Source organism: Schistocerca cancellata, chromosome 1, assembly GCF_023864275.1.
Source record: "Schistocerca cancellata isolate TAMUIC-IGC-003103 chromosome 1, iqSchCanc2.1, whole genome shotgun sequence".
NCBI classification, from domain to species: Eukaryota; Metazoa; Arthropoda; class Insecta; order Orthoptera; family Acrididae; genus Schistocerca; species Schistocerca cancellata.
In genome coordinates, this window is record NC_064626.1 from 442798918 (window position 1) to 442871006 (window position 72089).

Below are 72089 nucleotides of genomic sequence, written 5' to 3' on the forward strand. Positions count from 1 at the left end.
GTCAAATAAGGCAGAAGGGATAGATAAAATTCCATCAGAATTTCTAAAATCATTGGAGGAAGTGGCAACAAAACGACTATTCACGTTGGTGTGTAAAATATATGACTCTAGCGACAGACTTTCGGGAAAAGCATCATCCACACAGTTGCGAAGACGGCAAGAGCTGACAAGAGCGAGAATTATCGCACAATTAGCTTCACAGCTCATGCATCCAAGTTACTTACAAGAATAATACACAGAAGAATGGAAAAGAAAATTGAGAATGCGCTGGATGACAATCAGTTTGACTTTAGGAAAAGTAAAAGCACGAGAGAGACAATTCTAAATTTGTGAGTTAATAATGGAATCAAGACTAAAGAAAAATCAAGACACGTTCATAGGTTTTGTCGACCTGGAAAAAGCATGCGACAATGTAAAATGGCGCAAGATGTTCGAAATTCTGAAAAAGTAGGGATTAGCTATAGGGAGAGACGGGTCATATACAATATGTACAACACCCAAGAAGGAATAATATGAGTGGAAGACTAAGAAGTACTGGTATTAAAAAGAGTGCAAGACAAGGATGTAGCCTTTCGCCCCTGTTCAATCTGTACATAGAGGAAGCAATGATGGAAATAAAAGAAAGGTTCAGGAGTGGAATTAAAATTCAAGATGAAAGGATATCAATGATACGATTCGATGATGACGTTGCTATCCTGAGTGACAGTGAAAAAGAATTGCATGATCTGATGAACGGAATGAACAGTCTAATGAGTACACAGTATAGACTGAGAGTAAATCGAAGACAGACGAAGGTAATGAGAAATACTAGAAATGAGAACAGCGAGAAAGTTAACATCCAGTCTATGAAGTTATATAATTCTGCTACCTAGGCAGTAAAATAAGCAAGGAGGACATTAAAAGCAGACTAGGTATGGTAATAAAGGCATTCCTGGCGAAGAGAAGTCTACTAATATCAAATATCGGCCTTAATTTGAGGAAGAAATTTCTGAGAATGTACATCTGGAGTACAGCATTGTGTGGTAGTGAAACATGGACTGTGGGAAAACCGGAACGGAAGAGAATCGAAGCATTTGAGATGTGGTGCTACAGACGAATGTTGAAAATTAGTGGACTGATAAGGTAAGGAATGAGAAGGTTCTACGCAGAATCGGAGTGGTCGCGCGGTTCCAGAGAGTAGCGCCTAGAACCGCTGGCCCACACTTTCCGATGTAAAGAACCTTAGTTTGAAGTTACGTTAGGATAAAATTTTTCCCGCTAAAGCAGACAAAAGTAACAGTCTCGTGCTGATTAGCGAAAGCGATTTCATTTCAAAGACTTAGCAATTTTTCACCAACAATGAAATCGTAGAAGTTAAAAAGAAGCCCCTTTTCGTATTTGACAATGACATTAAAACTGTGTGAATAGCTCTATCGTTGTTCTGGAGTCAAAATGGAGCAAAAAGCGCTTAATAATGATGAATCCGAAAATGCCTAAACTGCGTTCGCAGACTAAGCTGCATAAAGAACAGCTTCTTATTCGCCCTGTTGTCAGTGCATGCCAAAGTCGAAACTAATATGATAATAGCTTTTATCAGGCTAAGATAAAAGAACTTTTCACATTTCAGCAGGCATATAATATCAGAAACAGTTACCAAATGATTCAGTTACTGGAGAACTTTGAATTGTCACAAAATGCGGAATGAGTTTCGTTTGACATTAAGAACAACTATATAAACGAACATTTAGAAGGAGATTAGGAATTCTGTTGAAAAATTTCCTATCTTTAGGAAAGGTAGAATGCGCATATGCAATAGAACTTATGGAACTAACAAAACTGTCGTTCTCTTCTAATTATCTTACATTTAACCAAAAGCCATATTTTCAAAAAGATGGGCATGCAGTGGGGTCCAGTCTGCAGGTATCCTGTCTGGAATATTCGTAAATGATTTTGAGTACAATTTTTTCGAAACACATTAGGATTTTTGTAGTAAAATCTTTTGTACTGTAGATATGTCGATGAGATTTACTTATTTTCCAAATCAGTTATGATGAAATACAAGAACTATCACAGGTTCTCAATATTACACATGGAAAAATTCTTTTCACTACAGAATTCGAAACCCATGGCTCCCTTAGCTTCTTGGATTTGCCAATAACGAGAACGGTTATAAAATTAAATACTGACATCTTCCGTAGGCACACAGCTACAAACGTAATCATTTCGTCAGACACTTTCATTATTCCGTACATAAACGAGCCTACTTCACCTCAGTATTTTATCAGATTCCAAAACTTGTTTTAGACAGTGATACAGCCGATAGGGAAATGGACACAATAGTTCAAGTGGGAGTATCAAACAGCTTTACGGGAAAAGAAATTCGGAAATCAGGTACAAAAATATTTAAAAAAGAGAACAAGCAAGCTGTGGGACCTGCCAACTCGTCTCGAATGAGGTGCCTAAAGGATGCTGCGTTCTCCGAATGTTATACAACAGTTCAAGCAATTCACTAAAATAGTTTTTATCACAGTAAAGATGATAGACAATACTTAACACTGAATTTACAACGGGTCGCAAGCAATGGGCGACATGCAAACAAGTAATGTTCTTCGTAATAGACAATGTCCATGTAAGCAATTGATATGGATCACTAATAACTGCTACGTAGTGCCGCCAGCCTGTGTGGCCGAGCGGTTCTAGGCGCTACAGTCTGGAACCGCGCGACTGCTACGGTCGCAGGTTCGAATCCTGCCTCGGGCATGGATGTGTGTGATGTCCTTAGGTTAGTTAGATTTAAGTAGTTCTAAGTTCTAGGGGACTGAAGACTTTAGAAGTCGAGTCCCATAGTGCTCAGAGCCATCTGAACCATTTGAACTGTGCTGGTCTGCGAGTCCCGGTCTGGTACTGTCCTAATACTGTGCGGTCGAGCCTGGCACGAGCGGCACTTATATTCTCTTCGGCTAGAGAGCGCTCCTATCGTAGTGCGGTTCTTATCAGTGGGCTATTGCGTGACGTCTTCTCACAGCCTTCTTTGCTCTTGCGGTCTTCATCTTCGTGCTGTCGCTTGTCGTTGCGCCGCAACACGAAGAGCCAGCGTTAAAAACGCAGTCGCCCTTGTTTCTCATTCCTATGTTTTACGAAACAATTGCAGATGCTTTCAGAAAATCTAATATACAGGTAGGTTTCCGACTAAATAATACACTAAGACCAACTAAGCGTCACAACCTTGATGAGGATACAGACAAATATAGTAACACGGGTGTTTGTAAAATAAAGTGAGGGTCGTGTGATGGTTTTTATATTTGTCCGACGGGTAGAGAACGTAAGTCAAGGCAGAGATAGCACACATATACCAACAACAATAGCCCTAAGCATTTTGCATTCGAATTAAAAAGGTAGAACACTGGATATCCTTGGAGAAAATGAAATTCATCCTAATCGCCATTTAACGCCAGATTTAATGACTAGCGAACAGTTTACCAGGAGTAGGCAATGGTTCTTTAGCATTTTGATGAGCTGTTGCTGATGAAATAGAGGTTAAAAAACTGGCATTTTCATACATCTGTCCGTTAGTTTGTGGTCACCTGTACGCTCTATTGTTCACTGTGTGTTTTTAACCACATAACACATGTTTTAGTCTGATCTTTTACATAAATATGCTTAATGCAAAAGCATGTCACTTTAAAGTTGTCTCTGTTCTCATGGTGCCATTAATTCAAGTTAGCATTAACTCTTAAAAAAAAAAAAAAAAAAAAAAACCCTTACTGTTAACGAAAAATTGTACGAATTCTGTAATTCATAATATTAGTTTTATTTGTAATGCGTATCAGCTACGATGGCAGCGCCACAGCGTGTACGCCACCCAGCGCCAATTATACACGTAAAAAAAGCTTTGCATCACCTCGGTTCCGAAAGTTCCGGGACCTGTATAGAAAATTGGAATAGAGAACAACATCAACATCATTTCCGCCCTTTTTATTGCTCATGAAAATCACACATTCCAGGTTGTACCACCATAGAGCGAAATCTTCAGAGGTGGTGGTCCAGATTGACGTACACACCGGTACCTCTAACATCCAGTAGCACATCCTCTTAGATTGATGCATGCCTATATTGGTAGTGGCATACTATCCACAAGTTCATCACGGCATTGGTGGTGCAGATTGTCTCACTCCTCAATGGCGATTTGGCGTAGATCCCTCACAGTGGTGGTGGGTCACGTCCTCCATAACACAGTTCTTTTCAATCTATCCCAGGCATGTTCGATAGGGTTCATGCCTGGAGAACATGCTGGCCTCTCTAGTCGAGCGATGTCGTTGTTCTGAAGGAAGTCATTCACTAGATGTGTACGAAGGGGGCGCGAGTTGTCGTCAATGAAGAATGCCTCGCCAATGTGCTAGACAGCATATGGTTGTTCTATCGGTCGGAGGATGGCATTCACGTATTGTACAGCCGTTACAGCGCTTTCCAAGACCAACAGCGGCGTACATCGGCCCCACATAATGATGCCACCCCAAAACATCACGGGACGTCCACCTCCCTGCACTTCCTGGACATTGCGTCTAAAGAGTTCAGCCTGTCCGAGTTGCCTCCAAACACGTCTCCGATGGTTGTCTGCTTGAAGGCATATGCGACACTCATCGGTGAAGAGAACGGAATGCCAATCCTGAGCGGTCAATTCGGCATGTTGTTGGGCCCATCTGTAAGGCGCTGCATGGTGTCGTGGTCGCAAAGATGGGTCTCGTCATGGAAGTGAAGTTGCGCATCAAGCAGCGTATTGCGCTCAGTCGTAACACGATGTCCTATGGATGCACGAAAAGCATTATTCAACATGGTGATGTTGCTTTCAGCGTTCCTCCTAGCCATAATCCGTAGGTAGCGGTCATCCCCTGCAGAAGTAGCGCTTGGGCGGCTGCAGTGAGGCATGCTAGCGACAGTTCCTATTTCTTTGTAACTCCTCCATGTCCGAACAACATGGCTTCGGTTCATTCCGAGACGCCTGGACACTTCCCTTGTTGAGAGCCCTTCCTGGCACAAACTAACAATGCAGACGCGATCGAACCGCGGTATTGATCGTCTAGGCATAGTTGAACTACAGATAACGCGTGCCGAATACCTCCTTCCTGGTGGAATGACTGGAACTGATTGGTTGTCGGGCCCCCTCCTTCTAATAGGCGCTGCTCATGCATGGTTGTCTACATCTTTGCGTGGGTTTAGTGACATCTCTGAACAGTAAAAGGGACTGTGTCTGTGGTGCAGCACCCACAGTCAACGTCTATCTTCAGGAGTTCTAGGAACGGGATGATGCCAAACTTTTTTTGACTTGTGTAGTTACCTTAAACAGGAACGGCCGGGATCCACTCCAATCGGATGTTAGTAGCACACATCTTTCGGTGAAATCTTATTTTACTGTTAGGAATTGTAAAATGTTATTCGGTTTCGAAGTTACTTGACAACTTCGTCAGAGTCATATGGCCTGCCGCGGTGCTCTAGCGGTTCTAGGCGCGCAGTCCGGAACCGCGCGACTGCTACGGTCTCAGGTTCGAATCCTGCCTCGGGCATGGATGTGTGTGATGTCCTTAGGTTAGTTAGGTTTAAGTAGTTCTAAGTTCTAGGGGACTGATGACCACATATGATAAGTCCCATAGTGCTCAGAGCCATTTGAACCATTTGAAGAGTCATATGTTCACTTCGTATCAAAGGGTTTGGATTACGTCTTAAATGTCTTGTTACATGGTGGTTTGGTATAGGGTCTCCATTGACACACGTGCATATTTTTGCGAGATTGTAAAAATATATATTTGTCACCACATCGTCTGAAAATGGACAGAGCCCAAAACGCGTAATCAATTAAAAAAAGATCCATAAATATTCTATGACTATTATTTCGCTACCAACCCACCGCTTTAAAGCCATTTCTATTCATATGTACTCATGTACTGTATATATATTTAGTAAAATATGTGGCCTATACCCGTCCAAAGGTTTGTTAGAGTATCGTGTAAAAATCTGAAGAAAATCGGTCAAGAACGTTTGAGCTTTTTACTAAATACGTTTCGTCTGTGTGTACTATTCTTGTAACATATATATTAAAGATAAATGTAGCCTATGTCCATCCCAAATTATATGAGAGTATTATGAAGAATCTGAACTAAATAAGTCAAGAACTTTTCGAGAATTTTTATAACAAAATTACGTAAAAAATATACCGCTTACGTCTGTCCGAATTTTTATTAGAACATCGTGCCAACAAATCAGATAAATTGGTCAAGAGCTTTCTGAGATTCTTTGCTAATAACATTTCAGTAGTACATATCTGAATATATACCACACATATGTACAAAAAAGTATGTAGGGTATGTCTGTCCAAATGTTTATTGGAGTATAGTGTAAAAATAGAAAAAAGTCGGTCAAATTCGGCGCAATACTTGTGGGATGTTTACTAGTAGCGTTTCTCCTTTGTGTATTATGTCCTTTTTGTGTATCATATGAACTGAAAAAAGCCTACGTCTGACTGAACGTTTATTACAGTATTATGTGACAATTTGAAGTAATTTGGTCAAGAACGTTTTGAGCTTTTTCTAACAACGTTTCTTTTTTACGTATTTTTTTTTTTTTTTACTGCAAATAGCCACCTCAAGGCCACGTTTCAATCACAGTTCTTCGCCGGTCGCAGTGACCGAGCGGTTCTAGGCTCTACATTCTGGAACGGCGCGGCCGCTACGGACGCAGGTTCGAATCCTGCCTCGGGCATGGATGCGTGTGATGTCCTTAGGTTAGTTAGGCTTAAGTAGTTCTAAGTTCCAAGGGACTGATGACCTCAGATGTTAAGTCCCATAGTGCTCAGAGCCATTTGAACCATTTTTGAATCACAGTTCTTCATTATTGGTTCTTTCCTTTTCTTCCAGTGTGCTTACATCTGTTCACTATGTTTCTTGTTTCTGTCTTCAGACCATTTTTAACAAATCATTTTAGTCACTCTGCCTTCGAATCCTTCCATTTCCAGTCTCTTTCCTGAAAGTATTCTCTGTTGTTTGTATCTTCTATTTTTGTATTGTTTCTTTCTAAATCCTACTTTACTTCGTTGACCCAGCTTGTTGTGGCTTCTTACCCCAAAAATATTTGAAAATCTTGTATCTACTGTCTTGCATTCGAAGTAAATGTCCAAAACACGTAAGTCTTCTTTTTCTTACTACATTTGCAATATTTTCTATATTTTGATATATTTTAGCATTACTTCGTAATTTCCAACCTTCTGCTGTACTTTATGGTCCTAATATTTTCCTTATAATTCGTCTTCCTAGTACTTCTAGTGAATCAAAATTAAAGGTTAGAGCCAGGCATTCGCTTGCATATAGGCATTATGGCTTCACCAATGTGTTGTAATGCCTTATTTTTGCATTTTCGGATAGGAAATTTCTATTGTGGTCGTTGGTGATACCATAAGCTCTCCCCACTTTATACAACTTTTTCTCTCTTTTAGATTTTTCAAAAGCATTTTCTTAGATTACCTCCCCTAGACGTGACTTTTAGTACCATCTCTATTTGGCTAATATTTGTTTTCAGGAAGTTTTGAGCATCCTTAACGTTAGTTAAAAATTTGGCTTTTTTCCGCAGGAATTCTTAAGCAGGCTCTGCTGGCTGTTTCTTTCAGAGATTTATTTCTCTTAAAGCAGATGCGACATTTTCGGAAAGTATTGCAAAATCAGCTGCAAATGCTAAGCAGTTGATTTCGATCTTTTTGCTTCCTCTTCCTAACCTTATCGGCAAAATGTTGAGTTCAATACGTTTATCGTTCCTAATTCTTACTGTTTTCTCTAACACACTATTGAAAAGAATTGGGGATAGACAGTCACCTTGTAGTACTCCCGGTTTTATTGTGAAAGGCTGTGAAATTTCTCCCAAAAATTTTACTTTACAGACTGTATCTGTAAGTGTTTCATGGATTAGGTTTGCCAGTTCAGACTTTATGCCAAACTCTCCAATTACTTTATCTATAATTTCTCTGTCAACGGAATCAAAAGCCTTTTTGAAATCCACAAACAAAACCAGAAAGTCGTTTGAATTGAGTAAGCAGTAGCGAATTACTGGCTTGAAATTAAGTATTTGTTCCGAGTGTGACCTTTCCTTCCTAAAACAACCTTGATATACACCTAAATTACTGTCTACTTTTGCGTCTGTCTGTCTTAACAAAATCGTGGAAAATACTGACAGTAAAGAGGTTCCTTTTTAGTTGTTTACAACCTATTTATTACCTTTTTTGTGGAGTGGATGTATGAAGGCAAATTCCTATTCCTCAGAGATATTTTTTGTTTTTTGGATTTCTTCCAATAGTAAATTTAGCTCATTTACTGTATTTGGCAAGGACCAATTCAAAATTTCAGAAGTAATATAATCTTCTCCACTAGCTTTGTTGGTTTTGAGACTTTTAATTATTTCTTCAGTTTTTTCTTCCATACTTTCATTAATATCGGAGAATTCCAATTTATGACTTGGTTCAGGACAGTTTAGAAGCTTATATGTCCGTCCGAACTTATATTAGATTATCGTGAAAGAATTTGAAGTAAATCGCTCAAGACCTCTTAGAGATTAAGACAGGACAAGCAGTACTATAAAGTTATACGCTTGCTACGCTAATCTCGCAGGTGAGAACCGTCGTTGCATAATCATAATGAGCTGGAGGAAAGACAACTGGAAGACTTAGACTTGTTGTAAGAGTTCTGTGAAAATCCTATGCGTCTGTAAGGGAAATCGCACACAACACGCTCGTGCAACCGGTTCCAGCGTTTTGGTTCAGTGCTTGAAGTCGCTATTATGTAAGCATGACAACAGGTATCCGACGACTTCAGATGCGCGCTGCTACTAGCATTGGAGCAGATTGTTTCAGCTTGAGTGTTGTATCAGTGTCACACGTGAAAAATTTTGCTTTTAATGAAACCACTTGAAAACACCTTACCATTCAGAATTGTGCATTAACGCATAAAAGAAGTAGGGCTCTTTCAATGAGACAAATGATACCCAGTGCGGAAACATGATAGAGTCAGAAAGAAAATTCTACACAATCTACTGTTCAGTCGGCACTTTTCACAGAAGTGTATTTATCACGTAAGTTATGTGTCGAACTTGAGACTGACTACAAACCAACTACTATCATTGTTGAAACCACAATTTGAAATATGCGCTCTAAGACAAGAAAAATAACACGCGGCGAAGGAGTTACGATAATTGGTCACATGTTGATATTCATTCAGGCATAGATTGAAAATGCAAAACTGTATACTTTGGCGGCCGATAGATGAAAGAGTGACGCTGCTGCGCGTATCATCTTGCATCTGGCAAGGATAATAAGGAAAGGAATGTCGATTCCGGGGCATAAAGACTTTTCGAATTTTATTCCATGTACTTACTAGTACCCCCAGCAGACAGATGCTGGACAATATAAAGAGATGTGAGCGTGAGAGACAGAACGTGTAGTTGAGCTCAAAGAAGGCGGTTGCAGTAATCGTCTAATCGCTCAACATTTGAATAGGAGCGACGCCACTATTCGACGATGTTGGCAGGATTCGGTGAACCATGCCCGAACACCGCATCAAGAATGAAGCGGTCGACCTGGAGAGACGACAGGGCATGACTATCAAGAAATCGTGCTCCTCCCGTCGGAGGCTAGAGTCCTCCCTCGGCCGTTGTGTTAGTGTTGTCCTTAGGCTAAGTTAGTTTAAGTTAGTTTAAGTAGTGTGTAAGCCTACGGACCGATGGCCTCAGCAGTTTGGTCCCATAGGAACTTACCACAAATTTTTTTGCCAAAAAAACGTCAAAAAGAGGCACTCAGAGTCCCGGATTTATCGTTATCTTCGATCCTACGCACAGCTGGTGTTTCAGTGACCCCAGTGACCGTTAATATGCGGCTCACAGAAGGGAGGCTGAAATAACAGCGCCCCTTGCGCCGACTGCCATTGACCTCTGTGCACCAACAAGCCCGTCTGCAGTGGTGCCGGGCTCATTCGGCCTGGTATCGCAATGCCTGGAGTGGAACTGTCTTCAGTGATGAGTCCCGCTTCGAACGGAGTGCCAGAAGACCGGTGAAGTCGTGTGTGGAGACGCCACAGACAGCGGTGGGCTGCCAACCTCACTGTCGCCCGCCTTAGGGCCAGTCAGACAGGAGTGATGCCTTGGAGTGCCGTTTCTTGTCGTAGCAGGACCCCTTTGGTTCTCATCTGCGGAACCCTTACGGCGTAGCGATACCTCGCCAATATTCTACGCCCCGTCTTTTTTCCTCCGTGGCAATCCATTCCGAGTTTACATTTCAGCAAAATAATGCTCGACTACGCACGGCGAGAGTCTCTACTGCCTGTCTCCGTGCGTGTTAGATCCTACGACGGACAGCTAAGTCGTCGGATCTTTCCCCAACTGGGAACGTATGGAGCATTGAGGGCAAAACCTACCAAACATCTCGTGATTTTTACGATCTAAGGCGCCAAGCGGACGGCATTTGGCACGATATCCTTCAGGAGGACATCCAAAAGCTCTGTCAATCAAAGCAAAGCCGAATAACTGCTTGCATAACGGTCAGAGGTGGACGAACGCATTATTGACTTGCTAAGTTTCTAAGGATCTTTCTCTCCAACAAAGCATTCAATTCTTTTAAAAATTGTAATCACTTCGCCGGCCGCTGTGGCCGAGGGGTTCTATGCGCTTAAGTCTGGAACCGCGCTGCTGCTACGGTCGCAGGTTCGAATCCTGCCTCGGACATGGATGATCTTAGGTTAGTTAGGTTTAAGTAGTTCTAAGTCTAGGGGACTGATGACGTCAGATGTTAAATCCCATAGTTCTTACAGCCATTTGAACCATTTGTAATCATTTGTTCGTCTGTAATGGACATCAGGTCTGCCGATTTCCGCGCGAGTCGGATACCTGGTTCTGATGCGTCGTTCTTTTTCTGTCTCAGAGTGTACTTTCATTTAACGCTGTGTGCTTGCTGTTTGCTCAACAATTTACTTTTTTGTGATGATTTGTCTACAGTCATTTGTCTTCATTCAGATATCCCATTTTCGCAGCCTTCTATTTAGTGATATATTTTTTGTTTTTGTTTTATATTTTCCGCTACTCATCGAGATGCTGTAGTTTTCCAGGCATTTTCTTATCAATAGCGTTTTTTTTCCCTATAGCTGCTGCCTACTAGTACGTGTGTTTCCTCTTTCCCAGTCCTAGACAATCCGCTTCGTAAAAGCAATCCTGTCGGAGGAACACCCGCAACTGAACATTACAGCAGAGACTGAAAATACCGCTAGAGCTGTAAGGTTCTTTTATTTAGAACCCAACCTGTTTTGGACTGTTACGCGCCCATCTTCGGGTGTCACTCTGAGTCACAGCACTAAGTTACGACACCTCAAGTTGGGTTTACAAGAGTTCGAAACTGGCGGCGTTTTAAATGAAAGAATCTTACAACTGTAGCGGTAATTTCAATCTCTGACCCCTTCGTAAAGGTTTTTTGTTCGAGTTCCTACGGCAACTGTTGCTCAAAGTGTTAGTTCTGATTCCGACTTTTCTTACGAATCCACCTGATAAACTCATGTCTGGAGGAAGTGCTGCACCGAGGCTAGACTTCAGTGTTCCGCCGGATTGAGGGAATCCGCAGGCAACCACATACTCTGCCCGACCACGGCGATGGTCCGCCGCAGGCTGCTCGGCTCGTCGCGGCTCACCACTTGCATACAAATGCTTGGCGCACTGCCTTCCTTATCTGCGGCTTGTTCTCCCCCACAAACAGTCAAACGGCACCATCATCCCCCGCCGGCCCACTTAACAATTTACGGTCCGCCTGCGAGCTTCCAGCCTGCTATCTCCGGATCCAACTCCTCCGTGATCTGCGCTCTTGAAACGCCAGCTGCTAGGCCGCACATTACCACCGTATCTGACAAACGGAGCTCGCAGCTGAAGAGATGGACTATGGTCGAGACCTCCCTTAATAAAAGTACGGATGCCATTCCAGCTAACGGAACTGAAAGCTGTTTAAACCAGCTGTGCGAAATAAGGCACTGCGCTGAAAAGTAAAGCTTCAGAACGTTTTATTCTGTTCTCAACATCGGTTGAGGTATAAAAAGTCACGCATATTACTCGGTCGACTTTCATCTTTCGCTGACGCAAGCTGCCAAAGCTCTGTCGCTAGATGACTCCAAGTTGTAAGGTGTCTCAGGACGGTGTGTAAAGTAACTATGTCGGTGCATGGGAAACAGCGTACTTTTGTCGAATATATAGCCGCAGAAAACGTGCCTCCGATCGAAATCCTTTCAAAACCGAAAGCTGTGTACGGTGGTGTCACCAAGGGCTGAATTCTTACGTCTACTTTGTAGCAGCAAGTGTACTCCGTCAAGCGGTTGGTTTATTTTTAATTTCATTACTCCCTATAAAAGTAGAAAGCACGTTAAGAGATGTCGTCTCTAAGGCTTTTTAAAATGTTCTCCAAGTACAGTCTGACATCTAAGATTCTCAGCTCCGTCGGAGAAAATGTTACTGGAATGAAATGAAGTACTCCATGTTAATTTGGTGCCGTTAAATCAGAAATTAGCGTTAAAAATGTAGTAAGCTACCGGTTTCAAAGTTTCGGCCATTACCTCAGAGAGCTCTTTTTCTACTAAATATCGGTTCCAGCATAGAAACAGTTGGCAGCACTTCTTGAGCGTATAGTAATTTTAGTAATTGCCACATCATCACATCATCGCGTCATAAAGTGGTCGGGTACTGGCTGTGCATACGTTCATACAATTATCGGTTGCTTTGTAATCAGATAACGATTCTCTCTCTCTCTCTCTCTCTCTCTCTCTCTCTCTCTATATATATATATATATATATATATATATATATAAAGAAAGAAGGGGTATAGTTTCTGTATTATGGCTTACGATACGCTACCGGGACATAAATGGGGCATCACATCTGTACTGTGTTATGGTTTCGGCCATTCTAAAAGAATCGTGAATGCGAACGGACGTCATGTACCATTTTAACTGCCTATGGTTTGTTGAGATCGCACCAAGCAACCACGCAAAAGAATTTGTAATATATTTCTTAGCACATGACCTACTATTTGGAGTTTACCTCACTACGAGGAACTTCCTGTTCATGAACTTGCAGGAAAGATATCATGTGTGTCTTCTCATGAATCCTCAAACGTCGGTGAAGATTGCTCTACAAGCAAATCCTCCTCTTTCAAAAAGGGGTCTAGAAATTCTAAAAAATAGTGCAAAGTGTTTAGTTTCATATTTAAAGCAGTGCATGGGAGGTCTCTACAAAACACCGTGAAGGTGTCCACATTCCACAATTGGAACAGAAAATAGAAGCAGCTCTTCGAAACTAAAAGTGATCTCACATACTACAAAACCATAGATGGTCTGACGGATGGTCTGATGGGTGCACTGGTTATTAAGTATAGTCCTGATCAATGGTAACGGTTCACTAGCCCTTCTAAGACATTTTTAATGTAGAACATTTGCAAAGTGACAGCAATTTTCCGTCTATTCGTGTGCCGTATGCCATCAGTGCAAGAAATCATATCCTGTTATGAGAAATATCCAGACAGGAGTAGACTATTCCACATAGCTATGGTGAGCTTCTGAGGCTTACAGTCGTATTATTTCACTGCTTATATAATTTTGGCTTAAGAAGAACTTTAAAAAACATTTATGTGTAAATGACTCTACATTCAGGCCCAAAGTTACCAGAGCTCGGAACAGATGAAGTGAAATCATATGTGATTATCGTTCCGGAGACAAGAGAACTTCTTAAAGATACTAAGATGGAATTGCAACAGAAGGGAGAGGGGAGAACAGTATGCCAATCGTGTCAGAAATTTTACAATGCTTTGCTGTGAAACTTCCAAACAGAAATTTTCACAGTTCTTACGGATGATTTTATGCGCTTGTGAGAACAGCTGCGATGTACCATGACACTGAAGAGGAGCTTTTAGCTATAGTATTTGGATTTTTCCATGAGAAATTGATTCTTTGTGAGCCTTGAGAGTGGTAAACGCTTTTGTCACCATATTTCAGTGGTGGAATATTCGAAGAGTTTTTGATTGCTGTCATGTCACATCGTTATTGGTGAATGATGAAAGAAAGAACGTGAATGGCAGGCAAAAGGAACGCTCCCCAGATATCTGACATGTTTTTCATCTTATTTCGTCTGTTGTTTTACAATATACGCAGTTAAAATCGTTCTTTTACAAATAAGAGTTAATCATTAAATTTTAGCTACTTTTAGGGTTCTGCTACCCAAAAAATATAAGGTAGTCTTATTCTCTTCAGCATAACATAGACTTCTTTAATTTTGTGTACAATGGTTTGGGCTACTATTCGAGGCTGGTGGGTGTCATGAAGACACAGGACACCAGCGAGATGAGTTGCTGAATGAGGCGTGTGCAGCACGAATGAGAAGAACCGCAGGAGGAAGATGAAGGAACAGGACGATGTGCATTAGAAAACAGGGCGAAACAGCGCCAGGGGACGAGTGAGAGCGCACTCGGTAGGGCAGGCCTCGCTTCGCTGCCTCTTTTAAAACCTGTGAGCCTCTCATGCCCGCACAGAGTCGGAAGGAGGCACGAAGCAGGTCCGGAAATTACATGAGGGCGGCGTGTACCTGCTGGCGAGGGAAATTAAGACGCTCCCCTCCGCCGTAGCCTCGCAACCGGAAGACGATGCGGCCAACTTCAGTACGAGGACGAGGAGCAGGGGAAAAAAAGAAAAAAGAACAGAAGGGGAAGAAATACTGGTCTGGAGAACATTTTAGAGTACGTTCTCACTGCAGCAGCGTGTGAGTTTCTGTTTTATCGTGGACAGCCGCATGCTTGTTACGGAGAGTAAGAACTCTCGTGTAGTAACATACTGAATGCACAACTGCATCCTACACAGCGTACATGTGGATAATTTTCCTAATAAGCCGAAAACGTGAACCAGTCTCTTAATGCCATATGGTACAGGTTTTAACTACTCGAAAGTGTGAAAGGGAATATATAGAAATTATATTTTCAGGTACGTGAACGTACTATTGATGTTGTTGCGGTCTTCTGAACGAAAACTGGTTTAATGCAGCTCACCACTCCAATCTATGCCGTGCAAGCTTCTTCGTCTCTCCATACATCATTTTGAACCTGCCTGCTACAGCCAAGCTTCGGTCGTCCTCTGTAATATGTACACCCTACACTTCCCTGCTTTTCCAATATTACTCTTCACCGATGCATCATAATGTGTCCTCTCAACCGACCCTTTCTTTCAGTCAATTTTTGACATAAATGTCTTTGCTGATAAAATCGCTTCAGCTGTAAAATCCGTTTACTCTTAGCCATTTAAAGGCACATTTGTAGGATAGGCGTGGAAATATAGCAAAAACGTAGATATAGGTTCAGAATATAAATAAAAAATTACATAAGATATTAATTAGTACAAGCGTTGTATCGACTGTGGCGTGCAACCGCTGAAACGTTAAAATAATTACGCAGCTCAGTTGTCTTGCTGAGAAGACGGCAACTTTTCTATTCTGGAAGCCGTCCTGACCACACGCATTTCTGCCATCGCTGCAGGTAATTATTGGGCACACCGCACATTATTATGTATATTGAGACGCAGTTTCACTAGGCGTACTCGTAGTTGCACACAGCAACAGAATTAATGTAAGTGTGTATGTTAATTAACTTTGTATAATATTTTGTGAATACAGTGATATTATTTAAGCTGGTGCTTTATTTACGTTGCAAGCTATTATTCCATTTAAACGGCGTCTTGGCAACGCTAATGGTTCTGTGTTACAAATTATGTTAAAGGTCCTGTACAAATCAAAGCTTTGGAATAATTCAATGTACAAAGTCCGATAAAGAACCGCACACCCAGGTTTAATTTACAATGAACGGACCTTACCCAAAAAGCCATTGTCAATCGCACAAAGTTTGTATAAACTCATCACATACTTCTGTTATAAATAATTATTATTATTTAATTGTTGTCTGAATTCAAAAACCAGACAGGAAAAGCCACAGCGAGAAAAATCAAACTGGCGACCATGACAGGACCTTGTATTGTATTTGCTACATTGTGTTTCTTTGTTGCGTGAAGAAGGGGATCATATCTAATGAGCCGTTGACATTGAATAATTGTAAAGACCAAACAAAAAGACGAACCAATGAAATTGATGATGGAACCTGGAATCTACACTGCATGCTTGGATCCAAGGTAAGACATTACGTTTTTACATTATCATGCTAATCCAAGTGCTTTCAGTAATTACAGCTTGCCTCCCAACTTTATTAAAGTTTTCCATAACCGTAGCAGTCATTTCTGCGCAAGATAGCGTATTCTATATTACTTTTATCATACAGTTTCTTACAACAATAGAGTCATACAATTCCGCAAAATGGCCGAATTGTGTCATGTGCAACGCAAAATGGCAAGCAGCCACGAATGTTAATTTTTTCCACCATTAATTGTAATTCCGGCTTAGTTAAGCCAACATTATTGCTATACGAAATTAATTTCATGAATTCATTCTCAAACTTGTTTAAAGGTGTTTCCTGCAATATACATTATGTGTAGCATGGTGGTAACACGTAAACAGTTAGCATAAATGGAACAAAACAGGCAACAGATGCAAACCGAATCCAACTTGGACACTAGACGAAACACTCTCAATGACTGCAAAGCTGACTATTAACGATCAGTCAGCAGTTAACATGCCTAGTGACAGAAATCTCGTAAATAGACCGACCACTAGTCAAATAGCTAATTCCAGCTCAGAGCCCATTCGTGACTGTGACATCATGCCAAACGACGTGGTGGGGGCAGAGCAATTGCAGTTGACAAATATTGGCAGCATTTTTGACATTATTATCAAGCAAATGACTGAAAACAAAAAATCACATGACATCAATACACAATCAAATGACTAAAACAAGGAAGACACTGACGCGCATATGTTATCAATAGATAATCAAATAACTGAAAATAAAAATCAGATGACTCAGAACAAAAAAGACATTGACGAACACATGACAATTTCAAAAACGCGACATGACGAGGTTAAGATTAAATTAAGGGCACAAAAATCTTGTAACAACACTTTGTGTGAAAGAGTAGACGAGATTAACACAAGACTGAGTAGCCAAGTGTCCGAACATGACTCAAAATTTTCCGAATTGAACTTGCAGCAGGAAAAAGCAGTTACACTCCTGGAAATGGAAAAAAGAACACATTGACACCGGTGTGTCAGACCCACCATACTTGCTCCGGACACTGCGAGAGGGCTGTACAAGCAATGATCACATGCACGGCACAGCGGACACACCAGGAACCGCGGTGTTGGCCGTCGAATGGCGCTAGCTGCGCAGCATTTGTGCACCGCCGCCGTCAGTGTTAGCCAGTTTGCCGTGGCATACGGAGCTCCATCGCAGTCTTTAACACTGGTAGCATGCCGCGACAGCGTGGACGTGAACCGTATGTGCAGTTGACGGACTTTGAGCGAGGACGTATAGTGGGCATGCGGGAGGCCGGGTGGACGTACCGCCGAATTGCTCAACACGTGGGGCGTGAGGTCTCCACAGTACATCGATGTTGTCGCCAGTCGTCGGCGGAAGGTGCACGTGCCCGTCGACCTGGGACCGGACCGCAGCGACGCACGGATGCACGCCAAGACCATAGGATCCTACGCAGTGCCGTAGGGGACCGCACCGCCACTTCCCAGCAAATTAGTGACACTGTTGCTCCTGGGGTATCGGCGAGGACCATTCGCAACCGTCTCCATGAAGCTGGGCTACGGTCCCGCACACCGTTAGGCCGTCTTCCGCTCACGCCCCAACATCGTGCAGCCCGCCACCGGTGGTGTCGCGACAGGCGTGAATGGAGGGACGAATGGAGACGTGTCGTCTACCATTCCTAGACCGGCAAGGGAACTTGCTGTTCCAACAGGACAATGCACGTCCGCATGTATCCCGTGCCACCCAACGTGCTCTAGAAGGTGTAAGTCAACTACCCTGGCCAGCAAGATCTCCGGATCTGTCCCCCATTGAGCATGTTTGGGACTGGATGAAGCGTCGTCTCACGCGGTCTGCACGTCCAGCACGAACGCTGGTCCAACTGAGGCGCCATGTGGAAATGGCATGGCAAGCCGTTCCACAGGACTCCATCCAGCATCTCTACGATCGTCTCCATGGGAGAATAGCAGCCTGCATTGCTGCGAAAGGTGGATATACACTGTACTAGTGCCGACATTGTGCATGCTCTGTTGCCTGTGTCTATGTGCCTGTGGTTCTGTCAGTGTGATCATGTGATGTATCTGACCCCAGGAATGTGTCAATAAAGTTTCCCCTTCCTGGGACAATGAATTCACGGTGTTCTTATTTCAATTTCCAGGAGTGTATATTCAAACTGAAGTCAAACATTTAAACGCTACATGCGAAGCTTTTGCCAGTCAAGTGAAATCTTATCCGTGAATTCGTGACTCAATAAAAACACACATTACTGTGATTGAAGGCAAAGTTAACTCTGTGGATAAAAAAACTTACAGATAAACCGCAACTACACACTGACAACCATTTTGCCAACGTAAATAAAGAATTTCTTGACTGGGTTGATCAGAAAAATAAATATTTCGACCAATGAATAGAGGAAATATTACCGACGGTTGTGTACGACACCATAGCCGAAATTAATAAGAATAAGAATCCAGCTCAGCACGACAGAAACAACTAATCGAAGACATACGACCGGAGTGTAGTAATACTAATAATCAAAATGCTCGCTTCCGTAATGAAAACAATTATGGGTATGACACGTATCCTCCGTGTACAACACACCTCACAGTACCTGTACACACCTGTACACATGACACCAAATTACAAAAGCGACATTTATGGGCAGTACATTCCTTTACAATCAGCAGTCGATCACTATAGTAATTACAGTGAAAGCAATCGAGGTTACAGTGATAAAGAAGAAGAAAGTCTGATAAAAAATCGGCAGCTTCAACCTTTCATCGTAATGTACATCCTGTAATTTTTCTGAAAACGTTTAGAAATGCGTTCCCAAGAGCATGGAGTGACCAAAAGATAATTTCTTACGTTGTAAGTTACATCCAGGATGACGCAACTGGCCGGCCTAAGTGGCCAAGCGGTTCTATGAGCTACAGTCTGGAACCGCGCGACTGCTACGGTCGCAGGTTCGAATCCTGGCTAGGGCATGGATGTATGTGATGTCCTTAGGTTAGTAGGTTTAAGTAGTTCTAAGTTTTAGGGGACTTATGACCTCAGAAGTTGCGTCCCATAGTGCTCAGAGCCATCTGAAACATCTGACGCAGCTGTCTGGGCATATAATAAAGCTGACAGATGCGTGACGTATGAGCAATTTGAAAGGGCTTTCTTGGCCAAATTTTGCTCGCAGTCGCTGAAAGAACGTCTAAGGAAACAGATTGTGGAACCAGAGCCTTTCAATGCTCAACACGGCAATTTGCGGCGGTATTTTGACAAATATTGTGATATGGGCCACTTTCTTATCGCTAAGTGCGGATATACTCCGCGCACTAAAATCTAAATTGCCTTTTAACATTAAAGAGGAGTTACTGCACATTCCAGAGAATGATGCAGAATATTTTCTGTTTATGCTTGATTCTGTTGATATGTTAAATGAGGATCAACGTTCCGCACGGCAAAACAGCTGCCACAATGTGTACGTCAGTGGCAAGCAAAACGCGCAGGCTAGCCAACTTAATACTGGCGTGCCTGACGCTATCGGTTACGTAGCGCAGTAGAATCAACACGTTCCTTCCGTAAACCAATACAAGTACCGACATCAGCAGACACACCCCATTATGAACAATAATCGTAACATATCATACACAACACGCGACAACCCACACAAGTGGCGCCGCAACAATAGTAATGGAAATAACAGAAACGGAAACAACAAAAACTCGAACAAAACCAAAAACAATTATTAGCCTGTACAAAATCAACAGCACAACTGGAATAGCAGTCACGGTAATGCCTGCCAAAGTACTGGTCCACCACCTCAGTACAAAATCAACACAGGTCCGTGGCAAATACCGCCACAGCCGGTACGAAATCAGAATTGGGCTTTTCCCACCAACCAGCGGGTAAGTCAAGGTGCTCAACCACAAAAGCCACAACAGACTGGAGAGTTAAATACATAATACCCAGTTGTAAATATAATAGAAGTGTCAAGTGAACCTCCACCTCCTCCTGTATCATGACCTTCACTAATTACGACAACGTCAACTAAAGACAGTCACTACAGAGCCCCAGGTCATGGCTGAAGAAGGTTTTGGGGGCGACTTCAATATAAAATAATTGTTTGATACACCCACTGATGAACAACACTATGTTTATGTACCAAATAGTTATAAGCAGCAAGCACTGTTATTTATACGCTATAGTCATGATGAGAGCTTATCTGATGAACTACACTATGTCATTCATCTAGAAATGAAATGGTTTTATGTACAGCTACTGGTGTAGTGGGAGCTATTTCACCAGTGTTGTTTTGAACACAGGAGCGGCTGTGAGTGTTTTCTCGTATAATTTCTATAAGAAAATGATTAAATTTGAACCTGTACCAGAGTTCCGTGTTCAAAAGTGTAGGATTTTATCTGCCGTAGGTAATAAATGTAGTAGAGTTACGAAAGGGTTTTTGTGACCATTAAGATAGGTAATGGAACAGTACAATGGCCATTCCTCGTGGTCTAGAATCTCGTTACTAATTGTGTTATACGTTTAGATATGTTATGTGAGAAGGACAGTATTATTGACTTCTCGAAACGTAAATGTTTCCTTAGCCATAAGGACACAGAATTAATGTGCTTATGTTATTTAATTTAGTATAATATTGTGTGAATACAGTAATATTGTTTAATCTTGTGTTTAATTTATGTTGCAAGCTATTGTTTCATTTAAACGGTGTCTTTACAAGGCTAAAGGTTCTGTGTTACTAATTATAACGAAGGTTCTGTACGAACCAGTGCTTTGGAATAATTCCATGTACGAAGTCCGATAAAGAATCACACACGGTTCAATTTGGTACAATGAACGGACCTTATGCAAAAAGGCATTGTCAAGTGCGCAAAGTTTGTATAAACTGATCACACACTTATATTATAAATAATTATTATTATTTATCTGTTGTCTGATATTCAAAAACCAGACAGGAAAACCAACGGTGAGAAGAAGCAAGGACGCTATCAGATTTACAGCACTTACCCACGGAAAGACCTAGCTTTCATAATCAGTTCCCTGCAATAGATTGTTGCATTCCCGTAATATGTATATCTTGAGTGACTACAACAAGCACCTGAAGGTGCAGCTGTAAGGACTGTAAAACAGGTAGGGCCTAAGAATACAAGATTTTTACAGCTGAAGCACTTTAATTCTCAACGTGATCTATCGTGTTTGTGGTTCCCCAGACTATAAAATTTTTTGATAAATGTTTTTACTCCTCAGTTACATTCGGTACCTTCCCGTTAGTTACTCAATCTATCAATCAAATCTTCAGCATTCGTCGATAGCAAAACGTTTGAAAAGTATATTCTCTTCTCTTCTTAAGTGACTTCTTATCGCCCACGTAACGGTTTCATGTAATGTTACAGTCCATACAAATACACTCAGAAATGACTTTCTAGCGTATTTGTCTTTTGCAGTTCAGAAATATTTACCTTGCTACCGCCAATCTGAGTTTTATATCCTCTCTACCACAACCATTCTCAGTTACTATGGAGCCAAAATAACCGATATACTCCTTTTACTGCCACATTTCTTTGTATAACCCTCTCAGCATCGTCTGATTTAATTCTAATGCATTCCATCATTCTTGTTTCACATTTCATGTTCACCTCATATCCTGTTTTCGAGACACTATCAATTCCGTTCAACCGTTCTTCCAAGTCGATTTCCATTTCCGACAGGACTGCAATGAGACTGATAACCTATAACGTGTCCATTTCTTCTGCCCCGATCTTCTTGGTATCGTTCATACTACAGATCAAATAACACAGTAGGTAGGCTATAACCCTGTCTCATCCCGTTCTCAACTACATCTTCTCTTTCACGACCTACGATCTGTGTGCAATGTGTGCAAGGACTGGGAGTAAGGAATGAATTAACGATGTATCATTACCCTACCTGCTTTGTAAAACACTGTTGTACACTAGACATAAACCACTTGATGTAACACTTTTTCCTTTTAACAGCGTGTCCTTGTAGTCTGGAGGGTAGAGGCTCCAATCTTCATCTGACCATCCTGATGTACGATTTCCGTGGTTGCCCGAAATTACCCAGGCAACTTCCTGGATGGTTCCTACTGTATGACCACCGCCGACTACCTGTCACACCCTTGACAATCTACACTTGTAAGTACGTAAATGCCTGTATGAATTAATTAACGAACCTGGCAAGCCTTCGTAATTGCTAAACATGTATGGGAATTGGATGTACGTCCTGATCTCAGTCTCTCGTCCTCTCTCTGTTCTCTCTGTACATCTCTTTCTCCTATCCTCTCTTTCTTCATCTCCTCACTCTACTCCCCCATTTCTCTATCCATCACCTCCTCCTCCCTCTCTCTGTCGTCTTCCTCCTCTCCCCCCCCCCCACCCCCGTTTTGAGCCTTGTTTATTGGTGTTACAAAGGAAACTTCGATTTGAAATTGCTTAACACGAATGAGTAAATCAGTTGGAACCATTGGTATGTAGGATATGAAACAGACCTCTCCAACTGCCACATCTGTGAGGATTTCGCGTGGTTTTAATCTGCGAATAAGCAGAACTTTAAAGTTACAGACTATTCGGATTCCTTATTCTAATCATAATCCGCTAAGCCAGAATTACTACTTTTCCGTTTCCTTTAAAACCGACAGCAAGGAATAAAACGAAAGAGCGCATTGTTGTGCATGGAAATTGTTTCTAAATTTATATACAAGCTGAATCACTAAAAACTTTCACTATGTATATTTTGAGGAAAAGGAAAGTGCTGTTGGTGTACGGTTTTCACAGAATGAATTGGTATCAGGGTCTTGTATTGTTGACCAAATAAATGACTGTAATAACAGCACTCAGAAAATGTGTTTTTGTGCAAACACAGACTTTTTTAAGTGGAACAATGCCTTTTGACATTAACAAACAAAAGTAGGTTAAATCAGAATATATGTGGTATTTGTCCTCGGATTCTAGTGCGAGTCCTTTACGAGATATCGTACTGTGGTACGTTTCCACCCCGACACTAGTTTATGCCACTCAACCTGCGTATTTGCTGGGTACTATGTTATTATTTTTGGTTACAGTGTTTGCGTGTTCCTCGAGTGCACAGCTACTTGCAAGTCAGTGTATGACAATAGAAGCAGTAGGTCGTGAGTGGACGATGGGATTTAGCAATGCAGAAAAAGCCGACATGCTCATGGCGTATTGAGACTGCAGGAAAAATGCATTTCGTTCTTGTATGCGACAAGATATCCCAATAGGGAATTATTTATCAACCTCTTCAACCACTTACGTAACAGTGGGAGTGTAACACGCAGACATCGTAACAGAATGAAACAAGCGACGATAGAAGAGGGCAAAAATTAATGTTCTTGCTGCTGTTGCACTAGATCCGCACTCCATCTCCGCCGCGCGGAGTAGCCGCGCGGTTTAGGGCGTCCTGCCGCGGTCAGGGGGGCCCTCCCGCAGGAGGTTCGAGTTCTCCCTCGAGCATGTGTGTGTGTTGTTCTTAGGATAAGTTAGGTTAAGTTGTGTGTATGTCTACGGACCGATGACCTGAGCAGGTCGGACCCTTAGGAAATCACACTAAACAAAAAAAAAAAAAAGAAAAAAAAACACTTTAGCTCCCCGCAATCATATGAGGAAGTGAGATGAGTGAGACAAGTGTCCTATGCGTTCTCCATCGACATAGATTCCATGCCCATCACATCTCTCTCCATCAAAAGCTGTGTGGAATTAAGATAATCGTGTTAACTTCTCTGCCTGGGCATTAAGACAGAAAACTCCAGATGTATTATGTATCTTGTTTAATGATGAAGCCACATTTACCAATTATGACCAGATAAACCGCCGAAACATGCACTATCGGTCTGCTGACTATCCCTATTTCCTTTTTTAAGATCGTCACCGTCCATGGATGGAAAACATATGGTATTGGATAGTGAACCATCAGCTCACACGCCTATTTTTCATAGACGGAACACTGAAAGCGCCCAAATATCGCAGCCTATTCCTCTGCATGCTAGGGCAACCTGTGGCACCAACACGATGGTTGTCCAGCCCAGAGTGCACAAAGCACTTCAGCATGTCGTCACGAATTCTTACCAGATCGTCATAGTGGACAGAGAACATCTGTACTTTGGCCGACCCTGTTCCCGGAGTTGATGCCTATAAATATATTTTGCTGTGGGGAAAGTTGACAGACGCTGTCTACAGGGACATACTAACGACACCCAATGATTTGCAGCGATGTACTACTGCAGCGTGTTCGGACATTTCCACTGAAATTTTAGCATGTGTGCAGCAGCAATTTCATACCAGTATGGACGTGTTTATTGCCCCTGGCGGTGGTCATTCTGAACACAACCAGTGACTGTCAGTTGTCTCGTTAGTGATTAGAATTCACATAACTAGTGTACATACTTGTGTTGTTCCTTAGTGTGTGCTGCCAAAGGTATTACACAAGTATCGCTGTGGTTCAAAATACGACATCTCGTTAACGATTCGCAGTAGAATACTGCAAGACACAACTAACATTCTGATTTAGGATACTTTAGTTTTTTATAGGCGACAAGTATTGTCCCATTTAAAGAAGTGTGTGTTCGCACAAAATATACACATTCTACGTATTACTATATACAGTTTATCGGGTAACAATACGAGTCCCTCATTACCAATCCATTCTGTGAAAACCGCATTTCAATAGCACTTTCCATTTCCACAGCATTTGCAGTACAAGTTTCAGATGCTGCACCCTCTATGAGAAGAGAGACTGTATACAAGTGAAACAGTACCTAAATTTTTAAATGAACACACCGCCATTTGACTGTGTAATTGTTTATTTAATTACAAACTAGGTTTCGACATTTTATGCCATTTTCGAGCGATTCAGGCCGAAACCTAGGTCGTAATTAAATAAATAACAATACAGTAGTCAAATGGCGGTGCATTCATTTAAAAATTATTGTACGACTGTTGCTCATCGACATCAGAAACAGTTTGTATAATGGTGCGTCCACACTATTCGTCACCGCCAGACTTGTGTTGGTCAGACATGTCTGTCGGGATGATCGTCTAACTGTGACTCCCGCCCGCGCTGCCCTCCGCACTTTCAGTCTTTACCAGCGCCAGTTTCCTAATTTTAAAATGGACGATGCAGTTACATCAAGTGCAGGTTTTCTCGTGATGCGCCTATTAGGTCAGGTACGAGGTAGAAGAAGACGCAGGAAAGACCAAAGAAAACGCAAATGATGAATTATTACAGTTTTCAGAAGCAGAAAAAGATATAATGGGAGTGATTTGATGGGTGAATTGGATGTTGAAAACATACTTTTTAAAATATTTCACCGTATGTCCGTACCTGATTTTGAGTATTTGATATGGAAATGAAATGATCGTATGGCATTGTTAGCCGGAATGCTCCATGCGAGGGAGTTCGGCCGCCGTTTTGCAAGTTCTTTTTAGTTGAGGCCACTTTGGCGACTTGTGGGTCAATGATGATGAAAACGATGATGGACACACAACACCCAGTCCCCTGCCGGGAATCGAACCCGGGCCCCCTGCGCCTATAACGCACCTAGGTATCAGAATTCCTTAACTTCATCTAGTTTGGGACCATCAGTCTTGATGCTGAGTATCTCGCTGTTCTCATTTCTGCTACTTCTCATTCCTCTTGTCTTTCTTCGACTTTCAATTCATATTCTTTATTCATTAGACTGTCCATTCCATTCAGGAGATCATGTAATTCTTCTTCACTTTCACGCAGGATAGCAATATCTCAGGATAGCAATGTCATCAGGGATGGTATCGTTCATATTCTTTCGTCTTGAATTTTAATTCTACTCCTGAACTTTTTTTTACTTCCGTCACTGCTTCCTAGAATTAGAGAATGAAGAGTAGAGGCGAAAGACAACATCCGTGTCTACACTTCTTTTAGTCGGAGCACATCATTATGGGTACTCTTCATGTTGCGTATATTACCAGTCTTTCCCTATAGCTCAACCCTATTTCTCTCACAATATGAAACATCTTGCACCATTTTACGCGTTTTCTAGTTCGTCAGATCGTATGAACGTGTGTTGGATTTTCTTTACTCTTTTTTCCATCATATAATTTTCTTTTAAATTCTTCTGTATATTAATTTTGTCAGCAAATTGTATGTGTGAGCTGTTAAGCTGATCGTGCAATAGTTCTCGCACTAGTCATCTCTTACTGTCTTCAGAATTGCGTGAATGATATTTTCTGAAAGTGTGATGGTCTATCGCCAGACTCATACATTCTACACATCAACGTGAATAGTCATTTTGCTTCCACTTCCTCCAATAGTTTTAGAAATTCTGATGAAATGTTATCCATCCCTTCATCCTTATTTGATCATAAGCCTTCTTCTTCTTCTTCTTCTTCTCCTGTCACATCGAACAAATCTTCCCCCTCATACAGGCTTTCAATGTACTCTTTCCATCTATTCGTTCTCTCCTCCACATTTAAAAGAGGAATTCCCTTTACACTCTTAGTGTTACCACCTTCGCTTTTACTTTCTCCGAAGGTTATTTTGACTTTCTTATATGCCCAGTTCTCCTACCGACAATCGTTTCTTTCCCGATTTCTTCAGATTTCGCATGCAGACGTTTCGTCGTAGCATCGCTTTCTATTTATCTCATTCCTCAGCGACTTGTATTTCTGTATTCCTGAATTTTTCTGAACATTTTTGCACATCCTTCTTTTATCGATAAACTGAAGTATTTCTTCTGTTACAAATGGTTTCTTCACAGTTACCACCTTTGTACCTATTTTTTCTTTCCACCTTTTGTGATTGACCTTTTTAGAGATGTACAGTACATTGTTCTTCAACTGCACTGCCTACTGAGCTACTCCTTATTGCTGTATCTATAGCCTTAGAGAACTTGAAGCGTATGTCATCGTTGCTTAGTGCTTCCGCATCCCACTCCCTTGCGCATTGATTCTTCGTTACTAATCTCTTAATCTTCAGCCTACTCTCCATCACTATTAAATTGTGATCTGAGTCTACATCTGCTCCTTCGTACGTTTTGCGATCCAGTATCTGATTCCGGAATCTCTGTATGACGATGATGCAATCACACTGATATCTTCCCGTATCTATCGGCCTTTTCCAAGTACACCTGCTCCTCCTTTGACTCCCGCTATTACTAGTTAAATTTACTACAGAACTCAATTAGTCTTCCACCTCTCTCATCCCTTGTCCAGGCCCATATTCTTCTGTAACCTTTTCAGGTACTCCTTCCCCTACAACTACATTCCAGTCCCACATGACTGTTACACTTTCATCTTCCTTTATGAACTGTATTACCCTTTCAATATCCTCGAATATTTACTCTACATGTTCATCTTCAGTTTGCGACGTTGGCATGCATATCTGGACTATCGTTATCGGTGTCTGTTTAGTGTCGATTCTGATAAGAACAAAGCTATCACTAAATTGTTCACAGTAATACACTCTCCGCCCTACCATTTTATTCATAACGATTCCTACTCCCTATATAACATTTTCTGCGCTGTTCATATTACCCTATACCCATATGAGCATAAGTCATTGTCTTTTTTCCATTTCACTTCACTGATCCTACTATATCTGGGTTGAACCTTTGCATTTTCCTTTTTAGATGTTCTAATATTCCTACCAATTCCAGCTTCTGACTTTCCACTCCTCGACTCGTAAAACGTTATCCCTTCGTTGGTTATACAATCTATTTCTCATGGTCACATCACCTTTGGCAGTCCCCCCTAGAGATTCAAATGGGAGGCTATTCCGGAATCCTTTGACAATGGGGAGATCATCATCACACTTTTCAATTACAGGCTACACGTTATGTCTTCACTGCAGTCGTTTCCATTGCCTTCTGCATCCTTATGCCTTTGATCTTTGCTGGTTCTTCCACCTTTAGGGTAGTTTCCCACCCCAAGGACGAGAGAGTGCCCTGAACCTCTGTCCGCTCCTCCGTCCTCCATGACAAGGCCGTTGGCATAATTTGGGGGACTTCTTATGCCGGAAGTCTTATTAACCAAAATTTAAGCGGTGGCGGATTTCGAATCCTGGACCAAGGACTTTGATTCCTACCAAAAGACGTTACCACTAGAGATAGTTTATCACGGACTAGTAACCTGGTCCAGTTCGCATGCACGGATAGCGTTAAGAACCTATCGCTGGACCACTTTAGTGCTGTAGTGTAATTCATTTGGGGCCACGAATGAAATTCAGAGAACCAAGATAAGTAAATGAATATGATCACTTGCGATGCAAGCTGCGCACGGCAGGGAAGTTTTCTGGTAGTACATGTGTAACTGGCATCTGGAGTGACAGCTCATGCACTGATGGGAGCACTTTGTGATGTAAATTGTAAGTTTACAACCAATGTGAATATTGAATGCGAATTGTGTGTGTATGTACGTATCTGATTCAGCGTGTATCGGAGGCTGGTTGACGTGGCACAGATATAAGAAAATACAAGAAAAAACAGGCATCATCAATGTGATTCGATCGCGTTACAGCACTCCTGTTGTGAAGTTTAGTTATCTCTGTGATGTATTGTTGAGGCTCTTGGCCACAATTCTTTGTCATGGCCTGTTTACGGCAGACGGATTCGACGTGCCACGCAAAGACTCGCTTCCACGTCTGGGTTTGATTCAAGGAAGGCAGGAAGCATTCACACGTTTTTACGCTATACAAATGTTCTCAAACGAATGCAGGGTAAATATTGGCCAAAATTATTAGATTATTTCAAACTGTCTCTCGGCGAAGCTTGATTCTGAGTTTTCTTTTAGTTGTTGGTCATATTTACCTATTACGATACTTCAAAAATGGTTCAAATGGCTCTAAGCACTACGGGACTTTACAGCTAAGGTCATTAGTCCCCTAAACTTAGAACTACTTAAACCTAACTAACCTAAGGACATCACACACATCCACGCCCGAGGCAGGATTCGAACCTGCGACCGTAGTAGCAGCGCGGCTCCGGACTGGAGTTACGATACTTCAAAGTTAACTCACCGCACGTTCTTCGAAGAATTTAGCAGTGGACGAAGAGTGCGAATTGCGATTGATAATCTGAGGGAAGCAGAAATGGCACTTTGAAATTGCTGTCATACTGCACATTGCTTCCTTGAACCATCTCCAGAATTATTAAGAAATCTTTTGTACACAATTACAAGAAATTTCTGACTTCCAATCAAGAATACTGTGCCCATCTCTTTACGACCTTTGAAACGCCTGTATCCGTTTCTCGTCAGTATGCTAATCTTATGTATAATTTGAAAGTTTTCAGACAAATAATAACTTGCGTCCCACCACACAGAGAATCGTGTTTGCATCCGTGTGTGACTCGAGGAAAGCAGGGAGCCTAGAGTTGTCATTTGCTGAGATTTTGCAAAAATTAAATGAACCAAGGCTGCATCTCATGCTGTGTTTGATTCTATTCACAATGACTGAAAAGCATACGTTTTGGTCTCATATATTTTTCCGCTAGGTAGATTCTGTGATACTATTGCAATCAATTAGATGTGATTTAGACGACTTTCATGTCCCTAACCGGTTACAAAATAGGAAAAGCAGAGCTTCAGTGTAATGTGGAACCTGAATTAGTGAGCGTTAAATGCTAGGTCCAAAGGCAGAGTGAAAAAAAATTGACGCCGCCAGGATTCAATCCATCACTTATCGGTTCCTACCCAACGCTCTACCACTACACCACCAAAGCTAATGGTAATTAGTTCATGCTTTTCATTTCATATAAATATGTCAAGTTATGGAGTTATTCGTTGCCGCTGGCTGCCACTATGCAAAAGTAATAATTCTCAAGGAATGAAAAGAGTCATTGTTTTCAAACACTATCTCCGTGTTTTGGATAACTACATTTTCCGGTTTCCTAATCCTGTGATTGACTCCAGAATGCTTGACTATGTTTGATCATAATGTTGATTCTCGCCTGTAATGGAAATCGGTTGGCTAGGGCGAATATTCCCTCTGAGTCTGAATAGAAAACATCTTTAAAAATGAATCCAATGATGTGAAATAACAATAATGAATTTGTGACACGTCCTTGTATATAATTTTCAAGTGTCCAAAAATGTGTTTTGCGTTCGGAATGTTTGTAGAAGGGGCAGAGATCAGGAGCTGTCAGTAGGACCACATAACCTCTAAGTACAATGCGACAAAAATTTTCAGTCACATGTAGGTCGCAGTAACAACCCACAATTGAAGGCGACAGTGACATATATGTTTAAAATTTTAGCCGGCCGAAGTGGCCGTGCGGTTAAAGGCGCTGCAGTCTGGAACCGCAAGACAGCTACGGTCGCAGGTTCGAATCCTGCCTCGGGCATGGATGTTTGTGATTTCCTTAGGTTAGTTAGGTTTAACTAGTTCTAAGTTCTAGGGGACTAATGACCTCAGAAGTTGAGTGCCATAGTGCTCAGAGCCATTTGAACCATTTGTTTAAAATTTTAGAAAGCATTCTTGACTAGAGCTCAGCGATCGGTATAAAATGTTAAAAATACATTTGTCACTAAGGAAAGTATATTCGTACAGAAAAGTTAACTTGTACGACGGACAGAGATAATGGACTACCTCAATGCTCACGGTTACTATCTATGATGGTGGTGTACAGAAATTATTGAGTTAGTAAGTACAAATCAAATGGTATTTCTAATAAGATAACATGAAGATCGAATCTCTTATTCGCGATTAATAAGCTGGTTTCGAAAATATAGGTACGAAGCTCAGTATCCGTGAAGCACTTCTACATATGCTGGTTAAAATGTCTTTTATGTCAAAATTTTCCACAAATAGTAAGCTTTAGCACAAAATCAGTTTCAATTGAAAAATATTGTTATTATTTTCACTTCTAAGCATTATCGTTTTCGTCACATTAAAGCTGTTGTACAGTCTACAATAAATGTTAGACTGTTCCACCTTCATCTCCAACCCATTAGTGCACTTCTGGGGAAAAAGGTAGCGTTGCTCGTCTGAGTGACCCCATACGTTCCCTAACGAGGCAGCAGCGTCCATTATACGACCAAATGGTTCGTCGCACGTATTTTTTTTCTTTTGTACACTATCATCCACTGCCATGAACCAAAAAAATGTAGTGGTATAAGATCCGACGCTAGTTCTACAACAAAATCCATCTATTAGGTTAGGTACGGCTCAGATGTTCCGTCACACACCTGGGAAAATGTAGGGGAGTCCCGTCAATTCTGGAAGTACATTGTAGTCCACCTGGCCAAAGTAAATTCCTCAAGGTGATCAAAAAACGCACTGCAAGTTGCTCTGTCTCGTGATTCGCTCTTCTAAAATGACTGAACCTGTCAACATTTTACCGATCACTTACATTAAAACATCTCGGAAACCATTCGGGATAAGGCATACGTCCATGTGAAGTGTGTTACTTCAAATGAGCGTTCGTGTCATATCCCTCAACACTGACCTTTCCTCCTGCGACACGCCTTTCTCTTTCCACCTCTGTTCAACTTATCATCTTCCCTTTCCCTATCTATTTTCTCCTCCCCTCTCTCTCTTCAGCTCTTTCTCCCCCTATCTGTGTCCTTCCTCCTCTATGTCCATTCTCTTTTCCCCCATTCTCTCTCCCTCACCACGTTATCATCCCCACTCCAACAGGACGTCAGTAGTTCTCACACCCACAGTAACTGTTCTATTTAGTTCGAGTAAGTAACATGTATACCAAGTTTGGTTGAAATCGATCCAGGAGTTTAGGAGTATCTTTTCACGTGCGATTTTAGCGGGGTTCGCACATGTCACATATATTTACCTAAAATTAATGTATTTCACACGTATATCTACAAATATTTCACCTGTCTATCGAATTTCGCCCTGTAGTTTCGTGTTCACGCAGTTCAACGTTTATGACATAGCATCTTCTCAAATATGTGTTTTAAAATGATTTAATTTTGTAGGTATATTCAGTTTTGTATGTGAACACTGTTTGCAAAATTTGTTGGGAATGGAATTAGCGGTAAAGAAGAAATAAAATAAACCGTTATTTCTGATGCAGCAGTTTTATTACCTGAAAAGCGAATATGTGGTAACCGATAAACTTTTTCCTTTCATCATTTTGTGGGAGGCTCTCAGCGAGAAAAAGTCTCGTGAAGGTTTGAAAATATGTGTACAACTTGTTGCAAGTTACTAAGTGCTTTCATTCTCAAATACTAGCTGTTTGTGCGTCTTGAGCTACGTTCCTTTTTCACCCCCACTCTCACCTATTGAAAGTTAGGAGGTTCTGCCGCACAGTGGTTCTTCCCAAACAGTAAGTGATATGTGTACCAAGTTCGGGTAAAATCTATCAAGTCGTTTATGATGAAATATGGAACATACATATATACAGTACACACACTTTTGTAATATGTATGGATTTCAGCCTCAGGTTACACAAGCGATATCAAAATTAGTCAACTCATCAGAGGCTTTAATGACTGAGAAAGCGTTACTGTGATAGATTTCATAAGTTAGAAAGCGTCTTGTAATTTTTCCAGCATTGGAAGACGAAACTTTAGGCAGAGAATTATGCCTTCGGCTACTGCCTCATAAATAAATACCCCGAACATTGCAAATATCGGCCGTGAAGCCTGCGAAGAATGTGTTTTACGTGTTATAGGTATGGAAAACCGAAACGACTGCAGTGTTTCGTAGAGCGTTGATTCAACTTTCAGTTACAAGTCTTTTGGAAAACAGAGTAACATATATTTTATTTGTTTATCATTGACACCAGACTGGTACCGAACGTCTGCAGTTGGTTGTTGCGGCAAGTCCGTCGTAGCTGAATGGAGGTCGTCCCAGTGCACAACCGCGTTACCAATTCATGTTCGAGATAAAGCCCGCAGTTTACGCGTTGTGTTCTGAACTCGTATCGACAAGCACTGCAATTGCTGTCATTGTCCGCTATATTCGTACTGTCCTGTATTGCAGGAGCCGGAATGTTCCGAACTTCACGAGGAGTCGCGACTGCGCTGCGATTGTCTGTTAAACTGGTTGTCCGGGCGGCTGTTAAAGTGAGATCTGTGGGCCACATCGCCGCTGCGCTTCGTAGCAATTCAATTATGGCTGCTCGTAGCGCATCTGGACAGCGAACCGCGCACTGTCGTCATTCTGTTGTCCGACCAGAGAATCGTCTGTCTAACGCTACAAATATCCGCTACAGTCTCGGGCCTGACCTCTCGACAGCCTTGCTTCTTGTTGTAAGCGTGAACAACAAGAACTATCTCTTCGTGGCACGGATTTATCTTGTAACGAACTCAGCCTTCAACTGCGTTATGGTTTCACCGCGCTGATGTTCATGCGAAATTTCCGAATGGCATCACCAATAGCTTCGTGCAATCTGATTTTGCTTAAACAGGTTACTTTACTTACGAATGGAATTTGTTTTTTCGCACAATTTAACATGTAGATGTCCTGAGATAGCTAGACTGAGCTTGGTTTTTAGATACACCGTAGTACTTTTACATCCTTATTATTGATTTACCTTTTCCGGTTGCCAATCTTTTCTTTGGTGAAAGAGTGAACTGAAGTATGAACATCATAAACAGTTGCATACCAATACTCTTTGTTCCACTGGCCAACTCCCATGGAAGAGATGGGTCAGCGACTGACACCACGACAATTAATCTCCTTCTAGGATAAATGGTATAACATCAGTATTTCCATTATGTTGGGAGAATAGAAGTTTAAGACGTTGATGATTGAGGAAGGAGTTCTGGGTATTTTTTATAAAAAATCCTGTGAATGACTTTTAAATAAATTGCAATTAATGATTTTATATTTATTTATATTAATTTCACAATTATAAGGGTTGCTCAGATTCACACTCAGAACATTTCATAGTATGAACTAATTCTTCTTTCTATGTGTTTGCAGGGCAGATATACTTCTTGCAAGAAGTGGAAGCTTTCATGTGCTTACTGTCTTTCCTTCTGGAACTTAAGTAACAGCGTCCATTTTACGGCAGATTACGTCCAGCTGTACGTGTTACTTTGCCTCGTGGCTCTGTAATGATGTTCCTCTAGTTACAGCTTCTTCGTGTTGATTATATTCATACCTAAAAGTTGATAATTCTGTTGTGTAATTTCAGTTTAACTAGGGCATTTTGAACGCATCTTTTCATATTGAGGTCGCAAAGTTCTCGAGCAAGATCTCTCAGTTATTCCTTTCTTCCTCTTCGTGTAATGGTTATTTATCCATTTCTTGTGTGTATCTTAAAATATACTCGAATTCTACGCTACACTGTCGATCAAGCTGAAAAACGCCGCCATTGCCATTGACACATTACTCGACACCAGCTGCATAGTCATACACACTTATCGATCTTATCCACTCCAGACTTCATACGGTTGTAGTACAGGATGCTTTCTGGCTTCCCTTCTGCCACATTCATGTCATGATGTTTGATTGACAAACTGTAACCACTTTTCCTTTCTTATACACGTAAGTGCCATCATCACTGAAGGCAAACGAGAATGTTACCAGTATAGCTTTTTATAGAGAAACAGCACGGAGTTCCGTAGGTACACTTGGCAGCAAAAAAAGTGGTTCACTGCTGACTGCAACCAACATAATGTAGCTGTGTCGCAGGTCCTGTAACTGCCGAAGCACTGTGGGGTACAGTTGTTTGACTACTATTCGCTACAGTTATCACAAGAGACCACTAGAGAAAACTGCTCTGTATGGCAATGAGTCCAGATGTAAAACAGTACCATCATAAACAAATGAGGACCCTAGAGGTCAAGGGATCTAAGTGACAAAATCATAGTTTCGAGAAAACGCGGGTCAAAGTTTAACGGTTTTCATATGAGGGGACATGAGATTTTCACCATTTCGAACACTTCAGATGGCTACTCGGGTCCTTAGCCTTTTATTACCAATATTAATAAATAAGTAGAACATCCGGTTTATAGTTGCTAGGTACAAACAATGGACAATATTCACTTAGACCCCTCTACCTCTCACTTATAACAGAATAAAATGCTACTGCTCAGAGTACATACTCAACATAATTGACATTTATTTTTATAACGGGATACAGTATTGCATTAATAGTGTACTGATTGATTTACAAAATACAAATATTCGGGTTTAGTACTTATCAACATGTATCACCATCAACATCTGTGTCATAGATGTTGTTACCTAAGTCTGTAGCGACATCATCATCATCATCATCCACATGAGTACTAGGTGTGCCGGTCGAAGTAGCCGAGCGTTTCTAGGCGCTACAGTTTGGAACCGCGCGACTGCTACGGTCGCAGGTTCGAATTCTGCCTCGGGCATGGATGTGTGTGCTGTCCTTAGGTTAGTTAGGTTTACGTAGTTCTAAGTTCTAGGGGACTCATGACCACAGCAGTTAAGTCCCATAGTGCTCAGAGCCATTTGAACCATTTTAGTACTAGGTGTAAATGGTTCACCAGTCCTTGTTTCATGGAATAAACGTTTATAAAATAGGTGGTATCAGTGGCAAAAATTGCAGAAGTTCCATCAGGTCTTCCTATTTTGTGTATTTTCGCTTTGGCTTCACAGCAATTTATTGGAGACTAGGAAGTTGTTTAGGCATTTTTCCTCTCCGTTGTTTCTTCATTGGCAGTTTCTGGTAAGGCAGAATTCCTTCAGCTGATGTTGTCTTATAAAAAAGTGTATTTTGGTTTGCCTTTTGAAAATGAAGTACCTGCATTACTCATATCCGTGGCACATTGTTCCTAAACGACCAGTTTAGTGGTTGAAGATCAATGAAGTTTTCATCCGTCATTTTAGTAACAACAAATTTACGACTTTCTGCAGCAGCCACATTCATCGTTTTCCGGTACATAAATGTCACGTTGGTTCCTCTTTCTTTTACGTTCAATGATCCCGAAGTCCTGATCACATTCATTTGAAGACTGTCCAGAAACGAGGAAATAGTGATCACCATTTTCAATTTTTTTGTTCGTAGCAATTTAACACCAAAATTTTACTGTTAGATGGTTCTTGTTCTGGCCTCCTCATTTGTCACTGACGACTGAGATGTGCTTCACGGTGTGAGAACGGCTCTGTATATACGGCAGCAGGCAAGATGCTATATTCTGGCAACTGTTCCTTCATGCCACATAAACACATGAGCAGTACCACTGGTTAAGTTGTCAGTATTGAGGTCATATGTCCACAACTGTCGCATAAATTAAGCTTTCCATTTCGTCACATGTGGTGTCGGCAACATCGTTTGAAGGTCAAAGCATATTGCTACATGGTTGTCGTCCTTTAATTCCTTACATTCCCTTTTGGCTTCTTTCCTGCTTCTGCCTTCCTGACACGAAATTCTTCTTCAACTTCAGCTGCCTTTCTTTCATCAGGCTTACCACGTACAATTTTCATTTGCAACCTGTCACAATTGACACAGACATCGATATGAGGCCTGTGAAGGCTTAGGTTAAATTCTGTTCTGAATATATGTCTGTACAAACTTTCACTTTCAAGTTTCACCTTTTCGTCTTCGTGGAAAAATGTTTCATACATTTCATACATAATCGAAAGTATGAATGTTAGTACTCTCGGTTTGGAGCTTTTTCTCTACTATAATGGCTTCAGTACATCGGGAATCTTATTATATGCTCCATGAGTATTGGAATTCTGTTTGCTGGAATTTTATTCGGGGGCTCTTTCCTTCCCAGTTTGTCACGTGGCGAAATGCCAGATGGGTTTGATTTTTTGCTAATGATAACGTTTCTTATCCTTTTGTTGCATATGTCAAGCGTTTTTGCAAAAAAGGTTTAGCACATTCTAAACCGTCTTGTTTATCAATACATGACACATCTTTGTGACTAACAGCTGTGGTTTTCTTCCTCAACACAATCTGTACGTCAAGGCACCATTACAGAACGATGTCTGAAGTTTCCAGCTACCTAGTTTCCAATAATCTCTAAATATTACTTCCCTCTCCCCAAGGGGAATGTTTTCGTAACATTTGTACCTGCACAGGTGATTGTATTCACGTAAAGTTTTAGCCCCATGCAGCGTCATATTACGATTAACACAAGCCTGTCCTGTGTTCCTCAATGTCTTCCTCTTCTAAGATTTCCAGATGCGCTCCCTTCTTAACCTTTTCTTTCCCGGGCTGAGGTTCAGGGGGAACAGCATTGGCCGGCAAGTCCTCAATTTGACCAGGTCTTCGTTCTGCTTCTGCTTCTGTGACATCTAAAAATAACGTATACTGAATGAGGTTTTTTGTAATACACATTTTCATTGTTTGTTGCTACACTGATGAGAGGCCTAAAGTTTCCATATTTGTACTACTAAATAAATAAATTGCTACCCAGATATAAATACCTAAGCAACTAGAAAATAATAGTATTTTAGCACAACGCACCAATCATTTGCAGCCTAGACTGACCATCTTTCTTATTCCCATTCATTGCGTACAAACGATGTATTTACAGTTACATTGTATGAAACGCCCAAAATGACTAAACACCGCATCAAATGGTCACGTGTCAGCTAGTCTTGTGCGAAACATAATGTGGTTGTACGCTTTGTCATTAGGACTGATGTCTTTTTCCACGAACGGAATCTATTGCACTGTTTGGTGATGATGGGGTCCTAGTGATACTGGACTTATAGTGCGCCACTGTTTAACTACAACCCAACAAGTAGTCAAGGAGCTTCACGCTAGATAGCACGTACTGTCGATAAAATCACTAGGATTTCCTTACCACCGAACACATTAGTCTTTTCACATCCCATTCCTGTACTTAACCCATTTTTGTCAAAAATGTCAATTAGACCCGTTGACCTTTGGGGTCCTCAAATTTGAGAACATACTGTTAGAGATGACATAGCTCTTATCAGTTGTAAATTAAACTTCGTTACAATAAGTGACACTGCAGAAGTCTTATCACACCCATTAAATGGCATCACGAGTTGTTGTTCGTGATCCAGATTTGAACCCACTGTTACTAAAACAAAGCTTGTGCATCTGATTGAGACTCGACTGGGCATAAAGAGATGTAAAATAGCGAAGTGTTCAACATTATCAATTTACAAGGCCGAAGGTCAAACCTAATTTGGATGACAATACAGTTAGTGCTGCACCTGGTACCCCATGAAGCTTATATGACCAGGTAGGTAATAAAGTGAGACCCACAATGTGGAAGGTCATGGTGGTGGATAGGAATTTGGATCCAGTTCCGATAAGAGCTGTTAAGTGAGCAAAATCAGATGTCAAATATTAAATATATTCACCAATAGCGTGGTATTTGAACCTGAAACGGTGACAAAAATAGATTTTTCCTGGCAGGGTTTCAAACCCCGCACCTTTTGCTATTTTCAAGTAGCTACGAATAGACATGAAGTATTTATTTTTTCATCACCAGTACCTGAGATGTGCACATATTCAGCTAGAGGTAAGGCAAAGAATAGTTTTCTGCTACCTGGGACTAAAATCCCGCCAATATCGTCGTTGTTGACCCCACGAAAAGAGGTGTCAGCTACCAAATTCTCTTTCAGTAGTAGTTAGGATTGCGCCACTTGTAGAGACCTGGAGGTGAGTGACATTGTGAGGAAATAACGAATTGACAGACACTATCTTATCGATGATTTCAAATCCAGAGAAAAATTAGGATCGGAGCACGAATCAAAGTCCGTTACTAATATTTTCAACATCTCAAGGTCACTTAAAATGAGAAATGATGGTCCTCTGACCTTACACGAGTATTGGTTCGTGAACTAAAATAACATTACTAGTGTATGAAAGCTCACAAGAGACAGAGTTTCTGCAAGCAGCTACTTCCGCCTCTGATAGACAACACTATTCCAGCTGTGTTCCAGTCAGCAGTGAATGGACATGTTTAAGGATTTGGGACCACGGCGCAGTCCTGTGTTCTTTACTTGGCGTTACTGGAGGTGAAGAGGATATGTGTGCGACTGTTAAAACTGGTACCCCCAGTGGGAATGGAATCCAAACCCTAAACATTACAAGGTAGCCCAGTACAACCAAACACGAAATTTCATATGTGTTAGCATTTTTTTTTCGTCATAATATGGTACGCAGCACACGGTACGAAAAATGTTGACTTCCACTTGGGCTGTTGTTGTAAATAAATTATTCGTGGTCTACTAGTTAAGAATGCAGTGTGAAGGAAAAGGTGTTATATCAAACCAACGGTTTTCCTTCCTTTTTTGAGCCATGGTTCGTCTGTCTGCTAGTGCATCAGTCTGACAGAAGGTCAGAGACAGTTTCGTTCATTTTCAACCAGCCATTAATCTTGTGGAAACATGTTTGTGAAATGGTGGGTGTGTGTCTGTCATGGTGAGACCAATTTCAGCGAACTCAGCCGGCGGCCGCGTGATACGGACAGCTGTCCGCCCAAGTCACCGCAACGCATCGGGCGTAGACCTTATGATCTCTGGTGGACTTTTCTGCGCTCGAATTAGCAAGTATAACACTGAGTAACGTTGCGTATGATGTAATAGCTCGTATGTTTCAGTATGCTCCTAGGGGATTCTGTGTGACATGTTGCTATAACCTTATTTAACGTGCATCCTACACTCCTGGAAATTGAAATAAGAACACCGTGAATTCATTGTCCCAGGAAGGGGAACCTTTATTGACACATTCCTGGGGTCAGATACATCACATGATCACACTGACAGAACCACAGGCACATAGACACAGGCAACAGAGCATGCACAATGTCGGCACTAGTACAGTGTATATCCACCTTTCGCAGCAATGCAGGCTGCTATTCTCCCATGGAGACGATCGTAGAGATGCTGGATGTAGTCCTGTGGAACGGCTTGCCATGCCATTTCCACCTGGCGCCTCAGTTGGACCAGCGTTCGTGCTGGACGTGCAGACCGCATGAGACGACGCTTCATCCAGTCCCAAACATGCTCAATGGGGGACAGATCCGGAGATCTTGCTGGCCAGGGTAGTTGACTTACACCTTCTAGAGCACGTTGGGTGGCACGGGATACATGCGGACGTGCATTGTCCTGTTGGAACAGCAAGTTCCCTTGCCGGTCTAGGAATGGTAGAACGATGGGTTCGATGACGGTTTGGATGTACCGTGCACTATTCAGTGTCCCCTCGACGATCACCAGTGATGTACGGCCAGTGTAGGAGATCGCTCCCCACACCATGGTGCCGGGTGTTGGCCCTGTGTGCCTCGGTCGTATGCAGTCCTGATTGTGGCGCTCACCTGCACGGCGCCAAACACGCATACGACCATCATTGGCACCAAGGCAGAAGCGACTCTCATCGCTGAAGACGACACGTCTCCATTCGTCCCTCCATTCACGCCTGTCGCGACACCACTGGAGGCGGGCTGCACGATGTTGGGGCGTGAGCGGAAGACGGCCTAACGGTGTGCGGGACCGTAGCCCAGCTTCATGGAGACGGTTGCGAATGGTCCTCGCCGATACACCAGGAGCAACAGTGTCCCTAATTTGCTGGGAAGTGGCGGTGCGGTCCCCTACGGCACTGCGTAGGATCCTACGGTCTTGGCGTGCATCCGTGCGTCGCTGCGGTCCGGTCCCAGGTCGACGGGCACGTGCACCATCCGCCGACCACTGGCGACAACATCGATGTACTGTGGAGACCTCACGCCCCACGTGTTGAGCAATTCGGCGGTACGTCCACCCGGCTTCCCGCATGCCCACTATACGCCCTCGCTCAAAGTCCGTCAACTGCACATACGGTTCACGTCCACGCTGTCGCGGCATGCTACCAGTGTTAAAGACTGCGATGGAGCTCCGTATGCCACGGCAAACTGGCTGGCACTGACGGCGGCGGTGCACAAATGCTGCGCAGCTAGCGCCATTCGACGGCCAACACCGCGGTTCCTGGTGTGTCCGCTGTGCCGTGCGTGTGATCATTGCTTGTACAGCCCTCTCGCAGTGTCCGGAGCAAGTATGGTGGGTCTGACACACCGGTGTCAATGTGTTCTTTTTTCCATTTCCAGGAGTGTATTTAGTTCAAGTTTGTAGTATAGTTCCTGCCGTGAGAACTCGAATATTTCTCATTTTTGACGTTATGTGATACGTCGTTTATGCATTAGAAAACGGAGTCTAGAACTGAATAAAGTCTAACATCGTTTCTGGTGTGATCGTTTTGAAATAAATTAATCACCACATTCAGGAAGACAAAAGGGCGTTAATTAAAGATTTACCACCACGGCCAATGACAGTGTATCCGATAATTTGGAAAGTGTGACGATCAATTAACCTTCTTGCGACACTTGCTCTCAGTAGTTATGTTGAGCTTAACAGAAAGGAAGGAGGATTACGGTACAACGACTCGTCAAAAACGAAATAAGACGCAGAGCAGAATCAGGAAATGGGCAGGATAGGGAAGGAAGCCGTCTGTGCCCTTTCATACGATTGATCCTGGCGTTTGCTGTAATAGATTTAAGAAGGTCACTGTAAACCTAAATCAGTGTGGCCTGGTGGCTATTTGAAGTATCTTACACAGCTTCATAAGGAGAAAATAGTGGACAATCTATAACAAATGTTATCTCAAACGATGGCAAGTATACGTCGACAAAATGTACTGTTTTTGATATACAGCTGTTGGCGCAAAGAAGGTGTTCTGTGCCACGAACTGCTCCACAGAGGTGTTCTTCGCAGCTGACATTTGCTGCCAGCAAATGATTGCCTAACAGTCGCAGAGCAAAAAGTATTAGTTGAAAGACATAACCAAGGAGCTGAATTGGCAAACACGCCTACCGCTCGACTTCTAAACTGGCACCCGCATATGTTTACCTATCTCTCGCCCGCATCTCGTGGTCGTGCGGTAGCGTTCTCGCTTCCCACGCCCGGGTTCCCGGGTTCGATTCCCGGCGGGGTCAGGGATTTTCTCCGCCTCGTGATGGCTGGGTGTTGTGTGATGTCCTTAGGTTAGTTAGGTTTAAGTAGTTCTAAGTTCTAGGGGACTGATGACCATAGATGTTAAGTCCCATAGTGCTCAGAGCCATTTGAACCATTTGAACCTATCTCTCTCTTTCTCTCTCTCTCTGTCCCTACCTATCAACCACGAAGAAAGTTAATTTTTGTTTTCTGGTGTTTGTTTTGTTTTGGCAATTGCGTTTTAAACGTGGTTTAACTCAAAGCCATCGACTCGTTTAACGCATGGGATCGAGAAACTACATGCGCATCATCAGACGGTTTTCGATAACAAATAGGTGTAAAATATTGTCGAAAATTTCTCTGATGTTTGTGTCTTTTTTTTTTAGTAACATAACGGGGAGCGCTATTAATATGAATTACACTGATACAACTAGTGTCTCATAACAATACCACACAACTAAACGTGAAGTCTTTGCCATACTCTTTACTATAATGTAAATACGACAGTGTGGCTGTGAGAGTGGTTTCTGAATGAATTTAGTGATACGATTTCATTAACAGATTTGCGTATTTTCAGTAGTAGTTCCGCAGTATTTTATGTTTCTTACTTCTAGATCTACTGTTTACTGAACATAGCGAGACGTTTCATGAGGACAGAATTTCGAGAAATGTTCTGATTCCGATACAGCTGTCTGTCGCTCTTTCACAGAGGAGGTACAATGTTTAGTGCAAGTCTCTAACTCAGAGCTAGCGTCTCTTAATTTTTACGGTGCGCTTACAGTTTCATGAAGCAAGCGACCAGCTGCAGCGGTCATCGCCTCCTCATTGCCCTTGTGATGGGCCATGAAGATAATTCGCAATGTAGACGTCGAGATTAGTTGTAGTTGCTGCGTGAAAATAATGTCGCCTGTATGTATACATGTATTTGATGAGTCGATGACACACCAAACTGGGATTCATTCAGAACCTTTGACTGGTATACCACAGGTGCATCAAGTGAATCTTGCAGGATAATTCTCTGTCATTCCAGGATGTTACAAAGCTATCAAAGCGTCACCAGACATGTTCCACTATATTGTCATTACCATATTATAGACGTTGCAGGACGATTATGTTTCTATAGGCAACGTTTTTCTTGAATGGTCTAACAATTTAGGAGTGCATTTTGTGCATCAACAATGCAGCAGCGTAATTACTTTTCCTACGACGTCATCAGAAGTATTGCAGTATTTATGATGAGGGAGAAGAACAGAAAGTTGCACAGACCACAGCAGTAAATACGCAAGAAAATAAATTTAATCCACCGAGTTACAGATCATTGTCATTGACATCGACACGTAGCAGGACGTGTGAACAAATACTTTGTTCCAATATTATTACCGATCGAGGTGACACAGTGGTTAGCACACTGGACTCGCATTCGGGAGGACGACGGTTCCAAACCGCGTCTATCCATCGTGATTCAGGTTTTCCGTGATTTCCCAAAATCGCTTTAGGCAAATGGCAGGGTGTTCCTTTGAAAGGGCACGGCCGACTTCCTTCCCCATTCTTCCCTAATCCGATGGGACCGATGACCTCGCGGTTTGGTCCTCTCCCCCCCAAATCATGATTACGTATTTATGGAATTCCAAAAAGGCTTCTGATATCATTCCTCATAAGTGGCTTCAAACCACATTTGCTTTCTTATCGATTATCGTCTCAGCTGTGCGATGGATTCATGAATCCTCTCTGAAAGGTCACAGTTCGCACTAACTGACGGAACGTCACCTAGTGGAACGGAAGTCATGAGTGTGATTCCGCAAGTTAGGTGATGTAGACCTTTTGCTATTTCTAATATATGTAAACTATTTAACAGAAAAACGGAACATTTCTCTTAGATTTGTGGCAGATACTGCTGCCGTCTAGTATACCCCTCAGGAGAGCAAACCGAATTGCAAAATGATGTTAAAAATGTATCTTCACGGTGCAAAACGTGACACTTGATCCTAAACAATAAAATGTCTAAGGTTCTCAACTTCAACACCGAAACAATTCAGTCACATTTAAAGGTTGTCGATTCAACTGAATATCTAGGAGCCACGATGCAGTACAATTTAAATTGGGATGTCATATGGAAACTATTGTGGGGAAGGAAACCCGAAATCCCCATTTTATTGGTAGAATACATAGAAGATACCACAAATAAATTAAAGTAACACCCTACAACAAAGTTTTCCGTCCTCTTCGTGAGTATTTCGGTGCGGTATAGACCCTATGAGGTATGACTGACGGAAGACATCGAAAAAGTTCAGAGAAGGGGAGCTCGTTTCGTATTATGACGAAATACGGGTGATTGTGTCACGGATATGATAAATTAATTAGAATGGAAATTATTGAAACGTAGGCGTTTTACATTGCGGCGAGGTGTTTTCACTAAATTCCAATCGACAACCTCCTCCGCTGAATGTCATGATATTTAGTTTACCCAGACATACATAGCCGACAAGACCATCGTGATAAAAGACATCAGTTCTTGTACGACAATGTTTAATTGTACATTATTTCCACGAGCTTTTTTAAAGAGGAATGGTAAAGAAATAACATGAGCGTGGTTCAGTGAACGGCATGCCAATCACTTAATTGCAAATTGCAAAGTATTCATGCAGATGTAGATGCAGATGTCAAGGGAAGGGTAACAGGAAAGAGGGGGGGATCTAGAAATGGATAGGAGAGCGGGAATGCAAAGTAAAAGAGTGAAAATCTTGCAAAGTATTTCTTACTTTAACTACGCCACAGTTTGTTTTAGCTGAGAACAGATAGAAAAGGAAGGAACCTTTTCAGAACGAAGGGTGGTTTATGAAGTATAGAAAACTATGCTTTCATAGGTTTTTGAGAGGAGTGACAGAGGCCTGTACAGAAACCAGAAATTAAACCAGAACGTATAGTCAATGGACACCGCTAGATTTGTGTATAACGTTTTCGGAGAATGGATTATAGGGGCAATAGAGGTGATAACGTAAGCAAGTCGAGAGAGAGAGGGAGAGAGAGAGAATGGATGAGAAACTGTTAATGAATAAATGTGGGACGAAATAGTTTGCATGATTTTTAATGGACGGAAGATGTATTAAATGATAGAGGAGAAGAGAGAGATGTATTTCAAATAACAAAAAATCTTTTTGAAGCGTCCATCGAAACTGATTACTTTGTAGGTATATAGACAAGGTATAAATTAAATAAAAATAGTATATTGAACAAATTGTATACTCAAAAGAAACTCACTTCAATTAAAAAAGCAACTCAAAGGAAAATTAACTCAAATTTTATTTTACCTGTGACCAAGTGATCTTGCACTGTCTGTATGAGGAAAAATGAAGAGAAAGACGACATAACATAAAGTTTTAAGGACTGTAATAATTTATATTAAAACACATAATGTTTTTTAGTTCTATCATGCTTTAGACGTAACAGTCTGAAGATGTAATTTCCTCCCAAGATTCAAGAATGCAGTCCCAAAGAGCTTAAGCTGTAGTTGGTTGGTTTCGCGGTCCGTTCTATTTTAACGTTCTGGTGACCTCAGTCCATATGTTTTCCACAGAGTTCATATCAGATGCTAATGACGACCAGTCCATGACGATGACGCCAGCAGTGGACACCTGCTGCTCAACGAATGCAGACTTGTGAACAGAAGAATGGTCCTCTTGCAGTGTGAGGTACAGCATTCGCACTGATGGAAAGCATCAAATTTTATAATATGTTGGCGCACTGCTCGTTTTCGAGGGTTCGTCCTATCCTGTGAAGAATTCCTGCTCCTCTGCAGAAATCCATGCTCAGAATGAAGCGCAGTCGCCCACTTCTCGTCATAGTTACATATTCGCGTCCATGTCGAGTCCCTTATGGCTCGTAAACGTCTCTTGGACCTTCTTTACTGGCGGAAATCACCTTATCGTGAGTAAAAATGACATTTTCCTCGCCGCAATTAGGTGGGGCTCCTCTAATTCCAGCCGGTATACAGCACTGTCGTCACTGAGCTCTTGTTTCACGTCGGATTGTCGTGGTGCAGTCTAGCATCTCTCAGCCTTCGGCTAATCGTGTATCTGGAGGTGGGGAAGTTGGTTCCCGCCGCAACTGCTTCGCGTTCAGAAAGAGATTTGCCCTGCTCTTAGACACTAGCTATCCGTCCTCCTGCTGTGAGCTCAATCTCTACCTGCTTGAGCCAGGAGCTCGGTTGTGTCTCTGTCAGGGTAGTTCCTACACCATCTCGTTACAATGGTATGTGGCACACCACACCCTCTGCCAAATTTTTATCGAACATCCACCTTCTTCAGTAAAGCAAAGACTAAATCGAGTTGATCCCCCCCAGTGTGCCATTACGACTGATAGCCTGATGTGTATTTCTGCATGCCGCACTTATACTGATGCCACGAGTGAAAGGAAATATACTTACCAGTGTGTCAAAAAGAGCGGTAGAGGCTGAGTCATGCAGACTCGTCTCAGGCAGAGAGACTGTCCACGCAGCATCTACAGCTAACCTAGTTGTCTACATTGCGAATTGTCTGCATCTACCATCACATGGGCAATGAGTAGGCGATGAAGACTGCTGTTGGTGTCTTGATCCGTGAAAATGTCAGCACACTGTAAACAGTAACAGGCAGTAGCTCTCAGTTCCAAACTGGCGCTCGAGTACCGATGTAGCTCCTCTGTTACATAGATAAAAACTGCTATATTGAGTGCAGAACGACATCATTGGAAATTCTGTCGTCATTAAACATCTCGCTACGTTCAGTAATCAGTAGATTTAGAAGTAAGAAACATAAAATAATGTAAAAATGCTACTGAAAATACTTAAATCTGTCAATAAAAATAACTAAATTCCCTGTTAGTTGAGTTTCCTTCAGAAACTACTTTCACAGTCCCATTGTCGTATTTACATTATAGACCAGTGAAGTTACTTGAGTATGACAATTGACTTCATGTGTATTTAAGACAGCTATTCATTGTATGGTATTATGATAAGACACCAGTACTGAAAATACTTAAATCTGTCAATAAAAATAACTAAATTCCCTGTTAGTTGAGTTTCCTTCAGAAACTACTCTCACAGTCCCATTGTCGTATTTACATTATAGACCAGTGAAGTTACTTGAGTATGACAATTGACTTCATGTGTATTTAAGATAGCTATTCATTGTATGGTATTATGACAAGACACCAGTAGTGTTGATGTAATACATTTTGATAGCGTTTGCCGGCCCTTGTGGCCCAGCGGTTCTAGGCGCTTCAGTCCGGATCCACGCTGCTGCTACGGTCGCAGGTTCGAATTCTGCCTCGGGTATGGATGTGTGTGATGTCCTTAGGTTAGTTAGGTTTAAGTAGTTCTGAGTCTTGGGGACATGACCTCAGATGTTAAGCCCCATAGTGCTTAGAGCCATTTCAACCATTTTGATAGCGTTTCTCGTTAGGGTATTGAACAAAATGGATGCAAATATCAGAGATATTGTCAACAGTATAATCCAGATCCTTATTGAAAACCGTCTTTGATCCGCGGGTAGTATTTCGACCACAAGCATGTGGCGGGTTGGTGATTGCGAGTTAACCCACGTTTAAAGCGTACCGTAATCCTCCTTCCTTCCTTTTGGTTCAAATGGCTCTGAGCACTATGGGACTCAACATCTTATGTCATAAGTCTCCTAGAACTTAGAACTACTTAAACCTAACTAATTTAAGGACATCACACGCACCCATGCCCGAGGCAGGATTCGAACCTGCGACCGTAGCAGTCCCGCGGTTCCGGACTGCAGCGCCAGAACCGCACGGCCACCGCGGCCGGCTTCCTTCCTTTTGACCACAGTATGACTACTGAAAGCAAGAGTCACACGAAGGTTAATTGTTCGTCGCACATGCCATATTATGGGATACGCTGTCATTGACCGTAGTAGGAAAACACAGAAACGTCCTTCATCAACGTCTGTTTGTCATCCTGAATGTGGGGATTAATTTATCTCAAAACGATCGTACTTGAAACGATACAACTTGACTTTCTCGATAGCACTCACTCCATACAGGTCATAGGCGTTTCAAATTGCATCCAATGCTTTCACCATATTATTAAACACAAACAGAACACAATGTCGTAAATATTAGACTTTAGCCTCATTTTCCAATGAATAAACGAGGCTCCACTTATCGTCAAAACTAAGATACATTCCAGTTGTCACGACACGAGCAGTACTAAAAACCTCAGGCTCATCGCAGCGCCCGAAGGAGGACTCGAATCTCCTGCGGGAGGGGCCGCGCAATTCGTGACAAGGCGCCCCTAACCGCACGGCCACTTAGCGCGGCACGAGAATCAAAACGACGACCATTCTGCTCATTACAAATGTAACTTAATCAATGTGCTACAGTATCACATCACATAATGGTATTACATGTATTTCTCTGGAGACCCAGATGCAATGGTATACTGCCGTCAAAACATTCGATCTCGTACAATGTCATAAGAAGTTATTTAGTATGGGTCGTTCTCTCTGATGATAATACACTCAAAGAAAAATATTAGAGCTCCATCTCAGCCATACGACTATGGAACGCGCTCCTCTGTGATCTGCGTCTTATCCAGAACCACTCAACATTCAAGAGGGAACTCAAAACTTACATATTTTTTTTTATTTAATAAAATTGCAGCCAAATAGCCATATACAAAACTTACATATTAGGGACGGTATAGCCACCATTGTTGTGCCCCTCTCATCTCTTTCTTTCTCCTCCCCATCATAGCTTCGAATTTTACCATTCTATTTCTCTTCCTCTAACCTATCTACCTCTTCTGTATCTCTTTCACCCCATTCTATCGTCTTATGTCTCTGCTCGATGAGAATAACTCACAAGCTGCAAGAACATAACAAGAAAATTTCCAACTAGCAATAGGACTGACATTCTTAAAAGAAAAATATGTTTACTTTCATATACATAGTCATTACTATTTTATTATTATTATTATTATTATCATTGATTGTTATAATTATTTCTTTGATTGTTATAATTATCATTGTACTACTGATATAATGTCAATTTCTTTTTTCTTTAACATTAATACTGTATAACACGTTATATGTCCTTAATGTTCTGTAGAAACTGTAACTCGTTCAATCTGAGTATGCCTGGTTAGGTGTAAGAGAGGGCCTGAAGGCCCTAATCTTGCCAGGTAATATAAATGCATAAATAAATAAATAAATAAAACTGATCAAGTCATCAACGCGTTGGTCCACCTTTTGCACTTACCCAAGCAGTTACTCGGCTAGGCAATGATTGTTAGAGTTGTAGCCTGCCCTCCTGGGAGATATGCGAAATTATGTCCAGCTAGCTCGTTGGTTCGTCGAAATCCTGAGCTGGTTCGACGGCCCTGGTCACATTGCTCCTAATGCTCCCAATCGGGCAGAGATCCGGGGTTCTTTCTGGCCAAAGTAGGATTAGGCAAACACAAAGACAAGCAGTAGAAACTCCCGCCATTTGCGGGCGGACATTGCTGAATCGTAAGCCCAGGATGGCTTGCCATGAAGGGAAACAAAAACGAGCGTGGGACATCGTCGACGAACCGCTGCGCTGTAAAGGTTATCGCTAATCATCGGGGCTCAGTTCATTTTTTCCGTCGCATTCGGATAATTACTTCGTGATGCATTGGGTTTTTTTTTATTGTAGTATTTATTGTAGTATTTGAATGCGTGACGCCGAATCGCATCTTGTGCGAAATACTGCAGTAGCGTTTGGTTAGTGCTGTGTACAAAACGTGCATTTCGTTACCTTCGTTGTAAGTGTGTGTGTGTGTGTGTGTGTGTGTGTGTGTGTTTGTGCCCGTGTGTGTGTTGTGAGTTAACGAGCATTTCGCTCTCATTTAAGTATATGGCTGAAAGGGTCAGCATTCAGGAAATGTGAATCGAACAACTACGTCACGAGATGAGGAAACCGTCTATTGTGCCGAATGAGGCCTAAGTTCTGTAGTGTGCGAGTGAGACAGACGAGAACCTACGTCATAGGGAAACCAAGTAGAAGCCCTCTGTGGTTGAGGAGATGTAGCAGTGTTAAATATGGCGGACCTAAGATCAGCTATAAAGGGAAACATTTATGGAAACTACTTAATTCTGTAGTAATGCAGGGAATTAAGCCACAGTTATTTTAATCTACCATCCTTCATAAATTTTCATATTGAGCCCAATAAAACTTGAATACTGATAATATCTATAATAGTTTAAGATTTACTGTTAAACTGAAATTAACAAGTTTTGTAACAAAGACATGAATGCTAAAATCTCAACGCTTTAGTCGATCTTAACGATCGACATTTCATATAGAAGCACACCATTAAAATGACAAAGGTAAAAAAATATCAACTCTGTAACTTCATTTGGTTAAAAGATACAGTAAATTTAGATTATCAGTATTTTCAGTTAAGCATCAGATCATCATTTCCTCCACACAAATCACATTGAACAATGACAGCATGACACCTCATTGAATCATTAGGTTATAGAATATTTGTTGTAAAGTTTAGTGCATAATAGTTACTTTTGTTCTTTATTTATATATCAGAAAGCACTTTGGTGCAAGGCTATTAGCCGTGGCATTCAAAGCTAAGAAGGAAATTGTATTGGTTTTGTGTAAAACAATTTAAGGTTCATTATGTAATGGATATTATTGTTACTTTATTAAGAACGTGAAACTGGCCAATCTTTGATTGTTTAAATATATTGAAATGCAAAATAATGTAGAATAACCTGTAGGCAATCAGATGAACGGCTTCTGGGAAGGGAACTGTACTAGTCAGTTGAGCGACAATGCTCGGCACGCCAGAAATGCGGCCGGGGACGGGCAGAGGGACGTTTCGGCTGGAGACACCAAAGGGTACAGTTCGGATTCAGACGCGAAAGCGGACAGTCGGTCTTTATGCAGCTAGGAAGTGAAACGACTTAGAAATTTCGCGTTGTGTGGTATCGCGGCAGTTAGTCTCTGAGCGGTGAGCAGCCGCGCGCCTGATGTGAACTCTTAACTCTTCGCATAGTTAACAAGGTGGAGTATCGAACTTACAACTCGCGATTACATTGTGGATGATCGAACTGTGTCAAATGGATATGCGCTCGAGTGTAACAGTTACTCTAAATACGACCACTTTCGCTATTAGCTTGCTTTCTGAGTATTCGATCCAAATCGCAACTTGTGGCCTACATCATTATGGGCCGTTAATTTAGTTCCCGATATTAGTTTTACTGTTATTATATGTTATGTTAACTTTGTATTACGCAAACTTGCCATCAGCAAGACAAATTAACCAAATGGTCAGAAGTGTCTAACTTTGGGCGTGTAATGCGACACGTACGGTTCAAACCCTAGACGAGTTTGGAGCCCGAACATCTGTGGACGACAACCTGGTGAGGTTGTTGCTGTCTTTACCTGGCCGGACGCACAGCAAGTCCAGAGGAGGCGAAGGAACGGCTTCTGCTGGTTATTAAGGGACGTTACATGATCTCTTGCGCAAATGACAATGGTAGTGTGGTACCTTTGTGATTGAGGCGGTGCACGTTGTTATCTGTGAACATGATCTGAGTGTAGCAGCTTGTAAAACAACTTTGCTGAGAAATATCTTGTTTGTATTTATGGCACACGGAGTATGCGTCAATGTGTTTTGTTACATAGTAACGATTTTATCGTGTCGGTGAAGTTAATTGTTATTACTTATTTTTTATTCATTTACTTTTTTGCCATGATAATGAAGCAGTTGTTTATGCAGTGTTTTTAAGAACTGATTGTGTACTGAATCCTTGTGATTGACACTGGTAGTCCATTCCTGATCTGTTATTGACTTACATGCATGACCTGTCATGTATGTAACGAAGTGTCATGTAATTATCTTTTTTATGTCATTTAGATATAAGCATGAATAACTTAATTGTGTTGTTCCTGGCTGGTTTTTTAGTTGTCGGGGGTCGGTATTAATAGTAAAGTAAAGTGTAGTTAGAGGCGATATTACTGATCATAAATAATCTCGAATGAAAAACAGCCCACAGTTGCACTAAATTATCTTTATTTCAAACCTTGAGCATGGTTTCTGCTGTAATAATATAGCATTCTTCAGAAGTCATACACATTAATAAGCGAAAAATGTCAGCCCAGCGGCTGCGTCAAGACCTATAAAATAGCTTCAACAGACATTTATTAGTGTGTATGATTTTTGAAGAAGACTATATTATTATAGCAGAAACCTTGGTCAAGGTTTAAAATAAACATAAGTTAGTGCAACTGTAGGCTGTTTTTCATTCGATACAATTTCGTAATGGTTGCTGTTGTCGCTGCCATGATGAAAATAATGATCATAAATAAATTAAGTATTTTCGACGTAGATAGTTTTCTTTCATTGCTCATTATGACAGTATGCTAAACATTTTAAGATGTATGTTTCTTACTGATGGCCCGTATATGGCCAGACTGAATTTTTTGTGAGATTTACCATGTTCCGCTGTCGTTAAAATGATAATTTTACCTTGACTGTTTTAACTGTACAAAGAATTGTATGTGTTTTGTTGTAAGTAGTTCTGATCTTTTAAATGAAAATGTTGACGGTAAATAACATAGCTGTTACATTGAGCCCCGTGTCTGCACAACCCCAGTCCGAACACAGACTAAATCACACGGTATAGCAACAGGCGGAAAACCTTAAGCAAAAGAAAAGATCTAATAATAGGACATCTGTTAATCTATCAGGTAATATATTTCATAGTGCTGAGGATGTACGTATGGAGTACAGCATTGTATGCTAGTGAAACATGGACTGTGGGAAAACCGGAACAGAAGAGAATCGAAGCATTTGAGATGTGGTGCTATAGACGAATGTTGAATATTAGGTGGACTGATAAGGTAAGGAATGAGGAGGTTCTACGCAGAATCGGAGAGGAAAGGAATATGTGGAAAACACTGATAAGGAGAGGGAACAGGATGATAGGACATCTGCAAAGACATGAGGGAATGACTTCCATGGTACTAGAGGGAGCTGTAGAGGGCAAATACTGTAGAGGAAGACAGAGATTGGAATACGTCAAGCAAATAATTGAGGACGTAGGTTGCAAGTGCTACTCTGAGATGAAGAGGTTAGCACAGGAAAGGAATTCGTGGAGGCCCGCATCAAACCAGTCAGTAGACTGATGACCAAAAACGAAAAGTGCTGGAATTAGCCGTGCAGGGGCAACATATAAAAAGCATAGATTAGGTTAAATACTATAAATAATTGAGGACGTTCGATAAAAGTGGTGCAGTGGGCTTAAGGGATAGATGCAGGACTGTAAATCGTGGCTGGCTACATCAAAACAACCTCAGGGGAGAGGAGAGCAAGGTGAAATACTGATCTCCAGCATTCTGCTTATGGAAGTGCATAGAGCTCTTCCATTACATCTCGTTTCTTAACATCAAAAATTAATCACAAAGATCAAAGATTAAACACATGAATATTTCTGTATAGCATTAGAATTTTCAGAATATGAGGGTCGTTTTCGACCAGTTTCGGTACATAAAAAAAACCTTGTTTTGTCTTGATACGCAGAATATTTCTCCCGCTTGAGTCCCTGTAGGTTCATGAAGTACCAATACGTGACGGCGCTATACGTGGCCTTCAAAATGGCATCTTGAACGGAGATGCGTTCCGAACAGAGTTGGCAGAAAACCGGAGCATCACAGGTATTTTTAAGCGCTTGCAGAATGTCTACGGAGACCGGGCAGTGAACAAAAGCACGGTGAGTCGTTGGGCGAGGCGTCTGTCATCATCGCAACAAGATCACGCAAACCTGTCCGTTCTCCCGCGTGCCGCCCGGCCGTACACAGCTCTGATGTTTCAACGTGCGGACAGTCTCATTCGAGTGATTCACGGATCACAACTGAACTCCTCGCTGCTCAACTGGACGTCTCTGTTAGTAGTGCTGATACACTCACCCACCAGTGACTGTACTCAAATGTGCGTGACTGCTGAGTTCCTCGCCAGCTAACAGAATACCATAAAGGGCATCGAAGGACCATCTGTGCTGAATTGCCTGTGCGTTATGAAGTTGATAGTGACAATTTTTCGTCGAAAATCGTCAAAGGCGATGAAACATGGGTTCATCACTTCGAACCGGAAACAAAACGGTAACTATGGAGTGGCGCCAAGCCACCTCTCCTCCGAAGAATAAATTCAAGCCCGCACCCTCAGCCACTAAAGTCATGGCGACAGCCTCCTGATACTCTTATATGGTTTCTTTGTTTGATGGCATCCCTCATGGTGAAATGATCAACTCCGAAGTGAACTGTGCTTCCCTCAGTAAATTGAAGAAATAACTTCAGCGTGTTGAGACCCAGAAAGACGCAAAGGAACTTCTCCCTCTCCATGAGAATGTAAGGTCCCACACAAGGATGCACGCCTGAGAGGAGGATACAAAACATGATTGGACGGTTCTTCCTAATCCACCGTTCATTCAGGGTCTCGCACCTTCCCATTTCCATCTTTTTTGACACAATGAGGGATGCACTTCGGGGGAACTAGTTTTGGGTGACTGGAAGGTTACTGATGCAACGCGACGTTGGCTCCGAGGTCAACTAATGGGTTGGTACCATGCGCGCATACAGGGCTTCTAGTATGGGGGCGTAACGTTGTCGCACAGAACGGAGAGTAAGGGTCTTGTAGCCAAAAGAGTGGGGAATAATATGTGATATTGGAATCCTGAATAAAATCGACCTGTTATCAGAAAAATGCCTTGCATTAACGATAGAACATCCCGTGTAATATGTTGGAATTGTTGTATTTATTTCCCTGACCCAGTTAAAATGTAATAACTCTGCCAATTTTAAGTTGAACGAAACTACTTCTAAGATATTTCGCACTTCGACACATTCAGTTGTGAAATTCACGAATAACAGAATATTTTAAAGTTGTCGTCTCTTTAAATGCCATGGTGGGATTTACAGAAATTTCTAATTATTTCAATTGTTTTGCATTTGCTCTTTTCCTGGCACGTAAGTATTTTGAGAGATGGTACGGGATGCTGAAGGACAACATTAACATTGAATTCAGACTACGTAGCAGATGCAAGAAATTTTGGATAGAAAAGTGTTAAAGTAAAAGAGATAATTCCTTTTTTTGTTTTTTGTTTTATAAGTCTTCTGACTGGTTTGGTGTGGCCCATCACGAATTTCCTGTGCCATACTCTTCATCTCAGAGTAGCACTTGCAATCTGCGTCCTGAGTTATCTGCTGGATGTATTCTAATCTCTGTCTTCCTCTATATTTTTTTCCTCTGCAGCTCGCTACCATGGTAGTTATTCCCTGATATGTTAACAGATCTCCAATCAACCTCTCCCTTCTCCTTGTAAGTGATCCACATATTGTGTATTATCTGTCTCTACCTATAGCTTACCCCTGTTTTTCTCAGAATTTCGAACACCTTGGACCATTCTATACCGTCGAGCGGTTTCTCCAGGTCGACAAATCCTAGAAAAGCGTGTGATTTTTCTTTAGTCTTGCTTCCACTATGAACCACAACGTCAGAATCGCCTCTCTGGAGTCTTTACCTTTCATAAAGCCAAACTGATCGTCATCTAACATCCTCTCCATGTTCTTCTCCATTCTTCAGTACACACACTAATGATACTAATGTTGTTTCTACGTACTGAAGGGTTTCCCTGAACTATAATTATTGACAATGGGCTTCAATCAACAGTAATAGCTTTCAAAAAATTCTGCACATGAAACGGCAAAAGCTCCTTTTTACTCCACCGTTCCAGCCATCCTTGAATTGTGAATAAGGGCGCCTGGAGCGCATTTTTAAGCATCAAATATTGAAAGCAGTGGGAAGCACCACATAACAGCGGCGCTCACACTTTTCCCGCGACAATACAGAACCACACCCACCCAGGACGCCATGAAAGAAAACCGCACGAAGTCCATCTCCTTTTCCTGTCCCATAGGTCAAGGTAACACAGGATCGACACTCCCATCGTGACTCTTCTGAAGGAATAATCTGTTCTAAACTTAAGCTAAATACTAATGATAATTTTGAAATGAGTGGAATATAGTACAATCGCTCACGAACCACACAGGGGGGAAAAGGGTACGTAATATTTACTACAAAATTTATTTATAATATAAAGAAAACACTGATTAGCTAAAAAGGGGATAATTAAACGGTTGCCAGGCCACCAGGGCAATGGGTCTGTAGCATCTTAAGAAAGGTGATGGCAAAGAAGTTTGAGCAAATAATCGCTGGCGTGGAAACAGAAGGCTGTCAGGATTTTCGACGGCACAAGAGTTCATGAGAAAATAAATAAATCAGGAAACACTGAGTTTCAGTAACTTATTCTGAAATACTAAATTTTGAGTGTAAAATAAATGGAGTTACTGGTTAAATGAACGGCTGGCTTAACTGAATCTCTGTTACTAAAAAAAAAAAAAAAAAAAAAAAATACTTTCAGTAACCTCAGTATACGGTGATGCAAAATGTAGAGAAAGACAAGCAATTTACTTTTGACTATCGAAAGACTGAATTGAATTTATTTTAAGTAAATGAGAAACTGATTTTACATTTAAAATGACAATAATAAAATATATACCAAGCCAGCAGAAGTCACTCGCTAAGCTAAATACAGAATTAATTAAAGTGCGCAGTCTTAATTTCTGCTATATCTTGAGTTATTAGTTTTACCAGTGAAATTTTACTTTACTTTAAGTAGCCTTTGTCATGCAATACATGAATGAAGAGTTACTGAGGCAGAAAAGTTAGACTGGAATTCATCAATTTTCATATTCTTACGACACTCAGTGATTGCATGGAAAGGAGAAGGGTCCTTGCTGGATAATAATGTCTAAGGACAATGACAACACAGGTTCCCTAAAAGTCTTAACGATTGCGGGTTATTATTCGAGTTAGTGATACTTTGTGAAAGAAATGTTGCTGCGTAATATCTACGTAAGTTTATAATTTTTCACTTAATAGTCTTACGCTGCTGTAGCTGTGTGGACGACGAAGAATGTACGCGACGCTAATGCTGTGCTGCCATTGTTGCTGCTGCAACTGTTCGATGAGAGCCCCGAATCCTCTCCAGAGCGACGGATAGTTATGGGACAGGCAACAGTTGGATTTGCAGATTCCTCTGCCTGTTCATTCCTACTGTGCGCTCCATACTCGCGGGCTAACGGATCAGGCCCGTCTACGTTGGCGATAGCATAGCTATACGCCGCCTCTGCGGGAACGTCCAACAAACAGTTCCACAGTATTTCATGCCTCAAGCTGCTCTGCCTCCTCTCTGCTCGCAACGCGACAGAGAATCTCTATATGCAAAGATAAGCAACGGCAGTCTGGAACCGCAAGACCGCTACGGTCGCAGGTTCGAATCTTGCCTCGGGCATGGATGTTTGTGATGTCCTTGGGTTAGTTAGGTTTAACTAGTTCTAAGTTCTAGGGGACTAATGACCTCAGCAGTTGAGTCCCATAGTGCTCAGAGCCATTTGAACCATAAGCAACGGCACAGCTACTACCATTTAGTCGTTGCTATCGATACATTTCAATAAAGTTTCTTTAGCTATTATCCAGCAATTTTCAATATTTTATTATAAGTACAATCAGTTACTTGCAGTCAGAAAAAATACACTTATCACATCGATTACGTATCAAATATAGTTTCTGTAATAATGCATACTTATGCGCAATCAGAAGTACGATACAAGTTATCAACGGATGTTAAACGGCGAAAAATTCTGAATGGTGCAGAAGGTATTTTACCTGCATTTTCGGAATTACACTACCAACCACACTCCCAGTAATAAACACTGAACGGCGCCCATTGCTCTCCCATAAGCCCACAGTAAACGGACATACTGCTCTCCCCCCTCCCCATTACGACTAGCGAACGGATACGACCTGCGCCTAAGGCAACGGCTAGGAATACCAGTAGACATGTTCCTAGTTCCACATACCTGCCAGTGGTTTCAAATCCCAGTTCACCAAACACATCACCAGTAAGCCTCCTGAAATGCTGTCCGACTCGTTTCTGAGTATATGTGCCCATTTCAGAGGGAAGGGATCTGATACCCCGGTGCAGCGACTTTGAAAGTCCGCCGGAAAGCATGGAACGGCTTTGACTACTACACGAAGCGCTCGACAAACGCAAGAGTCATCTGTGGCCACCACGCCACACAACCAGCACTCGCTGCTACTAATGCTACGTGACATATTTTCCTTTCCTAATACACCACTAATTTTTATCTTTGGCACGCTACATACCTCTTTCGATTATTTGTTTTTCAGTTGTGCCGTCTCTGCTTGTCCATTTCTTCGTTGTTATGTCATGGCTGATCACATTTGGTGACCCCATCCATGTTGGTGGCCCAAGCCGGTTGGTGTTATTTCGTCAGAATAAGCTTGTTTGTTTTAGAACCCCGGACGATGAATACAATACAAATACAGAATGCTGAAAGCAATCACTTTTTTAAGTAATTCGTTAATTGCACTAACTTGTTTTCTAGCCGTTTCAGGTACATCTTCAGATGGGATTCATGGAAGTTGCAGTTAAACGTTTATTTGCATAGCGTGAAGATGGGTATTGCTCTATGAGGAGAAAATAGAGGAAATGAGTTTAATGTATGACTGTGAATAATGTTTAATCTGCGAATTGTATCAGAAAAATTAATATTGGTCCTAATGTGACATTCAGGAAGACTTTGTAATTGGTATCTTACTGGCAGCTTCCATTGTTATTGCCCGTTGGTCACAGATCGCTTGCTTTTCACTATAGAATAAGTAGGCTATTTACCGATTATCACTTACATCCATACCAAAAAGTGAGTCTGAAATATAGTTGTATTCAATGGTTATATATATATATATTTTATATATATATATATATATATATATATATATATATATATATATATATATATATATATATATATATATATAAAATTTGCGTGAGTGCGATATGTCTTGAAGCGCTCATGCATACAAAGAGGTGCATTACAATTTGAACGCTACCAAGTCTTTCGGAATGTTTTTCCCTTCTGCTCTTACTGACATGAAAAACACTTTGCAGACACGTGTTGCATACGATTTATTCTCTGCAGATGTTATCTTTCCGGCAAATTGTCGCCCATTGCGTTTGCTCGGCGCGATGGCTAGAGACAGACTCAGGTACCTCCGCCTGAGTAAGTAACTTCGGCTGCCCGAGCTCTACATGGCTTCCGTTCACAATGTGCTAATCACAACTTTCCGCTATGACAATAGCGGTAATCTGTCTGTGACTTGCAGGGTAATGTGCCACTTTACCATTTAATACAAGCAGTTACGTGTCCATTTGTTCCGGCAGCTTTTGGAAGAGCTACAGTGCAAGCGGATATCACAGCACAGTTCTAACACTCTTTAGCCGTAGCGCTGGTTCTGAGAAGGAATTTTATGCCATACAAGAGGAAAATTCAACTGAAAAATTTCAGTATCGAAGATGGATTCCTTTTGCGATACAATTTCAAGCGTGTGAAATTTTGTGGCGGTGAAACGAAGATAGGGAAGCACGTCCTTGTCTTGATTCTGGTCCGGTCCTAAGTCACCTTCGACTTCATCACCGGGGTGGAAGTTAAAGCTGATTTAGCTACACATAAAAAGCAACACTGAATCGTCCCCACCGTATTTCATCTAGATGGACAGATGGACAGAATACTTCCACAATAATGAACCTTCAGAGTCGAGCCGTTCTCAAAAACACGTAATACAGTTTACATTGCTTAATTGTAATATGCAATGCTTTACAGCATCATCGTTGTAGCTCTCGCATTTTTCCTCTCTGAAGCGATTCGAAGCAAATAAACAAACGAAAACCGCCACTGAACAATAATTGTTTGCAACGTGAACTCTGCTACTGAGGTCTTTTTTTATGTCTGCATTCTCTGTTTTGCTGTAAAGGTTCCTAATTACGTGTCCGTCACATTCACTCTCTCTCTTGTTGCAAAGCGCTGTCTGTACCGTGCAACGGACAGCTTGTAATACCAGCAAAGGCGGAGCAGATTACAGAAACAAAATGACACTTCGTTCTCTGAAGAAAGTTCGTATAAAATAACACCAAAGTGACTCTCTGGGGCAGCACAGTGCTGCGGAAACAAGGTGTCTAGCGTGTAAATAACCTACCCAGATTCGGAAGTCGGTTTCTTTGTTACCAAGCAGTAAATGCATGATATAATTTCAGGAACATAATAAAGTTTCTGGCACTACATGTCCAATACAAAGACTCGTAATATAATTTAGTCAGTTTTCCATTGAACCTCGAGGTATTCTCGTCGCGAGTGACAGGCTATGCCAGCAAACTCCCGATCCTATAAAGAGTAGTACCCCATGTAAAACCAGCCTCAAACATCTGATTACTTTCCCAATGTCTTAAATATTTTCCTTTAAGCATGTAAGCGAGTCAAAGCTTAGGAAGGTTTTCAAATTATGCTTAAAGTTTGTTGGAAGTCACTAAGCGCTCTCATTACGAAACACTGGATGAATATGAACTAGGTACTTTGGGCTCCATTTCAAGCAAAACCTAATTTCTTATGCGTCTAAATGCTTATGACGTCGGATCTCATGAACTATACGTCGCACAGTGATATAATATAGAGGGCACATTTAGTGATATATATAGGTGACGTCCGAAAAATGTGCAGAGAATACATTTAGTAGGAAAGAATTATTAAATTAAAATGTAACGCTTCGTGTTGAAGTTTTACTGCGCGCCATTTCAAGCAAACGCTAATTTTTCACGCATCTAAATACTTATGACTTCATGTCCCCTGAATTAGATACAGTTCAGCACAGTGATATAATTCGGAATGTGTATTCAGTGATATATGTGGATACCGTCCACAAAGGGAGTTGCGCATTGAGTAAACAGTAAAAAAAATAATACTTTAAACATCATGAATGATCCTGCCGTTTTATTGCATGAACAACGGAAAAGTGGTAAGCGATAAACTGTTTTCCTGTCACCAATTTTTGGGGGTGTCGCAGAGAAAATGTTTTGAAAGGGTTTCATATTATTTTTAAAGTTTGTCGGAAGGCGCTAAGTACTCTCATTTTCAAATACTGGATGAATGAAGTCGGGGCATTTGCGCGTCGTCAGATACTTCGTCTCGAGATAAGCATAGTTTCTAACTACAGTACTTGCCGTATTGAGTTAGACTTTTAACATAAGGTTATATCTCCTAATCAGTAGATTATGAAGACAGTTAAAAATTTTTACGTAGTCGAAATACCGAAAATAAAAGTTGTGTTGCCCCCAGAAGCCGTTACCTAGGTAAATTGCAAATGTGACTTCGTACCGTGTCCCGGGTTCCGGGATCCGGGATAGTTGTTTAGTAATACAGGGTGATTAAAAAATAATTCTTTATTTATTACAGACGAACTGTGGTGATAGAAACACATTGCACACTTCACTGGATAGAGGAAGACTCAAAGCTTCATGTTAAAAAAAATGGTTCAAATGGCTCTAAGCACTATGGGACTTAACATATGAGGTCATCAGTCCCCTAGACTTAGAACTACTTAAACCTAACTAACCTAAGGAGATCACACACATCCATGCCCGAGGCAGGATTCGAACTTGCGACGGTAGCAGCAGCGTGGTTCCCGACTGAAGCGCCTAGAACAACTCGGCCACAGTTGCCGGCGCTTCATGTTCGCACAGGCACTATACCATACAGTCAAAATGATCACCATGTGTTGCCCGAGAAACATTAAAACGGAAGTCCATTTCATTTCCAAACACGAATCAACAGGTCCCTGTTTATTGAATCGACAGCTTCAGCTATTCGGTTTCTCAGGTCTCGGAGAGTAGCTGCCATAGGTGAGACAAACACTCTGACTTTTATGTACACCCACAGAAAAAAATCGCACGTTGTGAGGTCGAGTGACCTGAGAGGCCAAGAGCAATGAACAATGGATTGACTTCACGTAAATTCCAACACAGAAAATGATTTCTCTTTTGATGCGGTCGCCATGTTGCTACAAGTAAATAATAGCACAGTTGTGTCAACACTTTAAACCTTCCTCTATCCAATAATATGTACAATGTGTTTCCATCTTTTACAGTTTGGCTGTAATAAACAACTGTTCTTTCTCTTCGAATCATCCTGTATAGATGTCTTTGGGTCCTCTAGCCGAGTTGGGCGATTATTTATAGGTACTGGCACATAATTTCGACATCTGATTCGGCCTTCTTCGTCACATTAGGCAATTAGAGTGTCACGTCAGATTCCGGGCTATTGCCAACAGCAGGTGATAAAGGCGGTCAGCTCAGTCGCCTAGCTCATATTCACAAGAACAGATTCGTCAACCAACCTGTATAACCACAAACATGCCGTCTGAATTCAGCTTTCTTCACGTGAGTTGAGGATAGCTTCATAACTGAAAAGGATTCCTGTGTATCCAGTAGGGCATTCAAAATAAATGATCAAATGTGTGTGAAATCTTATGGGACTTAACTGCTAAGGTCATCAGTCCCTACGCTTACACACTATTTAACCTAAATTATAGTAGGGCATTAACACAAATTGTTGAAAAGCGGTTTGTAATCGCATTTCATAATTGCCTGCTTGCTTCGATCGTAAATTTGTTTCCTACGAAATCTAGAAATGAAGTCAGATAACATTTTTGTTCATGAATAAAACCTGGACTATAAAAAGTTGCCCTACGGAAGTGACTGTTGCAATCCTGTAAATAGAAGCACGTGAATCAATGCAAAAAGGAGAAGTTATATCCATTGTTTCTTGTAATAAAATGTTATTCAGAAATATGTAATAAACGTAGATAGATTAGTTTATGAACGCTTCATGGAACGAACAATTCATTTTGATCACTGGAAATAAATGTCTTTGCTATTATCATAAGAGTCAGTCAGTTAAGTTGCCTACCTCAGTTATATACGGGCTCGTTTTAGTTATCGCAAATTCTGCTTTCACGCAGATGAACTGTAAGAGAATCCTCATTAACTGACTCATAATCTCTTGTTATTAATTACGCAGTTATAGGTATCAACCTAATTTCTGAAATACAATTCAGGTAATTTCTACTGCTAATATCATATTTTTAGAAGAGACAAATTCAACGGCGTTTCACTCTTCAAAGTACGATCACTATTTTCGGAGTAATTAAAGTATATATAATTTTGGCTTTATTTGTTTCGAACATGAAACCGACTACTGTCTCACGTGGAAATACGTGATTTCATACCCAAATAAGGATAAGGGGTAAACAGTGTTTCACTTCCAGAATACAAATATAAAAGGGGCAAAGAGGAAATATAGCTTAATTCCGGGTCTCTCCCGTATGTTGAGTGTTGTTTGATCCGAAAAGTAAGTGATTTGGCAATGGGACAGCAAATCGTACAAGTAGCATATGACCATATTATACATGGCGTAACGGCTGCAAGTTCAGATATTTCTATTGGTAGCTGAGAACGGTGTATGAAAAACTTTTCAATAGTATTTACGTCATTTGCAGACTAATAATAATAGCTGTTGTGTGTAAAAATTGTGGAGGAAGAGAGGGACTGGACTAGATCAAGCATCTAATAGAGGAAGTGGGTTGGAAGTGCTACTGTGAGATGAAAAAGGGTGGCACAGATGGCACAATCGAGGAACTAGTGGCAGACAGCATCAAATCAGTCAGGAGTTTGGTATATTTTTAGGTTCGTTAGTACTTCCACACTATGTGATGAAAAGTATCCGGGCATCCCCAAAAACCTACATTCTTGATACTGTAAGACGTCGTGGTCTCCTGCCCTTCATTGCTTACATATTCCGCCCTCACAATCATATTCCGCGCACAAGACGCTTCATTCGAACCCAAACGCGATAACATAAAGTCAATGTTGTATGAATTCATGTAAAAGATATGCAATTAACAAGTAAGCACACTGTGGTTGAAATACTCGAGGCTGGCGTACGCACATACATTCCAGACATGACGGTCACAGAAGTTTTTAGAAACTGCACAACAGGACACCGGTCTCTTCAGAGGATGGACGACCCAGCCTATGTCGGCCGGTGACCGCCCGTGTAGCGGACAGCGTGGGCCCGAGTGAAAGGGGGGAACGACCCCGCCTTCGGCTTAAAAGCAAATTCCGCCACATTGTGTGGGAGCGGCCAGCCTACGCATTCTTTACATATAGCACGCAGTTTCAGAGATTTTCACAGGGAGACAGCAAACGCCAAACGCCAATGCTACAGGTTACCAGATTGGTCGCCTTAAACGAAACGTCATTCTCCCGTTTTAGAAGAGCAATGCTGATTGACACACGATATTTATGACACCTTGAGCTGAAGGAATAATGGAAGAGACCGAAAGATATACACCTTCACGTCTGGCGTGGAGAGGCGCCGTTCCGTTGTCGCTCTTGGAGCGAGGAAGAAGTCTCTCCTCAGTACTTCACTGGCAGAGCACCTCTGTCGAGAGCGAATCGAAGTGCTACTCTATATTGAGTCCTTACGATTAAGCTTTGTTCACTGCGTTGGCCGACACACTTATTGTGTGGTGCGAACAGACAGAGTTATAGTTAAACGCCTGCGAGCGAATTTTTGAGTGGCATCGCGGTGGACTGGTTATCTGACCGGTGTACCACGCCAATAGTTAGACTAGGGGTGAATAGGAATCCTTGACTTCATCAAGGCATAGGGAGAGTTTGATTAGCGAAGGTCAATCCAGATAGAACGAGAGTTATCTTATTGGACAGCAGCGAGCGGCGCAGACAGCAGACAGCAGTCATCGCAGCTTACGGTATTGTGCGCTACAGCTATTGCGAGCTCCATATTTCCTCCACGACAGTACACTTCACTGCATTTCACACGCGACAGCCTCGACCGTACCTACCAACATTGTATAGGATAATTATTCAAGTTGAGTAGGCGCGCCTCTCACCCATTCTGCCAAGTCAACAACCATCTTAAACTTTGTATAGAAATTTCATTAGCGAATCCTATCCTTGAGAGGTAACTTCACATTCCGAAAGGAACCAGGATATAACTTGTTCAATTCATAACTAAATGTGCCATTGTGAGTTCTCAGAATTTTTGCAAAATAAATAATAACTTTCGTTAGTTTCATGTTTTTTCTTACACTAACTAGCACTACTCCAGTACCCAAGTATCTCACTAGTTATGTAAGAAATTTTGTAAATTTTTGTGTCATTTCCTTACAGCAGACGACTACAGAATATATTTATTGCTGAAAGTTTTTCAGGCATTTCTCTTTAGAACGTTAGAAGCGTCTGTCTGACTTCAGTAGTAGTATGGCGGTGAAAATTGCATCTTGCAGGAGCCACGGGGTAAAGGGTACATCTCAGATTAATCCGTTACGCAGAATAACCGAATAACAGATCAACCCCACACACCTCAGAATATTAAGCACATTGTGCGGCCGCCTACTGCCAGGTACTCTATTTCAGTGACCTCAGTAGTCATTAGACACCGTGAGAGAGCAGAATGGGGCATTCTGCCGATCTCATGGACTTCGAACGTGATCATGTGATTGGGTGTTACTTGTGTCATACGTCTGTACGCTGGATTTCCACACTCCTAAACATCCCTAGTTCCATTGTTTCTGATGTGATAGTGAAGTGGAAACGTGAAGGGACACGTACAGCAAAAAAGCATACAGGGTGATCTCGTGTGTTGACTGACAGAGACCGTCGACAGGTGAAGAGGGTCTAGATTTTAATAGGCAGACATCTATCCAGACCATCACACAGGAATTCCAAACTTCATCAGGATCCACTGCAAGTACTATGACAAATAGGCGGCAGGTGAAAAAACTTGGATTTCATGGTCGAACGGCTGCTCATAAGCCACACTTCACGCCGGTAAATGCCAAACGACGCCTTGTTACGTGTAAGGTGCGTAAACATTGGAAGATTGAACAGTGGAAAAACATTGTGTGGAGTGACGAATCACGGTACACAATGTGGCGATCCGATGGCAGGGTGAGAGTACGGCATATGCAAAGTGAACGTTATCTGCCAGCGTGTGTAGTGCCAACTGTGAAATTTGGGGGCGGTTGTGTAATTGTGTGGTCTTATTTTTCATGGAGGGGCTTGCACCCATTGTTTTTTTTTTTTTTTTTTGTGGCACTATCATAGCACAGGCCTACATTGATGTTTTAAGCACCTTCATGCTTCCCGCTGTTGTTGAGCAATTCGGGGATGACGATTGCATCTTTCAACACGATCGGGCACCTGATCATAATTCACGGCCTGTGGCGGAGTGATTACTCGACAATAACCTCCCTGTAATGGACTGGCCTGCACAGAGTCCTGGCCTGAATGCTATGGAACACCTTGCCAGGCGTCACCGACCGACATCGATACCTCTCCTCAGTGCAGCACTCCGTGAAGAATGGGCTGTCATTCCCTAAGAAAGCTTCCATCACCTGATTGAACGTATGCCTGGGAGACTGGAAGCGGCCATGAAGGCTAAGGTTGGACCAACACTATATTGAATTCCAGCTTTAGAGATGGAGGGCGCCACGAACTTGTAAATAATTTTCAGCCAGGTGTACGGATACTTTTCATCACGTAGTGCAGCGAAAGGAAGTGATTAATGCTTTTAATTCTTATTTGCCCCTGGGCACGAAGTTAGGTGTTGAAGCGTGGAAGCAAAATGGGTAGTCAATAATGACAGGCGTAGTCCACTTAGTGCTGTACTTAGAGTCGGGAGGAAAACACCATGCCGTAAAGTATATGACGTGTTTGTATAAAGACTGTTTGATGCAGAGAGAAACAAGCAACACACAAATTTGAGCACTATCGAAGGTACCACACATAGAAATATCTGCACTTATACTCATTAAACGATATATAAGTGGAACAGTATTGCAAAACTGCTGAATACATCAATTAGTAAAACGTCGTCAACTGAAGAATGAATGACTTTAATATTACACGTTACGGGATAACACGTCATCAGATATAAAATACATTTTATGGTGGAGATGAACTGAAGACATGTTACACAGATAACTGCCTCTGACCGTTATGTATTTAACAGTTCATCTGCCTAACTCGATGTATCTGATTCATTCGTCAGTTGATGGTTTTTACTAAGTGACCTATGTACCATTTGTGCAGTTCAGCTGCAATAAAAATAATGGTGTTCACAGACCTAGAGAAAATAGATTCGCTACTCCTTTACAGGGAATGCAGAAGGAATGTGTCGAGAGTAGCTGAGTCATATACACAGACGCAGTGCAACAAGAATGACAATTCACCAAATACTTTCAAAAACTGTTGTTGGAAAGACACTGAAATACCACCCAGAGCTGAGCGGAGGAAGTAGATGTTCTGCGAGCATCTGCTCTTACTCAACATGTTGGTTCTCTAGACATGAGAAACCCATACGATTGTAACTATTAAAATCTCAGTTGACTTTGTAAAGTGCAAGAATAATCTGGATTCTCTTCTATCACTGTCATCAGTATTCGTTAAAAAATACTTGTGGAATTACCAGTTTCCTCTATTTTCGAGTTTCCACATAAAGCTCTTCACAAACAAGACAAGGTTCTACACTCATGCTCATAAATTAAGGATAATTGCAGAATGTGGCACTACACAAAACTGGCGCTAATAGGATAGGCACATAGGGAACACACACGACACAGATCTGTAAGTCCACGGTATTGGTGATGTTGAGAAAACCGTACCGAAACACATGTGCTACAAAACGCCACTGTTTCCTGCGCATGTACCCCGACATCAATATGGGATATGATCACCATGCACACGTACACGGGCCGTTAAACGGGTTGGCATACTCTGGATCAGGTGGTCGAGCAGCTGCTGGGGTATAGCCTCCCATTCTTGCAGCAGGGGCCTGTCGGAGCTCCTGCAGTATCGTAGGGGTTTGAAGACGTGCACCGATACATCGACCGAGAGTATCCCATACGTGCTCGATGGGATTTAGGTCTGGAGAACAGGCAGGCCACTCCATTCACCTGATATCTTCTGTTTCAAGATACTCCTCCACGATGGCAGCTCGGTGAGGCCGTGTGTATCATCCATCAGGAGGAAGGTGTTACACACTGCACCCCTGAAAAGGCGGACATACTGGTGCAAAATGACGTCCCGATACACCTGACCTGTTACAGTTCCTCTCTCAAAGGCATGCAGGAGTGTACGTGCACCAGTCACAATCCCACCCCACACCATCAAACCATGACCTCCACACAGGTCCCTTCCAAGAACATTAAGGGGTTGGTATGTTGGTTCCTGGTTCACGCCAGATGAAAACCCGGCGAGAATCACTGTGAAGACTATACCTGGACACGTCCGTGAACATAACCTGGAACCACTGTTCCAATGACCATGTATTGTGTTCTTGACACCAGGCTCTACGGGCTCTCCTGTGACCAGGGTTCAGTGGAATGCACCTTGTAGGTCTCCGGGCGAATAAACCATATCTGTTCAGTTGCCTGTAGACTGTGTGCTGTGTATATGGAGACAACTGTTCCAATGGCTGCGGTAAGGCTACTTGCAGCACTCCGTGGCCGTCTGCGGGCACTGATGGTGAGATATCGGTCTTGTTGTGGTGTTATACACTGTACACTTCCCGTACTGTAGCAGCTGGACACGTTTCCTGTCTGCTGGAATCGTTGCCATAATCTTGAGATCACACATTGAGGCACACGGATGCCCGTGCTACGACCTGCTGTGTTTGACCAGCCTCCTGTCGCCCTAGTATTCTACCCCTCATAACGTCATCAATATGTGTTCTTTGTACAATTTTCAACACACAGTCACCATTAGCTCGTCTGAAAACTTCAGGACACTTACTTGCTGCACCGTACCCTGACATATACGAACACTGGTGAACTGCTGCCAGCGCCACGGTGCGACGACCTCACGTCAAATGCACCGCATTTCCATACCCTGAAGTGATTTAAACCCGCAAACATCCCATCAGATCGTTGTTTCACCGTGTATCAGCGTTATGCTTCACCTAATGATCTCCCTAAAGGTTTTTGTTTTTAGAGATATAATTTCCACTTTTTATCTTCGTAATTAGGGTGTTCAAATGATCGGTAGCATAGTGCTGTGTGATTCTTGTCGAGTATTATCGCGTAAAGCGTGTGATATCCTGGCAACCCAGGTGAAAAAATGCATGAAATTTCGACTATGTTCACATACTAATCTATGATTTCAGCATAACAGTGTCACTTTTTCGCGTGTAAAATCAGATGTTGCAGCTGATATCGGTTTCCAGATCAGTAAATTTATTCGCTATTGACGAAGCTTTGTCATCAACAGTGCTCAGCAAATAAATGTTATTGTAACCCTAGCCTGGAAATGATCACATCTCGTAGCCAAAAGCACGGCAACAGGCAGGCCAGATAAGAAACAGTACTGCTAGCAGACGCGTTTGTGCCCGGGAAACCAGCCTAGCCTTTGTACACCAGCTAGGAGAGTGACCACTCTCCACAGAGGGCGCTGTCATCGGGCATCTGGCCAGCGAGTGTGGGGCAGTTGCCTCGTTACCGATGGCCACGGTGGATGACCGGCCGACCTCGCGGGAAGTATGGAGTGCTACGACTGTATACCATGCATTTTGTTGTATGGTGGTACAATCGTTTGCATTGATATAGCTTGATTGGAGATCGGTTTCGCACCGAAAAATTCAAGCTTTCCTCGACAGTAGCAGGTCAGTGTAACTGCAAACTATTGCCAAAGACACATGTCTTTGGCAATAGTTTCCGTATTTCATGATCTGTAGACCACTGTTGCAGGGTTCAACTGTCAGTGCAATGTAATTGCTATATGTTTTTTTCGATCTACATAAAATTGTGTGCCTCAGATCTTGTCGTAATTTGTCCATCTGCATAAAATGGTGGACAGTGATCCCACACAGGCAGGAATAATTTGGCAGGCAAATTCATTAAAACTATTCACAATGATCCATTCACATGAAGTTCCATGACGTCAGAGAGTCAAAAAACATGCTCCTACAGACTGGTTCGAACAAGACTGGGGCAAGGTATCTACAAAAAGTTCTGTGGTGTCTGAGAGTCACGTGATGTCTTCTTTGTTCGGTGTTCAATGAAAAGTCCAACAGACCAACCTTCGCTAGTTCGGACAAGTGGGATGCTGTCCCCCCAACGGCCATTGGGGCTTTATAGCATCTCCAGACCAGCAATCGTAGGACATCGAAAATTCACCGAAAATTCCAGCCATTTTTCTCATATGTAGGACAATGCATCGAATTCCGTTTGTTTTTCGTATTCTATTATTGGTTTCGAAATATGTCATCGACTTTTAAATATGTAATAGTTCTGATTTTCTCGTTTGTGCTTAGACACCAGTCGGCTTCGAAAAACGATGAAAATGTAAAATAAGAGCATTAACATCCCTGAGTCCAGCAAAAAATATAAACTAAGCCCACTCAGCATTTCAAAATGTGATAGACACCACGGCACCTATCGGACTCAGAAATATCTCTCTTTTTGGCAGCGCCTTCGAACAAGCGTTAAAACTTGAAAAGTGGTGGGCGACCTATTAAGAGTTACAGGGCTACTTACGGCGACTTCTATATATTGTAGTTTAGGCGTGTAAAATCGAATACTGCAGCTGATATCAGTTTCGAGATCTATTTCCCTCGAAAGTGCGCGAAGTGTGTCAGGGAGAAAAGATGGATGAAGACTGGGAGGTTTCACAAGCGTGCCAGAATCCGCCACGATATTTTTAGAGTCCGTGTTCCAGTGTGGTGCTATTCCTCGGAATAAAAAATTGCAATTACGAGGGCTATTCGGAAAGTAAGGATCCATTGGTCGAGAAATGGAAACCACTGTGAAAATAAAAACTGTTTCATTTGCAACAGTTAGCTACAACTTCCAGCTACTTATCTCCATAATCACCGATCCGACTTAGACGTTTGTCATAGTTTTGTACCAACTTTCCAATACCCTCGTTATATAAGGCAGCCGCCAGTGCATTACGCCAGTTCTCTACGCTAGCCTACAGCTCGTTGTCTGTGCCAAAATACTATCTTCATAGTCAGCGGTTCGTGTGAACAGAGATGAAACTCAGAGGGAGACAATTACGGGCTTTATTATGGGTAATCAAACATTTCCAATCGAAAACGATGCAGGGGCATCTTCATTGCCCCTGCAGAATGCGGCTGAGGATCGTCTCGAAGAAGAAACCGCACGACAGTTATGTAATGTTGGTTGCATGGCTTCAGGCGAAATTTCTCACCAAGCCCTCGTACTTGGCGGGAGACACTATTGTTCTAGGTATCTTTATGTGCTCCCTGTGTGCTCAGAACTAAAACGAACGACGTAACGCGATCGAAGGGCATACTAGAGACACTGCCCAACACACCTCTACAAAACGTCATCGAATTTTCACTGTGGTTTCCATTTCGTGACCGATCGTTCCTTGCTTTCCGAATAACCCTCGTACATGGAAAAATTAAAGCAAACTATTGTGCAGCGACTTTTTGCAGATTTGCTTAGGTACATATTCAGTTGGATTTAATAACTCCTGAAGAATCTCTAGCTCAGTGACAAGGGGTATCTGTGCGCCATAAGGAAAGTGTTCCAGGAGGAGGAAGAAGGCTGCGATTATTTGCAGTGTAACAAGATATGCTTAGCACGGTTGGCCTACTGTTGCCAGTGGCCGGTGTGGAGTGACTCAACACATTGCTTCTTCCTGTGACCGCGACTGTGGTTTACAGAGTACGTTCAAGAAAATGTTTTCATATATGTTTAACGCGATATGTCACGGTGTAATTAAGTCGCTTCTTTAGCTATCGCAATAGAAAAAGTTCGGCAACAGCTTAACATTGTCTAAACTGTTTAAACACAAGCAACGATTTCAAGATATGTTGTTATTTCAGAAATAAATAAACAATATTCTTAAACAAATTGTTTAAACAATGCCTTGAATACGCTACAATAGCCTACCGTCGTGAGGTCCTGCCAGTCCAGCAGCTTATACACAGATTGAGCAAATTTCTCAACATTTTTTCCCTCTTCTTCCATCAT